Raw genomic sequence first — 72,089 nt, 5'->3', positions numbered from 1 at the left:
ATAGATCAAGAGAAAAGAGATTCGAGTCGAGATCGGGGGAAAAATAAAGTTTACGAGGAAAAGGCTCGACTATTCTCATTATTTTAAATATTGTAATATAACCATTATTTTAAATCATTTAATGCTATTTATACGATATTATGATTGTTATCATGCAATTCTATGCTTTGTGGTCATTTTTGGACAACATGCAAAAATTTTATGAATTATGTGAAAAATGTGAAGGACTACCGAAGTATCGTCATTGGTATTCCAAGGAGAATGGTAAAGAAGTACGAATGAGAAAAGTCCCGTTGAACATTAGGAATAGATTCAGATATTTGGGCATCCAAACTGATTGAGTTGTGCCTGAGTTGACTTATGGATGCGAGCATCCGAACTTGTTAAGTTGAGTCCGAGTTCACTTATGGATGCAAACGTCCGAACTTGTTGAGTTGAGTCTGAGTTCGTGAAATGTAACTAGGCTTACGAACTCATTGAGTTGAGTCTGAGTTCGCTTATGGATGTGAACGCCCGAGCTCGTTGAGTTGAGTCTGAGTTCGCTTATGGGCGGGTTACATGGTAGCTTGGCTACATATGTGGCGCTTTTGTGCAAGCTTTCCATGTATCCTTGTTATATTTCGATGTGTTCAACGGGTAAAATTCTAGTGAAATGGAAGAATACTCAAGATGCAAGTGACGTATTGGTAAGTGTTTTGGAATGGGCACTTTGGACAGGTATGTACTTAACCTTCGGGTTGAGACTTGATACGACAACAATAATATGGTAAGATGGTGAATGATGAATAGAAATGTGATACATGTTTTGGTGATATTATGCTAATGTTGGTTGGTATAATTGCTTTGTTAAGTTATTTGTTATTTGCATGTGGACTTACTAAGAATCTATGCTTACTCCCTCCTTTTAATTCTTTGTAGTTTTGACAAGTCAATTTGGAGATAGGGACGGTCAGAGGCACGCTCACACTATCACTGGACAATCGCGGTATAATGGCTTGAAATTTTTGAAAATATGACATGTATAGCATTCCAATCATTTTGTGTGTATAATATTATGATATGGCCATGGATGGAATAGAAATGTTTTAGAATGATTAGTATTGGAATGGCTAATCAAGTTTATATATGATAACATGTATGCTTTATGTCTTAACTAAACATGAAAATCCTTAGAAAGGTAAAATTTGCCATAAAACAGAATCAAACAACAGTAGTGATGTAACTTTTAAAAATCACTAAAATTTTAGAAATATAATTAAATGATGAATAAGTTATGAAATCGAAGCTTGATGAGTCTATTTTCATATGGAAGAAACAAAACAGGTAAATGAATTATATTTTACGAGATATTTAAGTTTTGGTGGAACAGGGTCAGAGCGATCTCTGAATCCCCTATTCTGATTTTAAAAACTCATCATAAATTGTAAAAAAACAATTATGAGTTGTACATTACATGTATGAAATAATTATTGAGTTTAGTTTTATTAGAAACAAACATAATAGTCATTGGAACTCTGTACAGGGAGATATCTGATTCGTAATACACAGGGGTCAGAGTAGCCGAACCTTGAAATAGGGGAGATTTTAACTAATAAATTGTACTAATTGGCCCGACCAAAAAACTGTAGAAAGAAATTAGTAAGTATATATATATGAGTCTAATTTCAAGAAAAATTTACGGAATTGGATTTCGAGTTTTGTAACTCAAGATATGGATTTTTTAGCTACTGTGATGCAGTTAGCCAGCTTGTCTGGAAATTCTAAAATAAATTGTTTGAGCTGTTTAATTAATGAATTAAGTCCGTTAACATCTCGTGCTCGACTCTGGCAACGGTCTCTGGTATGGGGGCGTTACAAATATGATCACTGTCAACAAATGTCTGTGATAAATTGCTCATTCAAGAATAAACAACTTGTGACCACATTCCATATTTGTAACACCACTTACTTGAATCCAAATCTGGTACAGGGTTCGAGGCGTTACCGGACTTAAACGTAACCAATCATACAAAATAGAGATAGGAATTTCCGTCCAGATTTAAAAATTTTCATTTACAAGCAAAACGTCTCTTATATGGACCTACAAGGCCTAAAACGTACCTTAGGAGTGGTTCGGGACTAAACCGAGAACTTTGGAAACTTTTGGGTAACTTAGAAAAAATTCCTACTTTAGGGAGTCACATGCCTGTGTGGGTAGGCCGTGTGGTCACACACACCTGTGTGGCTTGGGACACGCCCGTGTCTTCAACCCATGTAACTTTCTGACTATGAAGTCATCAACCAGATAAGGTCACACAGGCAAGTCACATGCCTGTGTGCTTAGGCCGTGTGGGGAATTCGAGTCCAAAAAATTAAATGCATACCTCACACGGCTTGGCCACACGCCCATGTACTAAGGCCATCTCCTTCACAAGGCTGAGACACACAGTTGTGTCTCTGCCCGTGTGTTTACTACTGGGCAATCTGTTTTGCATTATTAGGGTGCAGGGGCCATACGGGCGAATCACATACCTATGGGGCAGACCGTGTGTCACACATGGCCTAGACACATGCTCGTGTGTCTAACCATGTGGACAATTTCTAGGCTATTTTCCAAGTCATTTGCCACCCTTAAACGCTCACATACTTACACTTCCTTCATGGCATGCAACATGGCACATTTGATTACTCAAGCATTCACATTCATGGTTAAATTACGACTTGGTACTGTCAACATATCACCTATTCAAACTATCATGCTTTCATATGACATTCCACACCAATTTCATATTTGTCTTTCATCTTTGCTAACCTACTTTCAAGTTACACATTTGCGCGACATTTATTGTCTTACACATTAATCATATTTCATACACCAAACATATATGCCATCCATCACACTTATTAACCATAAGTAACCATAACCATATTAAAGCATAAGCACATTTGCATGCATGCACCAACAATTAGGGTTACAACACAAATAATCAATATGAGCCACCTTTCATGGCCATATACAAAATAATCATAATACTTTCATGAGTCAACTCATTTGGCTAATCAATATGACAAATAACAAAAAAGACCAAGTCCCTATACAAGCCATACTCAAAATGGTGAGACTAACTATACCAAATACTCAATTGATAGTGTGATCGAGTCTTCGGCGCCTTTTGATCCCCAAGCTAGCTTGGCGACACTATAAGAAAGAGAAAGGAAAGGGTGTAAGCATTAAATCTTAGTAAGTTAACATGCAAATAAAATGCAACTTAAACAAGTATTAATCATACATTTAACATAATGAACATAATCTTGCATATTATCAAATCTCTTAAACTCATTCTTCATATATATATTCTTACCACAAGTTCATCATATCTCATGTCATTCTCATGAGTCCGACGTACATACCTGTGCCACTTGTACATAATAATTTACTTTCTCATCTTCGACGTATTCATCAAGATTACTCAATGAACTTCCTTTAGAACTACTTGTTGAACACTCGGAATACTGTTTGATACATCAGAATCTCACACCTAAGTGCCTCATATGTAGCCAATGCTACCTCATATCACATATCACATGTTACTGACTTTCGAGCTACTCACGAGTCTGCTCACATAGGCTGTCAGGTATCTGCAACACATGCCGGACTACCCAGCCACCGGTAGAATATGTGAGACCAGTACCCGGACGCCAAAATATGTGTCACATACATCATGAACTCATACCATAACTCAATGAGTTCAGATGCCACATATATCATGAACTCAATCCACAACTCAATGAGTTAAGATCACATAGTTCCTAGTGACATATCACTTGTATCCTAAACAATTCCTAAGGTTTAAACGGGATTCTTCGATAACACATTTTCGTGGAGCTTGCTTGTAATGTCGATTTAAATATCCATAGTGCCAATCACATTTGAATGGAATAATCAAACATACTCATAATAGTAATAAAGCATTAAAATTCACTTGATATCAAAGCAATAGAAATATGACATAACATCTCATATGAACTTACCATACATGCAATATTAAAGCATTTAAAGTATGGCACATGTTGCAATATTTGTAAATGAACTTACCTCGGTACAAAATGATAGGAATGAGCCTAATCCGCGTAAACTTTCTTTTTCCCCCAATCAAGACCCGAATCATGTTTTTCTTGATCTATAATGCCAAATTTAACTTGTTCAATACACACATTGTTCATATCGACCCATAACACATACTTGGGTAAAATTACCTTTTTACCTTAACTTTTTCCTTATTTACACTTTAGTCCTTAGGCCCATAAAATGAAATACATGCAATTTCTTGGTTACCCAAGCTAGTCGATTCATATTCTAACTCATATCAGCCCACATTTTCCTTTATTTCACATTTCTACTACTCATTTTTACACATTTTTCAAACAAGTCCTTTTTAGGTGTTTTCACTAAAAATCACTTAACAAGAGATGTTTATCACACATCAAACATTCATATTCCTCCATTAAACATCAAAATACAACCATGTGAAACATGGATCAAATTTCATACATGAACCCTAGCTCAAAATAATGGTAGAATAGCTAGATCGATTTATGGCAATTTCAAAAATGTAAAGAACATTAAAAACGGGACTAAGATGAACTTACTTTTGAGCTTGAAAAGTGAAGAAACCCTAGCTATGGTGTCTCTTGGAATTTCGACACACACATGGAGAAGATGAGCAAATTTTGCTTCATTTTTCCCTTTTTATTCATTTATTTACAAATGACAAAAATGCCCTTAAGGCCTCTCTTTCAAAATTTTCCTATTCATGCCCATTTTTGTCCAAAATTTTAGAATTTGGTCAAATTTATATTTAAGGACCTCTAATTAATAATCCAATTCATTTCATGCTTGAAGCTTCTAGAACACAAGTGTTACAACTTATTCAATTTAGTCTCTAAAGTCAAATTGGTCACCTTAAGCATAGAATTTCTTCATGTAAATTTCACACAAACATGTAATCATATCATGGATCATAAACTTATCATAAAATAATTATTTCTATTTCAAATTTGTGGTCTTGAAACTACTGTTTTGACTAGAACCTAATTTGGGATGTTACAACTCTCCCCCTTTAGGGACTTTTGTCCCTAAAAATCTTACCAGTAAAAAGGTTTGGGTATTGTTTCCTTATGGCCTCCTCGGGCTCCCAAGTAGCCTCTCCAACCCCATGTCTTTGCCATAACACTTTCACCAAGGCAATGCTTTTGTTTCTCAATTGTTTAACTTTTCGGGCTAGAATCTTAACCGGTTCCTCTCCATAAGTCATATGCGGTCGAATCTCAACTTCTGTCGGTGAAATCACATGTAAAGGATCTGATCTATATCTGTGTGTCATAGACACGTGAAATACATCATGAATCTTCTCCAACCCTGATGGTAAATCAAACCAATAGGCAACTGGCCCTATTCTCTCGGTGATCATATAAGGTCCTATAAAACGAGGACTCAACTTGCCCTTCTTGCCAAATCTCAAAACCTTTTTCCATGAAGACACTTTCAAAAATACCTTACCACTGACTTGATACTCAAGTTCTTTCCGTTTCAAATTCGCGTAGGATTTCTGTCTATCCAAGGTGGCTTTCAGATAATCACGAATTACTTCACTTCTGTTCGGTTTCTTTGACTAGATCAACTTCGTGAATCTAATTTTCTCTGAGCTCGGTCCAATACAAAGGTGTTCAGTATTTAGGTCCGTACAATGCCTCATAAGGTGCCATTTTCAAACTCGACTGATAACTATTGTTGTAGGCAAACTCCACCAACGGCAACTACCTTGGAATTCCAATACATAACATCGGAGTATATCTTCCAAGATCTGAATTACTCGCTCAGATTGACCATTAGTCTATGGATGAAAAACAGTACTAAAATTTAGCTTTGTACCCAAAGCTTCTTGTAACTTTTACCAAAACTGTGAAGTAAACCTTGGATCTCTATTCGATACAATCGATATAGATACACCATGAAGTCTAACAATTTCACCAATGCACAATTCAGCTAACTTATCAAGTGAGTAATCGGTACGCACTGGAATAAAATGAGCTGATTTAGTTAGTCTATCGACAATAACCCATATGGCATCTTTCTTTCTTTGGAGTTAAAGGTAAACCTGTCACAAAATCCATTGTAATCCAGTCTCATTTCCACTCGGGAACCATGATGGACTAAAGTAAACTTGAAGAAACTTGGTGTTCAGCCTTTACTTGCTGACAAACAAAGCATTTCGATACAAACTCTGAGATATCCCTTTTCATACCATTCCACCAATACATTTTCTTCAAGTCATTATACATTTTTGTGCTACCTGGGTGAACAGACAAACAACCGTTGTATGCCTCATGTAAAATATTCTGAATCAACTTAGTGTCCTTCGAAACAAAAATCCTACCACCGAATCTCAAACAACCGTTGGAGTCACTCAAAAAATTCGGTTCGCTGCTAGACTCACACTGAATTCTATTAACTTGCAACTCTTTATCAACTTTCTAAGCATCACAAATCTGTTGAAGAAAAGTCAGTCTAGCTCTCAACTCAACTAGAATCGAACCATCATTGAACCGAGTAATTCGTGAATTCATAGCCCTCAAGGCAAACAATGACTTCCTACATAAAGCGTCGATGACCACATTCACCTTACCCGGATGGTAATCAATTACAAGTTCATAATCTTTTAGCAGTTCCAACCATCTTCGTTGCCTCAAGTTCAAATCCTTTTGAGTCATCAAGTACTTAAGACATTTGTGATCAGTAAAAATATGGCATTTTTCACCAAATAAAAAATGTCACCAAATCTTCAAAGCAAACACTATGGCAGCCAACTCTAAGTAATGTGTCTGGTACTTCTTGTAACACCCCGATTTTTGGGGCCTAGAAGAATTGGGCTTTGAGTCTGGGATTCGGATAGAAGGAAACCTGAATAATTAAGAAGTTTTAAATATTACCGTTTAAGAAAATAAAAATTTGAATTACTACTAGAAAATTTTTACTATATTTATTATTACGGATATTTTAAATTTTTATGAAATTTTAATTAGTATTATGAGATAAAATTATTATTAGAAAAATATTACTGTATGTGTGTTTGAAAATTTTTATGAAAATTATTATTTTCTGTATTATTGGTATTTGAAATTTTATTAGATATGTTTATGAAATTATTATTATTATTATTATTATTATTATTTAGTATGTTTAGTCTAGTAATTAAATAAATTACGATGGATTTATTGTGTGGGAAAAGGCTTGGGTTCGATTTAAGACTCTAGAAAAAATTTAATTTTATGCTACCTTAGGGAATCTGGGCAGTAGGTCTTATTAATAATTTGGGCTGCGTTTTAGCCTAAAGGAGCACTTGGCCTAGTGGCTAAGCACGTTAGGAAGGCATGGGAGGTGCCTGGGTTCAAGGTGCAGCGTGCGCAATTTGGGTTTTTTTTTAATATGCAGATCGCGGCTAGAATAAGGGTTAACGGGAGTTGCGAGTATAAGTTAATCAAAAAGAGCTTGTAGTACAGTAGCAGTAGGGTGCTAGGAGTTCCACAAGGGCACGGGTTCGAGTCTAGGCGCAGGTATGTCTTAATTTTATATTTTTAAAATGAGCGAGACTTCAGCAGGTAACCTTTAAGAAAAAATGTGACGGTATATTGTTGAAAGCAAATGCGTGTCCCAGTGGCTAACAGTGGGCTGGGAAACCTGGAGGTCCCAGGTTCGAGTAGCGTTACGCGCAAGAGGGTGCTTCTTTTTGCTGTACGAGCATGGAAGGACCGTACGAGATTGAAACTCTACCAGCAACAGGAGTCGGCTGAGCGGTGGACTGCTGCTAAGCAGTGGAGAGTTTGAATTAAATCCAAACTTTGAATTTGGCCAGGAATTAGGGAGCTAAGGAAGGAATTAAAATTGGAAAAGGACTTTATTTTATTCTAATCTTATCTTATTTCTTTTGCTCATATTCTTTTCTATTTTTCCCAAAAGTTGAACAATTCTCTCCTTTTCTATTTTCTTTCCTCGAAGCCAAATTCTTTTTAAAACAACTTTTTCTTCTCAAATATTGGTTGCCGATTACTTCTTTGGTTGAAACCATATCTCCTTTCCTCTTAATCTTTCAAAAGACCGAACCGCTAATCTTACATCTCTTCCTCTACTGATTGTCTCTTCGATGGTGAACTTATCGTTACCTATTTATTTCCTTTGAAAACATTTACGTTGCGGAAGCTTTGCTCGGTAATCGTGATATTTTGAAAATAAGTAACTTTTATAAAACGCGCCCTAGAGCTAACCAATTTAATAACCCAAAATATTAAAAATAATAAAAAGAGCGGCCTTATTACAACTTAAACCAGAATAAAAATAATCAAAATAATAAATCGACTAAATGTAACACCCCAAACCCGGCCTAGACGTTACGGCCGAATTCGGCGTGTCACATTGAAGTGTTTTCGAAAACCATGTTTTCATTGAAAACCCTTCTTGATGTAAAACTCATTGGAGTGTTATTGTAAAACTCATGTTTTAATTAAAAATCTTTGAAAAGAATATTTTCGTTATAGATTAAAGTGAATGGAAGCAGTGCACCAAGTAGGAAGCCAGAAAAGAGGAGGTGAGTCTATTGGACTGCTTAAGTACCAATCTCTTCATGGATCCAATCCTAGACATGCACACATCCATTGCCACACTTAAAGCATATTACTTGTCCACGAACAACAAATTAAGTTTAAGTCCATTTAAAATATTTACTTCCTTTAAAAACATGGTTTTCGAAAAACACTTCAATGTGACACGCTGAATTCGGTCGTAACGTCTGGGCCGGGTTTGGGGTGTTACATTTAGTGGTATCAGAGCCTAGGTTGCAACAACTCAGCTGTGGATCGGGTCCAAAAAGGTTTTCAAAACTTTAAGCCCAAAGAGGGTATTTTTTGAAAAAAAATCTGACTTTTGAAAACAAATTTTCTGGTTAAAGGAGATAAATTTTCAAACTTGGTTTCTTTAAATCAAATGTTTGAGAAATGGATTTTAAAGGCCTAAATCTTTTGTGTTTGTCTGAAATCTGATAAGGTGGCACACTGAATCCCCGGCACCAAGTTTGTAAGTATTCCTGTCACTCATACTACACTGTATTAAGATATTACTATAGATAGAACTGAGACCATATCATGACATTATAGCTAGGATAATACTAAAAACACTAGAATATATAGAAACTTTAAAATACTATCTTTACATAACACGTATAAATAAGTATTATTTTTGAATCGAGATCTTGGTAGTTATTGTTATGCATGCTGATAATGTAGAGTGTTGATATGGATACTGAGGAAAAGCAAAGTCTGCCAACTTTGGGTAGCGGTAACTCGGAGATTGGGACTGAGGCACTAGCCGAGTTAGTAAGGAAAGTGGTAGAAGAAGTATTGGAGACCAAGGTTAAGGAAATTAGGGAAATGTTTCAAGCGGGGTGCTTGGAGTGTAAGAAGAGGAAGGATTTTAGTTCTCAGAAGACTGAGCTTTGTTCTGTGAAACATGTTAATAAATGACCAAACTTTCCAGCCTGCAAGAATTGCAACGGGCGTCATATGGGTGAATGCCTCAGGAAGACAGGAGCATGCTTTATGTGGGTCCAAGGAGCATCGAGCTCGAGATTGCCAAGTTTATCCTATTTAAGTGTGTGTTACGAATTGAATGCGTGCTTGATAGATGTTTCTTTACTTTGGTAATTAAATGTTCGGGGTCGTACTAAGAATTATTTTTTTAGAGTGCGCAGCAGAAGCATAGCGGGTTGACTGGAGTTATACGGTTAGTTGGTAGTTTGAAATTTCGAGGACGAAATTTCTTTACGGGGAGTAGAATTGTGACACCCTGATTTTTGGGGCCTAGAAGAGTTGGGCTTTGAGTCTGGGATTCGGATAGAAGGAAACCTAAATAATTAGGAAGTTTTAAATATTACCGTTTAAGAAAATAAAAATTTGAATTACTACTAGAAATTTTTTACTATATTTATTATTACGGATATTTTAAATTTTTATGAAATTTTAATTAGTATTATGAGATAAAATTATTATTAGAAAAATATTACTGTATGTGTGTTTGAAAATTTTTATGAAAATTATTATTTGCTGTATTATTGGTATTTGAAATTTTTATTAGATATGTTTATGAAATTATTATTATTATTATTATTATCATTTAGTATGTTTAGTCTAGTAATTAAATAAATTACGATGGATTTATTGTGTGGGAAAAGGCATGGGTTCGATTTAAGACTCTAGAAAAATTTTAATTTTATGCTACCTTAGGGAATCTGGGCAGTAGGTCTTATTAATAATTTGGGCTGCGTTTTAACATAAAGGAGCACTTGGCCCAGTGGCTAAGCACGTTAGGAAGGCATGGGAGGTGCCTGGGTTCAAGGTGCGGCGTGCGCAATTTGGGTTTTTTTTTTAATATGCAGATCGCGGCTAGAATAAGGGTTAATAGGAGTGACGAGTATAAGTTAATCAAAAAGAGCTTGTAGCGCAGTGGCAGTAGGGTGCTAGGAGTTCCACAAGGGCACGGGTTCAAGTCTAGGCGCAGGTATGTCTTAATTTTATATTTTTAAAATGAGCGGGACTTCAGCAGGTAACCTTTAAGATAGAATGTGATGGTATATTGTTGAAAGCAAATGCGCGTCCCAGTGGCCAACAGCGGGCTGGGAAACTTGGAGGTCCCAGGTTCGAGCAGCGTTACGCACAAGAGGGTGCTTCTTTTTGCTGTACGAGCATGGGAAGGACCGTACGAGATTGAAACTCTACCAGCAACAGGAGTCGGCTGAGCGGTGGACTGCTGCTAAGCAATGGAGAGTTTGAATTAAATCCAAACTTTGAATTTGGCCAGGAATTAGGGAGCTAAGGAAGGAATTAAAATTGGAAAAGGACTTTATTTTATTCTAATCTTATCTTATTTCTTTTGCTCATATTCTTTTTTATTTTTCCCAAAAGCTGAACAATTCTCTCCTTTTCTATTTTCTTTCCTCGAAGCCAAATTCTTTTTAAAACAACTTTTTCTTCTCAAATATTGGTTGCCGATTACTCATTTGGTTGAAACCATATCTCCTTTCCTTTTAATCTTTCAAAAGACAGAACCTCTAATCTTACATCTCTTCCTATACTGATTGTCTCTTCAATGGTGAACTTATCGTTACCTATTTTTTTCTTTTAGATCGCAATAGCCATATTCTAGGATAGATCCAAAAGTCGAAAAGCCTCATATTTTAGTAATTCGGGAATTAATATCTAGTTCTATTCTCTACTCGCATTCTAAGATTGGATTCACTGTGGATCTGAGATTGGGGAAGTGTTTGAAACGCTCTTGACAAGTACATCATTGGTGGTAAGTACTTGGAATCTTATTTCCATTCTTTATTTCAGGATTTAAAGAAAAGCTAAAAATCCCTATATGCAAAGGGTGCCTGTCGACTAAACTAAAAGGGTTTAGTGGTATTATTTGATTTGTTTTGCTCTAGTGTGGATTAAAGGCTACTAATTGAGGGCTTGGATATTTGGAACGACCAAAATTAGATCTCCTCCATTTTTCCGGCAAAGGTAAGAACTTTAGTGCCTACGGTGTTAAGGGCCAAATATGGTAAGGGTTTGATGTGTTAAGTTGTTATGGATTCATAATTTAACGTGTTAGGAACTGATTGTAGGTAACTTGTTTGTGTAACTCATCAACGTTTCGTCGAAAAATAGGTGTGTAAACGACACCCACTCATAGACTAGATCGGCAAAAGCCGAAAAGCCGACATTTGTGAACTTGCGAGCGTGCGAGTGCTCGTGAGGTGGTTTGGTTGTTAATTTTGGTAATCGCAAGCAGTATGATTGCAGAGTGCGCAATTTCGTGCACTTCGGTATATTTAGGCTTAATGGTCCGAAAATGAGTTAGTGGGCCAACGGGCCCAATTCGGTAAAAACGCTCGATAAGTGCTTCTGTTAATATGTTAATGGTTAGAATATGTATGTAAACTCTAGAATAGTAAATTTTATTAAACTACCCCTAAGTATGAAAATTATCGTTTTACCCCTAGGTGCAAAAAGACCGTTATACCCCTAGGGTTAATTTTGACTGAAATGCATGATATTCTGATTCTGTTTGTTGTATGCCATGAGATGTATATCTGTTGCATGGGATCTGGGTTATGTTATGGAGGAAGAACCCGTTCTGGTGGCTGTGCCACATATTCTGATATAAGCAGCTTTGCTGCGGATTATAGTTAGTGCCGCAACCAGTGCTAACACTATAAGTGTAGGGATAGCGTGGGTGATTTATTCCCCACAGGAAGTGTAGGGATGGACGGAGGCAAGTGCAGGGTTGGATGGGGTTATCATGCATTAATCATATGAGGCTATTTTGTTATGGGCCAACTGTATTGAAATGGGCCCAACTGTGTTAATATGGCCAAGGCCCAATATATCTCGACTTGTAATAGGGCTACGGCCCAGATTGATACTGATATGGGCTAGGCCCAATATACTCTGATACTGTAATGGGCTATGGCACAGATTAATATTGATATGGGCTAAGGCCCAGTTAACACTGATTTCTGAATAGGGCTTAGGCCCTATAAAGCTTGAACTGATTTGGGCTGTGGTTGGGATACTTTACACACTGAGTTTTCCAAACTCACCCCCTTTTCCCTTCCATCCTTGCAGGTGAGCCCTAGTTAGTGGACTTGGAGCTGGGCGGGATTCAGAGTGGCCACGAAGATTAAGTTTCTGTTTTCTTTAAAATAAGTTTCGCATTTATTATTTTGATTATTTTTATTCTGGTTTAAGTTGTAATAAGGCCGCTCTTTTTATTATTTTAATATTTTGGGTTATTAAATTGGTTAGTTGTAGGGCGCGTTTTATAAAAGTTACTTATTTTCAAAATATCACGATTACTGAGCAAAGCTTCCACAACGTAAATGTTTTCAAAGGAAATAAATATTTTAAATGGACTTAAACTTAATTTGTTTTTTGTGGACAAGTAATATGCTTTAAGTGTGGCAATGGATGTGTGCATGTCTAGTATTGGATCCATGAAGAGCTTGGTACTTAAGCAGTCTAATAGACTCACCTCCTCTTTTCTGGCTTCCTATTTGGTGCACAGCTTCCATTCACTTTAATCTAGAACGAAAATATTCTTTTCAAAGATTTTTAATTAAAACATGAGTTTGACAATAACGCTCCAATGAGTTTTACATCAAGAAGGGTTTTTAATGAAAACATGGTTTCGAAAAACACTTCAATGTGACACGCCGAATTCGACCGTAACGTCTGGGCCGAGTTTGGGGTGTTACACTTCTTCTCGTGAGGCTTCAATTATCTCGAAGTGTAAGCTACAACTTTACCCTCTTGCATAAGCACACATACCAAACCATTTAAGGAAGCATTATTATAAATCACAAATTCTTTACCTGACTCGGATTGCACCAGAATTGGAGCCTCAATCAACAATGCCTTTAATTTCTCAAAACTCTACTGGCACTTTTCTATCTATTAGAACTTTACATTCTTCTGTAACAACTTCGTCATCGAAGTAGCAATCATGGAGAATCCTTTAACAAACCGTCTATAATAACCGACCAAGCCTAGAAAGCTTCTAACTTTAGTTACATTCTTCGACGGTTTCCATTCAATAATAGCCGAGCTCTTACTTGGGTCAACTCAAATACCATCACCCGAAATAATGTGACCCAAGAATCCAACTTCTTGAAGCCAAAACTCGTTTTTACTAAACTTAGCATAAACTCCTTGTCTCTTAGAGTTTGCAAAATAGTTCTCAAGTGTTTAGCATGCTCAGATTCATCACATGAATAAATCAATATGTCATCAATAAAAACAACAAGAAATTTATCTAAATACGATCAAAAAATACGGTTCATCAAGTCTATAAATGTGACAGGAGTATTCACTAACCCATAAGACATGCCGCTCCTTTCAACTGGTCAAATAAGTCATCAATCATTGGCAAAGGATACTTATTCTTAATCGTTACCTTATTAAGCTATTGATAATCTATACATAACCCCATAGATCTCTCTTTCTTTTTCACGAATAACACCAGAGCACCCCATGGCGAAAAGCTCGATCTCAAAAAACCCTTGTCGGTCAATTCTTGCAACTGTGACTTCAGTTCTTTGGACCATTCTATACGAAGCAATTGAAATAGGTGCTGTACCAGGGACTAACTTAATACCAAACTCAACTTCTCTAATAGGAAGTAATCCAGACAGCTCTTCTGGGAACACATCCGGATACTCACATACAATAGGCACTGATTCAATCTTCAACTCAAACTCTTTTGTATTCAATACATAACCGAAATAAGCTTCGCATCCTTTTCTAATACATTTTTGAGCAGACATCGAAGAAATCGCAATTGGCAACCTATCTAACTGATCTGATTCAACCCGGAGAAGTTCACCATTTTCACATCTCAATTCAATAACTTTTTGTATACAATTTACTATAGCATCATGAAATGTCAACCAATCCATGCCCAATATAACATCAAATTCATTGAAAGACAATAACATCAAGTCAACCGGAAAACAATGATCTCTAATCATCAAAGGATATTTCTTACATACCTTATCAACAAAAATATGCTTGCCTAACGAGTTTGACACTTTAATCATAAATTTCATAGACTCAACAGGCATATTCATACTAGATATCAAGGCAATAACAAAAGTGTCATAGAGAGAAAAAGTACCCGTAATCACGTCGGGAGAAGATGCGTACTCGCGCTTACGTATGGCATAGGCTCTTGCCGGAGCTCTAGCTTTAGATCTCACTGTTGTATCCCTTGTTACATTTTTACTACTAGCCCCATTACCGATGTTTCTGTAGGGTCTCCCCTTTGTAGTTGTACTACCCGGCCTTGTACTCTGAAATTTTTCTTTCTCGACCATCTCAGGACAGTCCTTGATATAATGGTATTGAGAACTACATTAGAAACAAGATCTATTGCTTACCCTACACTTACCAAAATAACCTCTACCACATTGTTGGCACTCGAGTCTAGAAGCTCTATCATTACCCACACTAGCCACAGATGTAGCCTGAGATTTAAAACCCAATTTTTTTTCTTACGGTTTCTTTACGAATGCCCAGCCGAAACATAAGAACGGGAATACATATCTCTGAATTTCTTAAACTGTGATGGAAGTGACTTGCTCATCAGCCTCTTCCTTATATCTTAGGCCTCAACCTCAACTTTTCTCTTTTCCTTGGTCAGTTCCTCAGGTTTACAAGCCCGATCAATGAGCACAACAAATTCCTTCCACTCAAGAATACCCACTACCACTCTAATGTTGTCATTAAGTCCGTCTTCAACCCTTCTAGACATTTTAGCCTCGGAGGATACACACTCTCGATCTTACTTACTAAACAAACTCCCTTTCGTACTCAGTAACTAACATGCGGCCTTATTTCAAATCAAGAAATTCCTTACGCTTTTGATCAATGAATCGCTCACTAATGCATTTCTTTCGGAACTCCTCTTGAAAAAATTCCCATGCGACCATTTCTTTTGGAACTACCGAAATTAACGTCTTCCACCAATGATATGTCGCGTCTCTTAATAAGGAAATAACACACTTCAAACATTCTTCAGGTGTGCATGATAGTTCATCGAATATTCAAGCCAAAATTCCACTTTCTTACGGTCATCATCACCATTGGCCCTAAATTTCTCGGCTTCTTGCTTTCGAATTTTATTAACTGGGGTTCTATGAAATCTCATAAAATCCATACCTTGAGGCACTTGGGGTATGGGTTCGGGATTTGGAGGGGGTGGAGGTGGTTGAGCGTTCGGGTTCACTCGAACGAACTCTGCGTACCAAGCATCCATCATTTACAGAAAGGCTTCTCTACCTCCTTCTCCTCTACCAACAGTTGTGGGTATACTATCAAACGACATTGCTCTTTCAGCGAGAGCAGGCGTGTTACTTTTAATATCATCCACTACTACTCTGTCGGGTCCATTACTATATGAAAAACACAGTTTAAAATCGTCAAGTGTCGTCACACTATCACAATTTATGTATGGCATGTATAGCTAAACTCCAACACATGCTACGTAGTCCAAGAATCAACTAAAGTGTAGCTCTTATACCACTAAATGTAACACCCCTTAGCTGTATCTAAAGCCGAAACAGGGTCTGAGGCATTACCAGACTTATACGTAACCAATCATACAAAATCGAGATAGGAATTTCTGTCCAAATTTAAAACCTTTCATTTTCAAGAAAAACGTCCCTTATATGGGCCTACAAGGCCCAAACGTACCTTAGGAGTGGTTCAGGACTAAACTGAGAACTTTGGAAACTTTTGGATAACTTAGAAAAATTTCCTACTTAGGGGAGCCACACGCCCGTGTGGGTAGGACGTGCGGTTACACACACCTATGTGGCTTGGGATACGCCCGTGTCCTCAGCCCGTGTAACTCTCTGGCTATGACGTTATCAACAAAATAAGGTCACACGACCAAGTCACATGCCCATGTGCTTAGGACATGTGGCGAATTAGATTCCAAAAGGTTAAGTGCAGACTTCACATGGCCTAGCCACACGCCCATGTCCTAAGGTCGTGTCTTTCACACGGTCGTCTCTCTACCCGTGTGTTTACTACTGGGCAATCTGTTTCGCATTATTAGGGTGCACGGGACACATGGCCGGGTTACACGCCCATGGGGCAGACTGTGTGTCACACACGGCCTAGACACAAATCCATGTGTCTAACCGTGAGGATAATTTCTAGGCTATTTTCCAAGCCATTTTCCACCCTTAAATGCTCACATACTTACACGCCCTTCATGGCATGCAACATGGCATATTTGATGACTCAAGCATTCACATTCATGGTTAAATTAGGACTTGGTACTGTCAACATATCACCTATTCAAACTATCATGCTTTCATATGGAATTCTACACCAATTTCATATTTGTCTATCATCTTTGCTAACCTTCTTTCAAGTTACACATTTGCACCACATTTATTGTCTTACACATTAATCATATTTCATACACCAAACATACATGCCATCCATCACACTCATTAACCATAAGTAACTATAACCACATTAAAGCATAATCACATTTGCATGCATGCACTAACAATTAAGGTTACAATCCAAATAATCAATATGAGCCACCTCTCATGGCCATATACAAAATAATCATAATACTTTCATGAGCCAACTCATTTGGCTAATCAATATGACACATAACAAAAAGAAAACCAAGTCCCTATACATGTCATACTCAAAATGGTGAGACTAGCTATACCAGATATTCAATTGATAGTGTGATCGAGTCTTTGACGTCTTTCGATCCTCGAGCTAGCTTGGTGACACAATAAGAAAGAGAAAGGAAAAGAGGTAAGCATTCAAGCTTAGTAAGTTCACATGCAAATAAAATACAACTTAAACAAGTATTAATCATACATTTAACATAATGAACATAATATTGCATATTATCAAATCTCTTCAACTCATTCTTCATATATATATATATTCTTACCACAAGTTCATCATATCTTATATCATTCTCATGAGTTTGATGTACGTACCTATGTCACTTGTACATAATAACTTACTTTCTTGTCTTTGACGTATTCATCAAGATTACTCATTGAACTTCCTTTAGAACTACCCATTGAACACTCGGAATACTATCAGATACATCAGAATCTCGTAACTTAGTGCCTCATATGTAGCCAACGCTACCTCATATCACATATCACATGTTGCTCACTTTTGAGCCACTCACAGGTCTGCTCACATAGGCTGTCAGGTATTCGCAACACATGCCGAACTACCCAGCCACCGGTAGAATATGCGAGACTAGTACCCTGATGCCAAAACATGTGTCGCATACATCATGAACTTAAACCATAACTCAATGAGTTCAGATGCCATATATATAATGAACTCAAACCACAACTCAATGAGTTCAGATGCCATATATATCTTGAAATCGGACCACAACTCAATGAGTTCAGATCACATAGTTCAAATAGGATTCTTCGATACCACAATTCTGTTGAGCTTGCTTCTAATGTCGATTTCAATATCGATAGCACCAATCACATACTCATGGAATAATCAAACATACTCATAATAGTAATAAAGCATTAAAATTCACTTGATATCAAAGCAATAAAAATATGACATAACATCTCATATGAACTTACCATACATTCAATATTAAAGCATTTAAGTATGGCACATGTTGCAATATTTGCAAATAAACTTACCTTGGCACAAAATGATAGAAACGAGCCTAATCTGCGTAAACTTTGTTTTTCCCTCGATCAAGACCCAAATCATGTTTTTCTTGATCTATAATGCCAAATTTAGTTTGTTCAATACATACATTGTTCATATCAACCCATAACACATACTTTGGTAAAATTACCTTTTTACCCTTAACTTTTTACTTATTTACACTTTAGTCCTTAGGCCCGTAAAATGAAATACATATAATTTCTTGATTACCCAAGCCTAGCAAATTCATATTCTAACTCATATTAGCCCACATTTTCCTTTATTTCATATTTCTACTACTCATTTTTACACATTTTTCAAACAAGTCCTTTTTAGGTGTTTTCACTAAAAATCACTTAGCAAAAGATGTTTATCACACATCAAACATTCATATTCCTCCATTAAACATCAAAATACAACCATGTCACACATGGGTCAAATTTCATACATGAACCCTAGCTCAAAATAAAGGTAGAAATAGCTAGATCGGTTGATGACAACTTCAAAAATTTAAAGAACATTAAAAATGGGACTAGGATGAACTTACTTTTGAGCCTAAAAAGTGAAGAAACCCTAGCTATGGTGTCTCTTGGAATTTTGGCACAAACATGGAGAAGATGAGCAAATTTTTCTTCATTTTCCCCTTTTTATTCTTTTATTTACCAAATGAAAAAAAAATGCCCTTAAGGCCTTTCTTTCAAATTTTTCCTATTCATGCCGATTTTTGTCCAAAATTTTAGAACTTGGTCAAATTACTATTTAAAGACCTTTAATTAATAATACAATGCAATTTCATGCTTGAAGCTTCTAGAACACAAGTTTTACAACTTATTCAATTTAGTCCCTAAAGTCAAATTGGTCACCTATAGAATTTCTTCATGAAAATTTCACAAAAACATGTAATCATATCATGGATCATCAAATTATCATAAAATAATTATTTTTATTTTGGATGTATGGTCCCAAAATCACTATTCTGACTAGACCTTAATTCGGGATGTTACAATATTTATCAATCCACATAATGCCAATGAAAGGATGTCATTGACACTGTAATTGAGCTATGAGCTCCATTGTTGCTAGTAAAGCCATACCGTCCACAAGTCATGAACCCAACATATCGACTATGGGCTCAATCATCATTAGAGCATAATTCTCCACTTATATCAAAACACATGAGTTGCATATGCATGGTCAGTGACTAACTCAAGATTTAGGTAAATCACACCAAGAATGTCACAAGTGAAATAATTCACAAATGGATTTAGAATTAATTCATCTTGGGTCCAGTCTAATGTACCATTCTACCAATGAATATATCTATGTCCCTACTCGTTGAGTCAACAGCCCTGATAGCCAAGACTAGTAATCTCTACAATTGGAATTGCAGACAAAATAATATTCCTTTTCAGTATTTGAGTCAAATGCTCACTTCAAATCTTTTATGAGGTTACAAACTTATTTAGATTATCTATTGAAGTAAGTTGTCTTCCTCGCAATGTAAACATTCTTACAATGCCACTTATCTTCAGTTTGAACTTAGACAACCAATGAGCTAAATTTGCTTGTCACAATTTCACTATACGCTAAAAGTATAAAAGACAGAAATAAAAAAGACATAATAATGAAATGTGATACTAACTTTATTTATTCATCGTTCAAATAAATAAAAAATAGTTACATGTTTACTAAAATATAGGCACATTTCCTAACAATCTCCCATTTCCCCTAGTGTAGTAAATGTGTCATGTTTCGCATTCCCATATCCTCAACCTGTTTGTTAAAACTCTTAGTTACAAGAGTCTTAGTAAACAGATTCACAAGGTTATCTTCAGAAGCTACTTTCATCACATCTAAAATTCTTTCAACTGCTGCCTCTCATATCAAGTGATACTTCTGATCAATGTGTTCCGTCCTCTTGTGACTTCTCATTTCCTTGGTATTAGCTATTGCAACACTGTTATCACAATACAGTGTTATAGCTTTTTCAATACTAGGAATGGCCTCAAGACCGATTAAGAACTTTTGAAGCCATATTGCTTCTTTCATTGCCTCAGAAGTTGCCATATACTCAGCCTCCATAGTAGAGTTAACAATGCAAGGTTTTTTTTACACTTCTCTATACTATGGCTCCACGGCCTAGAATGAATACTTTTCTCGATGTAGATTTCTTCAAATCTTTACAAGTTTGGAAGTTTGAGTCTTTGTATCCAACAGGGGTAAAGTTCTCCCTAAAATACACAAGCTTATAATCACTGGTTCTTTTAAGATAACTTAATATATGCTTTTCAGCTTGACAATGCCGAGAATTGGATTCGCCTGATATCGACTAACTATTCCTATTGTGAATAGATATCTGGACGTGTGCAAAGTATTTTATACATAAGGCTTCTAATTACCGAAGCATATGGAACCTTACTCATATGCTCTCTTTCTTCTGCTATCTTAGTATAGTTATCTAAAGAAAGATGAAAATCTGATGTAGTCAGCCGAACATCCAGCTTCGCATTAGTCATTGCAAAACATTTCGGTACCTTATTGATGTATGAAGCTTGAGTTAGGGCTATCATTTTATTCTTTCAAACCATGAAGATTTGAATTCCAAAAATATAACTAGCTTCACTCAAGTCTTTCATGCTAAATTATTGAGCTAACCACAGTTTAACTGATGGCAATTCTCCTACATCATTTTTGATAAGTAGAATATCATCGACATACAAAATGAGGAAGACCACCTTTTTATCCTTTATAAGCTTATGAACACGAAGTTCATTAGCATTTTTCTCAATCTAAAATTCTTGATCGTTTGATCAAATCTTTTATTCCACAAGTGGGATGTCTTCTTAAGTCCATAAATGGATTTTAGCAGTTTGCAAACTTTTTGCTCCTTTCATTTGATAATATAGCCAATGGGCTGAGCCATGTAAATGGACTCATCAAGAAAGTCATTCAAGAATGTTGTCTTGACATCCATTTATCAGATCTCGTAATTGAGAGCAGCAGAAATGGATAAGAGTATGTAGATATACTTGAGCATGACTACTAGAAAGAAGATCTCATCGTAATCAGTGACTTCTTTCTTTGTGTAACCTCTCCCTACAAGTGTAACTTTGTGTGTTTCCATTTTCCCTTCCTTATTTCTCTTTTTCTTGTTGATCTACTTACACCCTATGGGTTTAGTCCCAACCAATAAGTCTACAACTTCCCACATTGTGTTAGATTTCATATAATCCATCTCGGCATCCATGGCCTATTTTCAAAGCTTGGAATTAATGTCCTACATAACTTCCTCATAAGCGAGTGAATCATCATCCTCATGATTGGCTTCCATTCTGTAAATACTACCATGGAGAAGCCTGGTTTCTTAGAAATTTTCACACTACAATGGGTTCCCCTATGTTGTTGATCATTTGTAGGTCTTTCAACAACTTCTTCAAGAATTAAACTTGGTGATTGTTCTACCACTCTTGAAATTTCCTCGAGTACCACTTTACATTGAGGCTTAAAGTTATCCATGTAGCTTTCCTCGAAGAAAGTAGCATGAGTAGAAACTTCAATCATATTATCTTTCAGATTGTAGAATAATCCTCCCTTTGTTCCTTTCAGCTATCCTAGAAACATGCACAATTCTATCTGTGCATCCAACTTCTTTGCATCCTTATCCAGAATGTGTGCTGGACACCCTATATTCTAAAGTTATTTAGATTGGGTTTATTTCCATGCGATAGTCCATACGATGTCTTACAAGTAGACTTAGTTGGTGCATCATTCAAAATATAGTAAGCCGTTTGTATTGCATATCCCTAAAAGGAGGAAGTTGTGAAAAGCTTAACATTGAACGAACCATGTCAAGTAAGGTTATATTCCTTCTCTCAGCTACATCATTATACTAAAGAGTTTCTAGTGCAGTTAATTGAGATAAAATCTCATTCTCTATGAGGTATCCGAAGAACTCGTACAAGTATTCCCCACCTTGGTCAGACCAAAGATTCTTTATGGATAAATCTAATTGCTTGTCCACTGTCACACAAAACTCTAAAAATTTATCAAATGTTTAGCATTTGCGATGCATTAGATACACATATCCATATCGAGAATAGTATTCGATCAAAGTCATGTAATAATCGTGACTTCCTTGAGCATTGGTGCTCATGGGACCACATATATCGCTATGCACAAGTTCTAAAGGTTGATTGGGCATTGTACCTTTCGCATTAAAATACCTCTTTCTCATTTTACCTTCCCAGCAAGATTCATATTGTGGAAGACTAACTTCTATAAGCATACTTAACAGACTATCTTTCATGGTTTAGTGATTCTTTCCTGGTTAATATGACCAAGTCTTAACTGTCATAGGTACCCCTCATTAGAGTGAAAAGTTTTATTCTTTTCATTCATTATTTGTAACTGTCTGTTTTTAGTCAAATCAGAACAATAGTTTTAGGACCACAAATCCAAAGTAAAAATATTTATTTTATTATTATTTTAATGTTTACAGCATGATTGAATGATTGTGTGAAATTTACGTTTAGAAATTTTATCGTTTGAATAGTCAATTTGATAAGAATGACTAAATCGCATAAAGTGCAAAGTGCTGTTCTACTAGCTAAAGGTATTTAATAGCTGTAGAACTTTAAAGTAGAGGTCCTTATGTTGTAATTAGACCATTTCAATTGTGAGTGGACAAGTATGGCCATTAAATTAGGTGAATTAAAGGTTTATTATTAAGGTTTTATAGTAAATTAATTATTAAGGTTAAAATAACTAAAACAAACCTAAAATTTGCTTCATCTTCTTGCTATTGCCGAAATTACAAGAGAAAAAACACCATTTTATGGCTTTGAACATTTGGTCACTTTTATACTCAATTGTAAGTCCATTTTTGTCCCGTTTTTAATGATTTCTATGTTTTTGAAATCATTGCAACTAGGTCTAGCTAGCCCAGGGTCTATTTTGCAAAATTATTAAAGATTTTAAATGTTGCCATTGATGAATAAGCATGAGTTTTGAATTTTCTCGATAGATTATGAATGCTTGTTGATAGATATACCAATTTTGTTAAGTGATTTATAATGAAAATGAAAATTAGGGATTAAATTGTGAAATTTGGAAACTTTATGGTTTAAATGTGAAATAAATGAAAAATATGAGCTGCTAGGGGCATAATAGTAATTCAGCTAACATGGGTTAATTTTTAATTTCATTAATTTGTGATTTTATGAAATAAGGACTAAATTGTGAAAATTATGAAATATTAGGGGTAAAAGTGTAAATTTGCTTAAATGTGAATTTTGGATTAAATTGAATTGAGAGATGATTAAATAAGCTGAATTTGATATTATATAACTCAAGAAAGGTAAAATATGGGCTTAGATCAGGGAAAGAACAGTCTCGGATTAGTTAAATCGTGTCGTCATTTTTACGTCTGAGGTAAGTTCGTATATTATAAGTTTTGATACAAATGTATTTTATATGTTTTGATATGACATAAATTATGAATACGAGACTATGGATATGATCAATAGTGATTTCACGATAATTCGATATTTGAAATCCCAGTTGAACCTTAGGAATAGTTTAGGATACTAGTGACATGTCATTAAAGGATACATTGAGTTGGCTTCAGGCCATGATATTAGCACTTCGGGTGTGAGTTATACCGATTTGGCTTCGGGCCATGAATATCAGCTGATTTGGCCTCGGGCCATAATATTAGTATTTAAGATATAAGCTACCTTGATTTGGCTTTGGGCCATGGTATAGGTGTAATGTTGAGTATCTAACTTCTATTCCGAATGGTTCATCGGGTAAACGAAATATGTGATTGAGTATGAGAATGATATGAGATGGTATACGTAAGTATGTGACATATATAAGTTTTGGTGTGAAGAAACTTATAAAAAATGTGATTAATATCATAATTGTGTATATGAAAGGTTTGTTACCTATTATATACTAAATGTTAATATATTCAAATTGTTGATTTATAATCTTGAGATTGTATTATGTTTATGGTATACGAGCTTACTAAGCTTTATAGCTTACTTTGTTTATTTTTCTCGTGTTTCATAGTGTTATCAACCTAGCTCGAATTCGGGGATCGTCAGAGATTGCTTCACACTATCCACTTATCACTTGGTACCTATGAACTTTGGTATTTAAAGTATATGGCATGTATAAGGACTTGGTCTTTTTGGTAAATGTATTTTGGCCATTTGTGTTGGCTTGTAGATATTAAGTTTGGTTTTGTGATTAGCCATGAGAGTTGTCTTACTTTGTCTATGATGGTGATGTATATATATACATGTGTTAGTACTTCTTGTTGATGAGTTTATAATTGTTTGTGATAGGTAATATGGTTGATATTGATATGGATTGTGCTTGTGAATTGGTGCAAAATGATGTATGTTTGGGAAAGGTTAGTTTGTTGATTTGTATATATGTTTTTGGTATGTGTTGAAAGAGTAAAACATGAGTTTAATAGCATGATGGTTGCTAGAATTTTGAAATGGTATGATTTAGCCTTGATTGTGGTTAAGTTAGATGTTTATTTATGCCATGAATTTGTACCATTTGAATTGTGTAGGTGTGCACATATTTGGGTGGCAAATTGGCTTGGTAAATAGCCTTTTTTGTCCACACAGGTAGAGACACGAGCATGTTTCTTAGCCGTGTGTGACACTCAGTCGTGTGTCTCCTAGTGTTGAAACTAAAATCAAGTCAGTATGCTCCACACGACCTCACACACGGGCGTGTGACTTGGCCGTATGACAGTCAGCATACCCTACAGGCACGGCACGACCTGGGACACGGCCTAGCATACGTGTAACGCCCCAAATTTTGGGCCTAGATGGATTGGGCTTTGGGCTTTGGGTCTCAAAAAATTTTTAAGTGAGCAAGAAAATGACAAATGACATGTTGGCTATAAGGGTTTAAGGAATTTGGAGTGTCTAGGTATGTTGGAGAAGTTCTGGGTTCAAGTTTTGAGGTGGAGGAATTTTAATTTAATTATTAAAAGAACAAAGGTTTGGAGTAGTTGGGCTTTTAAATAAAAATAGGGAAAATAGCATAAAAAATCCTTGTGGAGGAGTGGCTAAGTGATGCCACTTAGAGTGTAAGGAGGTGGCGTTAAAAGCTAGCAAGGAGGTCCAAGGTTCGAATCCTAGCTTAGTGTTTTTAGAAGTTTAATTTTGGCCTTCTAGAAGGTTGGAAGTGGCGTAGAAATGGACTCCAAGGGAAGTGTTCAGGAGAGATATCTAAGGAAAAGATCAAGGGGTTATCAAGGAGAAAAACAAATAGATAAGAAGTGAGGAGCAAGTTGAGCTGAAATGGGAACTTAGGCTTGAGGAGTTCAGCCATAAGGGTTATAAATAGGTGCCGAATGCAAGGGTATGAGGCTAATGCTGAAATCATTTTCTCACCTTGTTGCCAGAAACCCTCTTCCCTAAAAGCCAAAAACCCTTTTGTTTTCTTCCTTTTCTTTCTCTCGATTTCTCCAAAAGCCGAAAACCCTTGTTCTTCTTTCTATTTTCCTTGTGCCGATTTTTTTGTTTCACTTTTGGGTTTAGCCGATTCTTCTTCCTCTCTCCCTTGGTGCCGAATAAGCAATTGTTGTCATTCAAATCTCTAGAGCCGAATACTCTTTGACTGAATCTAGTGTAAGTGTTACTCTTCCAATCGATTTCTTTGCTAAGTATCGAATATTAGCCCACACTCTTTCTAATCAACTGTGGTAGGGAATTAGTATCAGATCTCAGATCTTAGCTCATTGCCGAATTGCTCCTTAGGTGTTGCGGTATTGGTAAGTACTCCTCTCCCATTGGCTAAGGTGGCCGAATGTTCAAGTTAAGGTAAATGGACTTGTGTTGGATACGAGTCATCTATTATTCTGGTTTTAATGAGTAAGATTAATGCAGATCTAGGGAGTACATGATCAAGGAAAGCTATTAAGGATTGGTGTTCAAGGTAATGTTAAAGTGAGGTTTCAGTTTTTGGGTAGAATATGGATTAAACATACGAAGCATGTTCGACGGCTTTTAAAGCCCAATATGTAAATGAAGGTAGTTCCGCAACTGGGCTACCATTGGTGTGTGGGCTGGGTGGGTCAATATTTATATCCCTACATGATGTGACGGGGGACGGAGCTGGTGTGTAGCGGATGGATAATTTGGATGGGATTGCATTGCATGTTTGATGATTTCTTTTTGAATGCTTGTTTTTCTTCGAGGGTTGTACACACTAAGTTTGCGAAAACTCACCCCCTCTTTTATTTTATTTTCAAGTGATGCTCAGTAGAAGGTTCGATGTTTGGAGGGACTCTGGGTGGCCGGCTAGCAAGATAATTCGCACTTGGTTTTTTTTAAGCATTTAAGTTTTTATTTCTTTTTAAGTGTGTTTAGATCATATTATAATAAGGTTTTCATTATGTTATTACTACTCAAATTATTATTATTATTTTCATTGTAGTTGAACATTGATTTCTTAAATTATAGTATGTTTTCTACATTTCCGTAACTAAATTTTTAAGTGACATGTTTTCATCAAATCTTATGTTTCAAACAAGTGATTGAAAGGTGTTTATTTTTTAAGATGTTGTTTTATTTTAAGAAGGGTTTTCAATGAAAACACGATTTTAGCAAAAAGACTTCAATGTGACACACTAGATTCTACCATAGCGTTTGGGTCAGGTTTGAGGTGTTACAATACGAGCGTGTATGGCCATTTTTAGGGCACACGGGCTAGCCACATGGGCGTGTATGTTGGCTATCTAACCCAAGTCAGAGAGTTACACAGGGTCGAACACGGGCTGGGACACGACCATGTGCTCCCATTTCAAATGTCCACACGGCCTAAGACACGAGCATGCCTGTTGGCCGTTAAGACACACGGTCGGGCCACTCGGGCGTGTGTCCCCTGTTTTATGCAAAAAAATTCCTAGTGTGGAAAAATTTCCTGAGTTATCGATTTAGTCCCGAACCACCCTAATGCATGTTTAGGGCCTCTTAGACTCGTATTAGGGACAAAATGATTGTTTGTGAATGAGATGTATATGATTTGATTAATTGTGTATGAAATGTAAGTTTGAAATGTGGTATAATTTCGGTAATGCTCTGTAACCCTATTCTGGTGTTGAATACGAGTGAGAGGTGTTACATTTATTGGTATCAAAGCTACGGTTTAGTCGATTCTCGGACTAACGTAGCGTGTGTGAGAGTCTTGCTATACATGCCATATACAACCTGTGATAGTTTGATGACTCCTGACATTTTAAAATATGTTTTCATATAGTAAATGGATCCCAATCGAGCTGTAGCTAATGATGTAAATAGTAATACGGTAGCTCCTGCTCAAGGGACAGCGCCTTCTAAATCTAGACCTGTATCAGGTAGTCAAGGGGGAGAGGCTAAGGAAGCTTTTTTCCAAATGATGAATGAGTGGTTCACTCAATATGTCCAAACGAATCCGACTGTTCAAAAGCTTCCACCCCCTCCTAACCCCCAACCGGTTCCTGTAGCTCCACAAGGTTTGGAACCTTTGCGATTGAACAAGCCACCTGTGAAATGTGGTTGATTATAATTTTAATGGATGTTTGTAAAATTGGTCATTTTAATTATGGTATTCGGTTATTATTTTCATGTGATATATGCTTTGGAGTTGGTTGATGATTATGGGCATATATATATTTGTGGATGAAAAATTGGTTATGATATACATATATGCATATTCATGATGTATTTAATTGACTCAACCATGTTTCATGATAACATATAATATAAATATATGTGTGCTTATAATATGGACGATATGTTTACGGGTTTAGTTGTATAAATTCGTTGGTTACTTCTAAGATTTATGTTTTGAATATATGACAACTTGTGATTCGGTATTTGTTTATATAAATTTTATGCACATGATGAATGGATTTTATAAATATAACTCATCTTAAGGTATATATTTATATAGGTAAATTTTGTTATCTGAATAAGCAAAAGATAAATATGGTTTTTGTATCAATCTCTAATGGTAAATTATTTTAAAATTCTGGTTAATTTATTTGAGTAGTATAATTTGGTTGGTAAGTACATTCAATGGAATGTGAATTTAGGTAATGAAAATGTTGATTGGTGATTTGGCTCTTGCACTTATGTAATTAAGTATATAATGTTTCAGTTTGATACATGCAAGTGTACAAATATAATGTTGACTATATGAATTTAGTTTAGTAAATAAATATGGTTGTTCGAGGTATTTTGGTTGAGGTTCATTACTGACTTATATTTTAATATGATTTGTATATCATATTATGATTAATAAAATCATGCTTATTATTTTAATTGAACATATGTTTTATATATATATGAATATGACTTGTACAAATGTGTGGTTGTTTGAAAATGTGTTTTTTTTGTTAATGCCTCGTAATCCTAATTCAGCGATGGATACGGGTTAGGGGTGTTACATTTTGTTGGTATTAGAGTTACGGTTTAGTTGGTTCTAGGACTAACGTAGCACATGTGAGTCTAGCTATACATGCCATAATTATATACTACGATAGTGTGACGAATTCTGACATTTTAAAATGTGTTTTTATATAGTAAATGGATCCCGAAAAAGCTGTAGCTGATGATATCGAGAGTGTAGAGCCTGCTCCCGAGCAAGGTACAGCGTCGGCTGATTCTAGACTAATTTTGAGTAACCAGGAAGCAGAATCTAGACAAGCCTTCTACCAAATGATGAGTGACTGGTTTACTCAATATATCCAGACTAACCCAGCTACACAACAACCTCCGCCCCCGACTAATCCATCTTTGACGCTTGTTGTACCTCAAGTAAGTGATCCATTGAGATTGTATAAGCCACCTGTTGATAAAATCAGAAAACATGGGGCCGAAGAGTTTAAAGCTACTGATGATAATGATGCTGAGCGGGCTGAGTTTTGGCTTGATAATACTATCCGTTTGTTTGATGAGCTGTCCTATACCCCAGATAAGTGCTTGAAATGTGCCATATCTTTACTCTGAGATGCAGCATATCACCAGTGGAATTCTCTAGTATCAGTGGTTCCGAAAGAGTAGGTGACCTAGAAATTCTTTCAGACTGAGTTCTGTAAGAAATATATCAGCCAGAGATTTATTGACCAGAAGCGTAAAGAATTTTTGGAGCTAAAATAGGGTCAGATGACCGTGACAGAGTATGAGCGGAAATTTGTGAGACTCAGTCGGTATGCTCGAAAGTGTGTTTCTACCAAAGCCATAATGTGTAAAAGAATTGAAGATGGGCTAAACTAAGACATTAAACTATTAGTTGACATACTTGAGATAAAAGAGTTCGTAGTACTGGTTGAGCAAGCCTACAAAGCTGAAGAAATTGGGAAAGAGAAAAGAAAAGCTGACTTTGAAGCTAGAGATGCACGTAAAAGAACATCTGGTAGGTCATTCTAGTCAGCACCAAAGAAGTTTCGAGATGATTTCAACCGTCCTAAAGTCACTTTGGGTTATTCTAAACGGGATTAAAGTAGACCATCTATGAGTTCGAGAGCTACCTCAGTAACTAGTGTGAGGAATGTCAGACCAAATCAACCCGAGTGTAAACACTATGGTAAACAACATCCCAGTAGTTTCAGATTGCATGATCGGGCCTATTTTAAATGTGGATCGATAGATCATTATATTCGTGATTGCCCAGTGATAGCTGAAGAAAATCCAGTGCAGAATACGAGATCGGGTAATACTATAGCTTGAGGTAGACCACCCAGAAATGTGGGTAATGCAAGTGGCAGTCAGAGAGGGACCAAAGATATAGCAGTCAAATCTGAGGCTCGTGCCCCTGCCAAAGGCTATACTATTCGCACACGAGAGGAGGCTTCATCCCCAGATATCATTACTGGTACATTCACTCTTTATGATACTAATGTAATTGCATTGATTGATCCTGGTTCTACTCATTCTTATGTGTGTGAGACATTAGTAATCAGTAAGACTTTACCTGTTGAGTCTACTGAGTTTGTGATTAAAGTGTCAAACCCCTTGGCCCTGTGTGTTATGGTTGACAAAGTGTGTAAGAATTGTCCCTTGATGGTTCGAGATTCGTACTTTTCGGCTAGCTTGATGTTGTTGCCATTTGATGAGTTCGACATAAATTTGGGTATGGATTGGTTGACTTTGCATGATGTTGTTGTAAACTTCAAAAGAAAGACTATTGATTTACGGTGCTAGAATAATGAGATTATTCAGATTAAATCTAGTGATCTGAATGGGTTAGTAGCAGTGATTTCTTCGATGTTAGCTCAGAAATATGTGAGAAAAGGCTGGGAAGCTTACTTTGCATATGTACTTGATAGCAAAGTGGCCGAAAGAAACATTGAAACAGTACCTGTTGTGTGTGACTATTCAGATGTGTTTCCTGAAGAATTACCGGGTGTGCCACCTATTCGGGAGGTAGAGTTTGGTATTGAGTTAATGCTTGGAACGACTCCGATATCCATAGCTCCGTACAAATGGCACTTACAGAATTAAAAGAATTGAAAGCTCAGTTGCAAGAGTTGACAAATAGAGGTTTTGCACGACCGAGTTTCACACCTTGAGGCACACCAGTGCTGTTTGTGAAAAAGAAAGATGGAACTATGAGAATGTTCATTCATTATAGATAGCTCAATAAGGTGACTATAAAGAATAAATACCTTTTGCCGTGAATTAATGATTTGTTTGATCAACTAAAAGGGGCTAAGTGTTTTCGAAGATAGATTTGAGATCAAGTTACTATTAGTTGCGAGTTAAAGATTCTGATGTGCCAAAGAATGCTTTTCAAACAAGGTACGAACACTATGAGTTTTTGGTTATGCCTTTCGGACTTACTAATGCACCTGCTATTTTTATGGATTTGATGAATTGAATCTTCAGGCAGTATTTGGATCAGTTTGTAGTTGTGTTCATAGATGACATTTTGATCTACTTCTGTGATGAAACTGAGCATGCCGAACATCTAAGACTGGTGTTACAGACTTTGTGAGATAAATTGTATGCGAAGTTCAGTAAATGTGAGTTTTGGTTAAGAGAAGTCAGTTTTCTTGGCCATGTTGTATCAGCATCGAGTATTCGGGTTGATCCGAGTAAAATTTCAGCTATACTTGATTGGAAACCTCCTAAGAATGTTTCTGAAGTCTGAAGTTTTCTGGGACTTGCTAGTTATTATAAGCGGTTCATGAAAGGCTTCTCTATGATTGTAGCCCCGATGACAAAGCTATTATAGAAAGATGTTAAATTTGAGTGGTCAGAAAAGTGCCAGAAAAGCTTTGATCAGTTGAAAACCCTTTTGACCGATACTCCAGTGCTAGTTCAACCAGAATCGGGTAAAGAATTTGTTATCTATAGTGTTGCATCTTTAAATGGTTTGGGTTATGTTTTGATGCAGGAAGAAATAGTTATAGCTTATGCCTCGAGATAGTTAAAGCCACATAAAAAGAACTATCCAACACATGACCTAGAATTGGCAGCTATCGTGTTTATGTTGAAAATTTGGAGTCACTATCTTTTCAGTGAGGAATTTGATGTTTATTCTGATCACAAAAGCCTGAAATACTTGATGACTCAGAAAGATCTAAATTTGAGACAACACTGATGGTTAATTGCTAAAAGACTATGAGCTTATAATTGGTTATCACCCGGGAAAGGCTAATGTTGAGGCTGATACTCTAAGTCGAAAATCACTATTTACTTTACGTGCAATGAATGAACATATGGCTATATCTGATGATGGTTCAATAATAGCTGAATTGAAAGCAAGACCGCCATTTGTTCAAAGAATTTATGATGCCGAGAAGGTTGATAATGAATTGTTAGCAAAATGAGCTCAGTGTGAGGTAGATATTGGTTCAGAATTTAGAGTTGATGCTGAGGGTTGTTTGAGGTCCAAAAATCGGATATGTGAACCGAGAAATTCAAAGTTGATTCAAATGATTTTAGAGGAAGCTCATAACAGTCAGTTATCTGTTCACCCAGGTAATATAAAGATGTATAATGATCTGAAATAACTTTACTGGTGGCATGGTATGAAAAAAGATATTTCTGACTTTGTTGCAAGATGTTTAGTCTGTCAACAAGTAAAAGCTGAACATCAGGTACCTTCAGGATTACTTCAGCCGATTATGATACCTGAGTGGAAGTGGGACAGAGTTACTATGGATTTTGTATCTGGTTTACCATTGACACCGAGCAAGAGAGATACAATCTGGGTTATTGTTGATAGATTGACTAAATCAGATCATTTTGTTATGATACGTACAGATTACTCGTTCGATAAGCTAACTGAATTGTATGTTTCTCAGATTTTGAGATTACATGGGGTACCTATTTCTATTGTTTCGAATAAAGATCTGAGGTTTACATCGCGGTTTTGGAAGAAACTACAAGATGCACTAGGTACGAAATTACATTTCAGCACTACTTTCCATCCGCAAACAGATGGTCAGTCTGAGCGAATCATTCAGATACTTGAGGATATGTTGAAATGTTGCATTCTCGAGTTTGAAGGTACGTGGGAATGGTACCTACCTCTGATTGAATTTGCATACAATAATAGCTTTCAGTCAAGTATCAAAATGGCACCTTATGAGGCTTTGTACGGTCATAAATGTCGTACACCATTGTACTGGGCTGAGCTCAGTGAAAATAAGATACACGGGGTCGATTTGATCAGAGAAACTGAATAGAAAGTAAAAGTGATCGGTGAAAGTCTAAAAGCGGCATCGGATCGTCAAAAATCATATGTGGACTTGAAACAAGAGGATATAAAGTTTTATATTAGAGATAAAGTTTTCTTGAAAGTCTCACCGTGGAAGAAAATACTCTGATTCAGTCGCAAAGGCAAATTGAGTCTGAGGTTCATTGGGCTGTAGGAGATTATAGAGCGTGTAACACCCCAAACCCGGACCAGACGTTATGGCCGAATTTGATGTGCCACATTGAAGTTAAAAACCCATGTTTTGTTTTAGTGCTTTAAAAACTGAGTTTTGTTAAGCTAACACAGTGAATGGGAGATGGGCACCAGGTAGGAATCCGTAACAGAGGAGGTGAGCCATGAAGGCTGCTTAAGTACCAAGCTCTTCTAATGGATCCAATCCTAGACATACCCACAACCATTGCCACACTTGGTTAAATCGAGTTGTAATTTATTTAAGTTGAAATCTTTGATAAATCGGATAATCGTGGCGTGGTGTTATTTTGAAAACAATTATCATTTTGAAAACACGTCCTAAGTCTAGCCCATTTATTAACAAACAGATTAAAGTTATTAAAAATAAAATAATCGTAGAAAAATAATTAAAATGGCCTTATTACAACCCAAAACCAAACAATAATATTAATAAGATAAAACTTATAAAGAAATAAATCGGCTACTTATTGCAATTAAAAGAAACAGAAACAGTAGTGTGGCCATCTTCGAGTCCCTCGCAGCTCCAAACCATCTAAGCTTAGGGATTACCTGCACAGTTAGAAATGGGGTGAGTTTACGAAAACTCAGTGTGTAATCCCAAAAACAAACAAACAGTGAAAACACAATATCAGTACAATCTGGGTCAAAGCCCTATTTAGTCTTGACATATACTGGGCCGAAGCCTTTCGTTTAACAGTTACTGGGCCAAAGCCTTTTCATAAATCATATCATTGGGCCAGAGCGTTTTCATAAATCATTTCACTGGGCTGAAGCCTTTACTGTAAACGGTATGGCCTATAGGCCCATTTCAATATCACATGTAATGTCAATGGATGTATGCAAGCCCATTTCAATATCACATGAAATACCAATGAATGTATGCAAGCCCATTTGGGGAGACTACTCAACCCACCATCCGCTACTCTCTACCCGTACCAACCAACACACCATGTGGGGAATAACTCAATCCACCCAACCAATACACCACTGGCAGCATAGCTGCTTTGTCATATATCTGGAGGCCTAGCCTCTTTAATAACTGGGGCAAAGCCCTTTTCGGTAAACTGGGGCATAAGCCCTTTTGCACTTCCTCCATCCATATAAAAACCCAACCCAATGCAACATGTCATGTATGCAGAATGTCATGCCCATATTTTAATAAACAATCATAGTCAAGTCATTCATATCACCAACATATATTCACAATCAATCCGTCAACCACACAGTCCAAGTCATCTCTTGCCCACAAGGGCAAAACAGTCATTTTTCACATTATAAGGGTATTTTCGTAATTTTACCAAATATCAGGGTTTTCCATGTTCATTACAATTATCAATATTTCTGAGTGTTTAAACAATGATCTTTAACCCACTTTATCAAATTCGGGCTTTTGGGCCCAAAACCACTAATGGGCCCTACGAATGCTGATTTAGCCTACTTAACCCAAATTTTACAACAGTACTAACCGTGTTAACGTGTAACTTTTCCAAATTCCATTTTCTATCAATTCTACCCAAATGGGTCCGAAAGCCCATCGGGCCCAATTTCAGACCATTGAGGCCCAACTTACCATCGTGCACAAAATTGAGTTCTTACCTATTCCATCGATCCAAACACCGATCTTATCGTATTTATTGCATCTATACCCAAACGCAACATTACAAGTTCCCAAAATACTGGTATTTTAGCATTTCAGCTTCTCAGCAAATATTAATCTAAGCTATTACGAGGGTTAGTACACACCTGTTACGGGTTGAAGTTGAAACGTTTCCAAAATCAATCGCCTACGATAACCACCACCTGTCACTCAAACTTAACTAATCCAATATCAATATATGTAAATCCTAAGCACATCAGTCATACAGAACATAAGGGCATATTCGTCATTTTACCATACAGGGGTATTACGGTCACTTTACCCTACAGGGGCTTTACGGTCTCTTTACCTTACAGGGGCTTTACGGTCTTTTTACCTAATATGGGTATTTTAGTCATTTCATCCTACAATGGTGTCTTGGTAAATCTACAAACCAACGGTATTTCAGTAATTTTGTAAACCAATGGTATTTCCATAAGTTTTAGAAAGTCAAGGGTATTTCTGTAACTTTGTAAATCAGGGGTATTTTGGTAATTTTACAAATTGATGGTATTTTGGTAATTTCACAAACCAAGGGTATTTTGGTAATTTTACAAACTAGGGGTATTTTGGTAATTTTACAAACCAAGGGTATTTTAGTAATTTTGTAAATTGAGAGTAAAATAGTAATTCTGTAAATCAAGGGTAAAACAGTAATTCTGTAAATCGAGGGTAAAACGATAATTTTGTAAATCGAGGGTAAAACGGTAATTTTATAAATCGAGGGTAAAATGGTAATTATGTAAATCGAAGGTAAAATGGTAATTATGTAAATCGGGGGTACTTTGGTAATTTTACAAGTCGAAGGTATTTCAATAATTTTACAAATCGAGGGTATTTCAGTATTTTTACAAACTAAGGGTATTTCGGTAATTTTAGTAAACTAAAGTATTCTAAACAGGGATAACAACACGAATGGGCCTAAAGCCTATTCCCGACCCAAATGGGCCCACACGCTCGTGTAGCCCTTTTAGCCCAAATCTAGCCACAGATATGAGATTCACCTAACCTAGTCTACTATTTACTACACAATCAAACAACTTATCCAATTGGGCTCGTAGGCCCATCGCGGCCCGAAGTAGCCATCCTACAGCTAGAGTAGTGAGAAATACACACCTGATAGGAGACTGGAGTTCTCCGACCACTCTTAGCCGACGCCCAACCCAAACGAGCACGCCATACAGCGAAAGGGATCAGCCAAGAAAGGTACATTTGCTCTCCTCATGGTTCGCTCTATTTAAAGCCAGCTTTGTATCCACTCTTATGTTAGCTTCCCGATGTGGGATCCCTCCAACATCAGAGTTTAAATTCAACACCAACTCTTGCCGCCCCCTTTTAGCAAAATAAATGCTCCTTGCTTGCCATGGGATTCGAACCCATGCCTCCCCTCAAATGCTCCACACGCTACTTGCCACTAAGCCACAAGGCTTTTTGTGTCATATTTTATCCCCAATTAATTATAAGGTCTAAAGGCCAAAGTCCAGGTTCCCTTTAAAAAAAACAAAATAAATTTCAAGAGCCAAGGCTTGAACCCAAGCTCCCATACAACCTTAATGACGCCACAACCACTAGACTACAAGCTTCATTGTGTCATTTATTTACCACAATAATTTAAAAGGCCCTCATCCAAGCATCCAGGTTTTTTTCGCTTAATACCAAAATTTTTGCTAAAGCCCAAGTTTGAACCCAAGATTTCTCTAACACTTCTCAGGGCCATTAACCACCAAAGTGGACATTTAATTGTGTTATTTCATTGCACAATTAAATACCTATATACAACCTCCTTACGGATCAGCACTCAAGGCCCAATACTTCTAGGCCCAAATTCGGGGTGTTACAATTCTACCCCCTTAAAGAAATTTCGTCCTCGAAATTTTCCACTCTCAGACTACACCACCACATTTCCGCTGTGCACTCTGATACTAATAATACTAACATACACCCAAAACATTTATCCATCAGAGCGGATAGATTTCACATGCAAACAATTTCTACATTTCCAGAACTCACACCAAATAAATACTAAATCTAAATTCAAGCGTTACAGTTTACTCTTAACTAGTGAGTTTCAGTATAGTGCTACATCTATAGTGGTTTCTCAATATAGCATTTCAATCTATAACAGTAAATAGAGTTAGAGAACTTACAGATTTGGTGCCAGAGACTTGGTGTGCCACACCTCCAGTAACATCTTTTCAGAAACAAGTCAAGTTTCGTTGAGAGATTTCAAAACAAAATTTTAGAAAAACCCTTTTCAAACCCCAATTTCAAAAAAAGAAAAGAAAAAATAACAATAATTTCCTGCTACCCATACCACAGCTGAGTTTTGCAACCTGGCTCTGATACCATTAAATGTAACACCCCAAACCCGGCCCAGACGTTATAGCTGAATCTGATGTGCCACATTCAAGTTAAAAACCCATGTTTCGTTTTAGTGCTTTAAAAACTGAGTTTTGTTAAGCTAACAAAGTGAATGGGAGCTGGGCACCAGGTAGGAATCCGTAACAGAGGAGGTGAGCCATGAAGGCTGCTTAAGTACCAAGCTCTTCTAATGGATCCAATCCTAGACATGCCCACAACCATTGCTACACTTGGCTAAATCGAGTTGTAATTTATTTAAGTTGAAATCTTTGATAAATCGGATAATCGTGGCGTGGTGTTATTTTGAAAACAATTATCATTTTGAAAGCACGTCCTAAGTCTAGCCCATTTATTAACAAACAGATTAAAGTTACTAAAAATAAAGTAATCCTAGAAAAATAATTAAAATGGCCTTATTACAACCCAAAACCAAACAATAATATTAATAAGATAAAACTTATAAAGAAATAAATCGGCTACTTATTGCAATTAAAAGAAACAGAAACAGTAGTGTGGCCATCTTCGAGTCCCTCGCAGCTCCAAACCATCTAAGCTTAGGGATTACCTGCACAGTTAGAAACGGGGTGAGTTTACGAAAACTCAGTGTGTAATCCCAAAAACAAACAAACAGTGAAAACACAGTATCAGTACAATCTGGGCCAAAGCCTTATTTAGTCTTGACATATACTAGGCCGAAGCCTTTCGTTTAAAGGTTACTGGGCCGAAGCCTTTTCATAAATCATATCACTAGGCCAGAGCCTTTTCATATATCATTTCACTGGGCTGAAGCCTTTACTGTAAACGATATGGCCTATAGGCCCATTTCAATATCCCATGTAATGTCAATGGATGTATGCAAGCCCATTTCAATATCACATGAAATACCAATGAATGTATGCAAGCCCATTTGGGGAGACTACTCAACCCACCATCCGTTACTCTCCACCCGTACCAACCAACACACCATGTGGGGAATAACTCAACCCACCCAACCAACACACCACTGGTAGCATAACTGCTTTATCATATATCTGGAGGCCTAGCCTCTTTAATAACTGGGGCAAAGCCCTTTTCGGTAAACTGGGGCATAAGCCCTTTTTAATAAACTGGGGCATAAGCCCTTTTCGGTAAACTGGGCATAAGCCCTTTTGCACTTCCTCCATCCATATAAAAACCCAACCCAATGCAACATGTTATGTATGTAGAATGTCATGCCCATATTTGAATAAACAATCACAGTCAAGTCATTCATATCACCAACATATATTCACAATCAATCCGTCAACCACACAGTCCAAGTCATCACTTGCCCACAAGGGCAAAACAGTTATTTTTCACATTATAAGGGTATTTTCGTAATTTTACCAAATATCAGGGTTTTCCATGTTCATTACAATTATCAATATTTTCGAGTGTTTAAACAATGATCTTTAACCCACTTTATCAAATTCGGGCTTTTGGGCCCAAAACCCCTAATGGGCCCTACAAATGTTGATTTAGCCTACTTAACCCAAATTTTACAACAATACTAACCGTGTTAACGTGCAACTTTTCCAAATTTCATTTTCTATCAATTCTACCCAAATGGGTCCGAAAGTCCATTGGGCCCAATTTCAGACCATTGAGGCGCAACTTACCATCGTGCACAAAATTGAGTTCTTACCTGTTCCATCGATCCAAACACCAATCTTATCGTATTTATCGCATCTATACCCAAACGCAACATTACAAGTTCCCAAAATACTAGTATTTTAGTATTTCAGCTTCTCAGCAAATATTAATCTAAGCTATTACTAGGGTTAGTACACACCTGTTACGGGTTGAAGTTGAAACGTTTCCAAAATCAATCGCCTACGATAACCACCACCTGTCACTCAAACTTAACTAATCTAATATCAATATATGTAAATCCTAAGCACATCAGTAATACAGAACATAAGGGCATATTCGTCATTTTACCATATAGGGTATTACAGTCACTTTACCCTACAGGGGCTTTACGGTCTCTTTACCCTACAGAGGCTTTACGGTCTTTTTACCTAATAGGGGTATTTTAGTCATTTCATCCTACAAGGGTGTCTTGGTAAATCTACAAACCAAGGGTATTTCAGTAATTTTGTAAACCAATGGTATTTCCATAATTTTTAGAAAGTCAAGGGTATTTCTGTAACTTTGTAAATCAGGGGTATTTTGGTAATTTTACAAATTGAGGGTATTTCGGTAATTTCACAAACCAATGATATTTTGGTAATTTTACAAACTAGGGGTATTTTGGTAATTTTACAAACCAAGGGTATTTTAGTAATTTTGTAAATCGAGGGTAAAACAGTAATTCTTAAATCAAGGGTAAAACAGTAATTCTATAAATCGAGGGTAAAACGGTAATTCTGTAAATCGAGGGTAAAACGATAATTCTATAAATCGAGGGTAAAATGGTAATTATGTAAATCGGGGGTAAAACGATAATTATGTAAATCGGGGGTAAAACGATAATTATGTAAATTGGGGGTACTTTGGTAATTTTACAAGTCGAAGGTATTTCAGTAATTTTACAAATCGAGGGTATTTCAGTATTTTTACAAACTAAGGGTATTTCGGTAATTTTAGTAAACTAAAGTATTTTAAACAGGGATAACAATACGAATGGGCCTAAAGCCTATTCTCGGCCCAAATGGGCCCACACGCTCGTGTAGCCCTTTTAGCCCAAACCTAGCCACAAATATGAGATTCACCTAGCGTAGTCTAATATTTACTACACAATCAAACAACTTATCCAATTGGGCCCGTACGCCCATTAGGCCTACATGACCCCTTTCGGCCCATCACGGCCTGAAGTAGCCATCCTACAGCTAGAGTAGTGAGAAATACACACCTGATAGGAGACTGGAGTTAATCGACGCTCCGAGCACTCTTAGCCGACGCCCAACCCAAACGAGCACGCCATACAGCGAAAGGGATCAGCCAAGACAGGTACCTTTACTCTCCTCATGGTTCCCTCTATTTAAAGCCAGCTTTGTATCCACTCTTATGTTAGCTTCCCGATGTGGGATCCCTCCAACATCAGAGTTTAAATTCAACACCAACTCTTGCCGCCCCCTGTTAGCAAAATAAATGCTCCTTGCTTGGCATGGGATTCAAACCCATGCCTCCCCTCAGATGCTCCACACACTACTTGCCACTAAGCCATAAGGCTTTTTGTGTCATATTTTATCCCCAATTAATTATAAGGTTTAAAGGCCAAAGTTCAGGTTCCCTTTAAAAAAAAATAAATTGCAAGAGCCAAGGCTTGAACCCAGGCTCCCATACAACCTTAATGACGCCACAACCACTAGACTACAAGCTTCCTTGTGTCATTTATTTACCACAATAATTTAAAAGGCCCTCATCTAAGCATCCAAGTTTTTTTCGCTTAATACTAAAATTTTTACTAAAGCCCAAGTTTGAACCCAAGATTTCTCTAACACTTCTCAGGGCCATTAACCACCAAAGCGGACATTTAATTATGTTATTTCATTGCACAATTAAATGCCTATATACAACCTCCTTACGAATCTGCACTCAAGGCCCAATACTTCTAGGCCCAAATTCGGGGTGTTACTGAGCGTATTGGGCCAGTTGCTTACAGACTATTGTTGCCACCTAAGTTAGAAAAGATCTACAATGTATTTCATGTTTCGATGCTTCGTAGATATCAATTTGATCCTTCACATGTGATTAGTCCATCTGAGATTGAGATTAGATCCCACATGATGTTTGAGGAAGAACCGATTCGTATTCTGGCTCGTGAGATTAAAGAGTTGCGAAATAAGAAAATTTCGTTAGTTAACGTACTGTGGCTTAAACACAGAGTTGAGGAAGCAACGTGGGAGCTAGAGGATGCAATCAGAGAATGTTATCTGAACCTATTCACCGGTAAGATTTTCGAGGACGAAAATCCCTAAGCGGGAAGAGTTGTAACAACCCGATTTAGACCCTAATCGGAACAGTGGTTTTGGGACCACGAATCAGAGTGAGAAAAATGTTTACAAATTATTTTCTGTGTTTATTTTATGTGAATTTATATCTGTGAAATTTTCGTGATTTAATTTTGTCGTTTAGGTATCCGATTAAATAAAAGGACTTAATCGCGTAAAATGAAAATTTCGGGGTTATTTCTAAAAAGGGTTGAATTGCTAGTTGCTTTCTAAATTGAATCCTTAAAGTGGTAATTATGCCATTATTAATGTACATGGACGGTAATGGGTAAGGAATATAATGATTTTTATTTAATTAGAAAGGACATAATAGTAATTAATTAAAATGTTAATGTATATCATAATAAAACATAAGTTAAAATACATGTTATATTCAATTGTTCACCACCGAAACAACAAATAAGAAAGAAAAAAAGAAAAGAGCTAGGTTCGGCCATCCGTTCAAGCTCAATCAAGGTTCGTTTTTTGTTCGGTTTTTGATAATTTCTACGTTTTTGAGATCGTTGCTTCGAATACTACAAAAACCATGCTTGAATTTTCTATTTTGATGAATATTTTGAGTTATGCCATTGATGAAAGCTTGTGATTTTTGTTGTTTGATGATGAAATATGAAAGATATGTTTAAGATTAACATGTTTTGTATTAGAGTTTTTGATGATTTTGAGTAATTAGGACTAAATTGCAAAAATAATAATTTGAGGGACTAAAATGTGAAATAAATGAATTATATGGGTTTGTATGGTTATGGGTAATATTCAGCCTAGCTTGGGTATGAAGAAATTTTGTGTATTTTCTATTTTGTGCAATAGGGACTAAATTGTAAAAATTGTAAATATCAGGGTAAAATGGTAATTTTCCCATTTATGTGTTTTTGACTAAATTGAATGAAATTATGTTTGAATGAGCTTAATTTGAATATGTCTAGATCAAGAAACAAAAAAATCGGATTTGGATCCGAGAAAAATGAAAGTTGTCGACTAGTTGCTCCGTTTCGTTTTATATCGTCTGAGGTAAGTTTATAAGCAAATAGACGTGTTTAATTGTAGTTAAATGCTATATATATGCTACTATGAAATGTATGAATTTATATTTGTTATGGCCGAATATGAAAAGGCTTGACTACTACATTTTTGAATTCGTTTCGACCGAGTTACGACGTCTGAAAGCCCTGTATGAACCTTAGGAATAGGTATGATATGTATTTCATAACATAGGATTCCGGTTTATGTGTGTGAGTAAGACCATGGCATCAATATGTGATTCTGATATAGGTGTGCGAGTAAGACCCTGTCTGTGACAGTGGCATCGATATGTGATTACATGTAACACCAAGTCTGGGACGTTAGCAATGTACGATATATGTGTGACTAACCGAGTGTCCTACCCAATTCTGAATGGTTCATCGGGCAAAGATAAATTAATTTTGAATGTGTAAAACGAGCTATATGCTAGGTATGAATTAACTTGTTACCTACTTGAGGTAAGGTAAGTAAACATCTTGGCTATTTGTTACAAATCTTGTAAAATGCAAGTCAAGCAAATATGTGTATGTTATATGTATATTTGGCTTTGTGAATGAGTAGTAAGTATGTTATGAATAGTCCTTATATTTGTGTATATATGATGAGATATATTCGGTTATATGATTAGTATGTGTATATGAAACTATACTATGACACATGAGCTTATGTGTTTATGGTATGTAAAGTAGGCTTGTGATGATTATTTGGTTGTGAAAGTAAAATGGTAAAATGATATTTTAGTTACGTGAGCATTCAGCCAAAGCGATATTTGAGAATGAATGTATATATATTATTATGAACATTATATGTTTGGATTTAAATGTGTTATAATATTATAAGTTGTCTTGGTTTAATTCGGTTGATAATGTTATCGAGTTGTTTATTTGCTTATGACTTACTAAGCTTCAAAAGCTTATTCAATGTTTTTATGTGTGTTTCTATTTTATAGATTTTGGATTCAAGTTACAAGCTCAGGGATCGTCAGCAAAGTCCATCACACTATCTAGAGCTTCAATATTTAAATAATCAAACTCGAATTATGGCATGTATAGGCTGGATTGTGTTTTGAAATGTTGGATTTTGGTTTTTTATAATTTGAGCCATGCAAAAATGGCTTAATTTCCATGTTAATTTCGGTTATGTTTGCTTATGTTTTTGAGCTTACTTTGGCTATGGTATCTTATGTTATGGATGAATAATATTTGTGATATGTGTTTTGTGGTGCATTGAAGTTGATTAGTAATTTGGATGTGTTTTGAAAGATTCGACTATAGTATACCTATAAGTATGAACTATATTTGCTATGTTACTCTAGATTAAAATGATTTGGTTATGACTTGTAATATTAATAATAATAATAATAATTCCATTTGGTTGACAAGTACATTCGACTAATTGTTGAAATGAGATAATGAATATATGTTTGGATATTAGTTCGGTATATATATACACTTGTGAAATGTGGTTGATTCTAATGCTAATGGATGTTTCTACAATTGGTCATGTTAATTATGGTATTCGGTTATTATTTTCATGTGATATATGCATTGGAGTTGGTTGATGATTACGGGCATATATATATTTGTGGATGAAAAATCGGTTATGATATACATATATGCATATTCATAGATGTACTTAATTGACTCAACCATGTTTCATGATAACATATAATATATATGTGTGTGCTTATAATATGGACAATATGTTTACGGGTTTAGTTATGTAAATTCGTTGGTTACTTGTAAGATTTATGTTTTGATTATATGACAACATGTGATTCGGTATTTGTTTATATAAATTTTATGCACATGATGAATGGATTTTATATATATAACTCATCTTAAGGTATATATTTATATAGGTAAATTTTGTTATCTGAATAAGCAAGAGATAAATATGGTTTTTGTATCGATCTCTAATGGTATATTATTTTAGAATTCTGGTTAATTTATTTGTGTAGTATAATTTGGTTGGTAAGTACATTCAATGGAATGTGGATTTAGGTAATGAAAATGTTGATTGGTGATTTGGCTCTTGCACTTATGTAATTAAGTATATAATGTTTTGGTTTGATATATGTAAGTGTACAAATATAATGTTGAATATATGAATTTAGTTTAGTGAATAAATATGGTTGTTCTAGGTATGAGGTTCATTATTGACTTATATTTTAGTATGATTTGTATATCAGATTATGATTAATAAAATCATGCTTATTATTTTAATTGAACTTATGTTTTATATATATATATGAATATGACTTGTATAAATGTGTGGTTGTTTGAAAATGTTTTCTATTCGTTAATGCCCCATAATCCTAATCCGGCGACGAATATGGGTTAGGGGTGTTACAGAATGACTGTGACTGAATATGAAAGAGAATTCGTACATTTGAGCAAGCATGCTCAAGGGTATGTTTCTACCGAAGAAATCATGTGTAAACGGTTCATTGACAGGTTGAACGAGGATATTAAACTTCTAGTTCGAATTTTAGACTTGAAAGAGTTTGTTGTCCTAGTTGATAGAGCTTGTAAAGCCAAAGAACTTAGTAAGGAAAAGAAGAAAGCTGATTCAGAGACTAGAGATTTGAGAAAGAGGTCGATGAGTAAACCTTATCATCCCTCATCAAAGAAATCCCAAGATTCATAAATTCTATCATATGCTTCGGTGGGATATAAAAATAGAGATCGTGGAAATCAACATGTGAGTTCTAAAGCTCAAGCTACTTCCGTCTCGAGCGTTGGCAATGTGAGAAAAAACAAACCTGAGTGTCAAAAGTGCGGGAGACGACATTTTGGAGAATGTTGGAACAAAAGTAATAAACACTATAGCAAAATAAGTTTTTAATGGCCTTTTTTTGGGCCTTTAGCGGCATTTATAAGCGCTGCAAAAAATGCCGCTAATAATAACGCCGCTAACATTTTGTGGCGTTTATGTAAAAAAATGCCGCTAAAGAACATGAGTTTTAGCAGCGTTTTTGAGAAAGCGCCGCTAAAAAATGTGACCTTTAGTGGTGCTTTCCTCAAAAAACGCCACTAAAGAACATGACCTTTAGCGGCGCTTTTCTCAAAAAATGCCACTAATTTTAGCAAATTTATAATATCCTATTCTCATTCATGTACAATCCTTCCTGTAACATCAAATCCAACCAATAATAGCAAATCTAAATGATACTTTAAAAATCCAACGAAAGCTATATTATCTAAATTAATAAATGAAATAACAAAATATTCTTATAGTAATGTTAAAAGTTATATTGTTAAAACATTCTTACAATAAGAAAATAAACATCTAAGATGGTGGATTCTGCGACTGCTGAAACATCTCCATCATATTCTGAAGCTGTAGCTAGAGTTCGTTGTATTTTCTAGTTTTGCTTTGCTTCCCTCGCTGCTGCCTCCGCTTTAAGTTAAGCAATTTGCTCAACTTTGCTTCCTTGCATCTAAGCCATCTGATCTCTTAACCTCTGAACTTCAGCTTGAGCTTGACTCCCCGAAGGCAGGTATTGCTGCGAGCTAGATCCAAAATATTGGGTTGGGTTAACACTAGATCCTTGAAGTCGAACCCGACCATACCTTTTAGGACCCAAAACATCAGTAATAATTCTGTTATCAATGTCCTCAAGATTAACAGAACTATCACTCGAAGCAATCGCTTCATACTCTGCCTTTTTATCCTATAGTTTATCCTAATAAATCAATCAAAGAGTTAGAAACGAAATATATAATAAAAACAAATGCAACATAACTTAACATTATCTAAAACTACTAACAATGAATATACCATTATAATTAAACCATTATGATTAAACATTATAAATATTTAAAATAAATCAAATTTTATTACGTAAATATACCATAATTTCTCCAGCTTCAGAAATCATTAGAGATCCATCTTTCTTCCTATGTGTAATGTCAAAAAGCTAAAGGCATCCAACTTTTTGACCAGACGAGAGTTCCTACAATATAGTAGTAACAATATTATTTAATAGAAAAATTAATATTTGACACAATTAATAAATTCAAAATACCTTGGTCTCAACTACACAAGCAAAACTTTTCGACCCTGCTGTGTGCATGAATTTTTGTTTTTGCCTACTGCTTGTTCCAACTCGCTCATGGTCCTGCATTATGAAATTATTATTACGTATATAGTCAATACTATAAACCGAAATAATTATAAGAGTTTGGAAGTACGTAATACCTCTCCTTTCTTTGAATTCCAGAATCTAACCGCATCTTCCCATTGGTACCTTAGCATTCCTGGTGGGACATTTCGCAATTTCTCTTTGAGGCTTATATCTTTATTAAAATATTCTTTTTTTTAAAGTGCTTTTATGGTCTCTCCATTTTTTTTTCCAATGTCTTCTTGATATAAGCATCCAAGACATCTAAAGCAAATCTTTGCTAAAAAACACAAGTTTAGAAAATAAATGTAAATGAAACTTAAACCAAAGTATTATAAATTACATTAATGTTTTGTTACCTTAACATTATCGAGAGCTTGATTTTTGTTACTATCAGGCATTTGATGCCATGATTAGTAGTTGATAGGCAACATATTGGCATTTCGTGCTATAATGCCCAAATATCTTGCTAAAAGTCGAGCTTTTGATCCAACAAGCTAACCAAGATTGTTTCTAGATACTTTCACACGCTCGATAGGACTTAACTAGTATAAATCTTTTAGTAGCGTACATCCTCGAGTTCTGCGCGACCCACAACTTTCATCTGAAAAATGGTATATTATAATATAAGTATTTGAAAAAGAAATTAATAATAAAAGTCAACACGCATGTCAATTAAATTTAACATTACTTTGAATTTCTGCAGGCTCGTCAAGTGTTTTCAGAGCATTCGAAGATCCAATAGCACACTACAGGAAAATAGGGCTTTAGCGGCGTTTTTAGCGGCGTTTTATGAAAAAATGCCACAAAAATTATACAATAGCGGCGTTTTTGGCAAAGCGCCACTAAAAATAGAGCAATAGCGGCGTTTTTGGCAAAGCACCGCTATAAATAGAGCAATAGCGGCGTTTTTGGCAAAACGCCGCTAAAAATAGAGCAATAGCGGCGTTTTTGGCAAAGCGCCGCTAAAAAATAGAGCAATAGCGATGTTTGTGTCAAAACGCCGCTAAGAAACAGAGCAATAGCGGCGTTTTTGTCAAAGTGCCGCTAAAAAACTGAGCAATAACAGCGTTTTTGGCAAAGTGCCGCTAAAAACAGAGAAATAGTGGCGTTTTTTGTAAAACGCCTCTAAAAGTCATATAACCCCTAAAACCTTAAACCCCAAAAAATCATAGACACTAGTCTATATAACCCCTAAAACCCTAAACCCAAAAAAACCCTAAACACTAATCTATAACCCCCAAAACCTTAAACCCCAAAAAACATCATATGGATGTTGATGTGTATATACATAGATATTAATGTAAAAGCTTATGTTCATAATAAATTACAGAAGCAATACTTAATATTGATTAAATTTATTTTTGGGTTTAGGGTTTAATATTTAAGATTTAAGGTCTATAATTTAGGGTTTTATGGTTTAAGGTTTAATGGTCATGGGTAGTATGTTAATCTCAAGTGAATCATATTTAATTAAATCCTAAACCCTATAAGTAATATATATTTAGGGGCATAAGTAGGGGGTTGAAAGGGTCTTTGCCCTTCTAAAATGAAAAATTTTCCATTTCGACTTTTTGAAATTTTTAAAAATTTTAAAGGTAAAATTGCACTTCATCCCTTTGAATAATGGAAAATTTTTTATTTAATCGTTTCAAAATTATAAAAATATATGCTAAACTTTAATCGTTTAAAGTTTAGATGACAGGGGGTAAAGGGTAAAAGTTTAGGGTTTAAGTTTTATGACTTAAGGTTAAGGGTTTAGATTAATGCTTTTATTTTCAAAAATATTTAATCTAAACCATTTGATATATTTAAATATTAGATTTAAAAAATATATTGATAAATAAATAAAAACATTGATAATAAATAAAAATGAAATATAAAAATAAAAATGTATAAAATAGAGATTAGTGGCGTTTTTATAAAAAACACCGCAAAAGATAAGCAATAGCGGCGTTTTTTTTTATATAAAAAACACCGCAAACAATCATTTTACTTAAAAAAATGGCGCCTTTTTATTCCCAAATTCCCCCTTCTTTCGAAACCCTAAATTTTCCCCCTAAAATTGGTATCCTCAAAACTCCCTTTTCACACACGCCGTTTTCATCGGTTTACCTTGGAACCCATACGATCCCTTCCCCTTTCCTTTTCCCTTTCCCTTTGGTTTTGAAAAAACCCAATTCTTATATTCATTATTCTGTTCTTAATTTCGGTTTTGATTTTTCTATGTTCTTTCTTCAATACATTACAGAAGCATTTGGTTGTCTCGTCTACTTGTCTCTCCAAACTATTGTTGGTAATTAAAAATTATTATTTTAAAAATATATATATCAAAATGGTTAAATCCCAAAAGCATACATGAACTTTAATTTGATCTAGTTCTTGTAAATTATTAACACAATTATTGATATAACATATAATTAAATTCCATTTGTATAAAAATCTAAACAACTAATGCGAACCATACTTAAAAGTATAATGTTGATGAAAAAAGAAAGAAAAAAGAAATCCTTTAAACAATACTAGAGCATGCCATTCCCATCTATTAATTTAATTCCTAAAAGAGTTGATCATGGTAATTAAATTTTAACTTTCAATATTTATATTTTTTATCAATTTGATTCTTATTTTTTGAACCAAAACCTTCCACTTTTTAAAAAATGTTAAATCTCATTTTTAATAGGGATGTAATTGTAAAATTAATTTTTTAATGATATTGACGTGAAAACTTACAAGGTAATTCACATGACATGATACTATTTTTTTATATGTTAATTTAAAAATGATAAAATCTTTAAAAAATTTTGAAAATTGAAAATTGAAAATTAAAAAATTAAAAAATTAAAAATTAAAAACTTAAAAACTTAAAATTTTAATATTTAATATTTTAGTCCATATTTTAGTTAAAAAGATCAATATTCAAAATTTTAAAAAAAATTCCAAAAAATATAATCTCAGCAAAAAAATTTTAAAAGAAAAAATAGAAAAAAATATGTTAAAAATGACAAAAAAAATTGAGCAATAGTGACGTTTTTAGTGAAAATGCTGCAAAAAGTTAAGCTATAGTGGCGTTTTTAGTAAAAACGCCACAAAAAATTGAGATACAATGGCGTTTTTGTAAAAATGCTGCAAAAAATCCCCAATTTTACATCGAAACGGCGTCGTTTTATTTTCACCCGCTCCCCTAAATCCCCAATTTTACGCTGCTAAAAACCTTGATTCTATTCCCTTTGGTTTCACCGATCAAAATCCCCTTCTCATAAATTTTCTCTCTTGAAGATTTCATGCCTACCCACATTTAATCTCAACCAACGGAAGAGACGCGGCGTGCAATTTGACTGTTCCAATTTCCTTTTCAACGTTCAATTAAAACCCTAGGCCTCTTCCTTTTGCTTCTATCGGGGGGGGGGAGGGGGAAGGGAATCATGTCTTTTGATCTCATATGCTGAAGCCGTCCTGCAGCTGCTTCAGATCCTCCCAAGATCTGTACGGCTGAGGACCAAAAGAGCAATTAAAGCAGAATCAGACTCAAGACATCATATTGAACTACGTCAATCAGGTAACATAATAGACTCGATGCTTGTTGAATAATTCGTGAGTGCATTCCTTCCAATGTCTGATTCTTTCTTCAATTTGATACTTATGCAGCTATGTGACCGTATGCCGAGTCCGATGGGAGAATCTGCTGTTGAATGTGGAAGTCTATCATCCATGCCAACTGTTTCCTTCACTATCGGAGACAAAGTTTTCGACCTTTACCCTAAAGAGGTAAAACCGATCCTCATTTTGTGTTTGTACCATATCAATAGTTGAAAACTTGTTCTACTGATGTTAATTAAATCTCTATTGGTGCAATCAGTATATTCTCAAGGTGGGTGAAGGTCCTCAAGCTCAGTGCATCAGTGGTTTTACTGCTTTGGATGTTCCTCCTCCTCGTGGACCCCTCTGGTAATTTTTCTAATGGTCAAATTATAATTTTTCTAATCAGTATATTCGTGAGATGTTTTCATGGGCCACTACCACACCGTGTTCAATTTCGGTAAAGAGAGAGTTGGCTTTGCCGAGGCGGTATAAAAATACCTTATCATGGAATGGGGTAACTGAGTTTTCTTCAAATGTCCACCCATTACTGTGTTAGGTATAACTTTATATAAAGATGGTTGGAAACATGGAGTCACTAGTTCTTTCAGCCTGCATTACGTAAAGATAGTGTTGTTTGCTTGTAAATATTTCCGTCATTGCTCTGTGATGTTTAACCATGGCTGAAAGTTGGATTTGCTGCTTTATTTTTTAATTAGTGGTCAAAGATACTTATTAATCAGTTTCCATACCTACTTCTTCTTAATTATTGCCTTTTTAATTAATCAGTTTATAATGTTTAGAACAATCTTCAAGGTAGGGGCAGAGGAAGCAAAACTTCATGCGTCTGGTTATATTTTTGGTGGGTTAATTAATACATATTTTTGAATTTCTAAAGTTAGTTTGAAGTTTGGATCTATTTTAGGTTTCGTCATGTTATAGATGTATGTTATTTTAGGTTTGTTTGGGTAAATTATATTGAAGGTTATTAAATTATTATTAAATATTTAATTTTAATAGTTAAACTGTATTGACACTCATTGATACTTCTAATAGCATGTTTGGTTGGGTGTATTGGCTATGCCAATACACCCCTAATCGGTGGGCCCCACTTAAGCCCCTTTTATTCCCTTGTTTGGTTCATGGTAATGATATTACGGGTGTAATACATTCCTGACTTAATCGGTGAAATCCACCGATTCGTAATACATCCCCAAAGCTCAGTTTAGGTGCTGCTTCCTTTACCCTCCCTGTTTTACCCTCCTGATTGGCTTCCCCATTGCGTCTCCTCTTCCTTCCTTCTGCCTTCTGTCGATTTGCTCCGTCTGTCTCTCAACCTTTTCTTTTCTTTTTCTTTACAACCAGTCAATGTCAGCTCGTCCATCGACCGCTTCGACAAAGAACAGAAGTGGAACAGTGAATTTTGTTTTTTAATTTCATTTTCCCCTTCTGAATTAGATTTCAGATTAAAACCTCGAAAACTTTAAGGATTTGATTTCAAATTCGAGATCATTCAATGGCTGCCCCTTTTCTTTCTACTCCATTTCAACCCTACGTTTATCAGGTAATATTTTCTTTTTTTTTTGCAAAACTCTTTTTACTCTTGTATCGGTTTTCTGTTTGTTTCATGATAAATTTGAGGTAAAGTTGAGGAGACTCAACCTTGTTTCTTTACAACTGGCTTGCATTTCAATGGAATTTAGGTTATGTTATGCCATTTCATCTGTTATGTTTAACTCGCATCGTTGAGAAATAATGATCTGTTATGTTATGCCATTTGATCTGTTATGCCAAAAACCCCTGCTTGCACCCAGGCGATGTGCGTGTATTAAGGGCTATCAATGTGCCTGATTTGCACCTTATGGTCGATTGTGTTGTTTTTCCATAGAAAGGAACCAGGTACGTAAAGGGCATACTCTACGTTTTCTTGCTACTCTGAGAAAGTGTTTGTTCTTCATTATACTTTGCAAAAGTTGATATCATGATGTATAACAAGTACTCTTGAATAATATCATGATGTATAACAAGGCATCCCATGTGGACATACCTAAAGTGTATTATAGGGATGCATTTGTCAGAATTGTTAAATGTTTATTGTGATGCATTTCAGATTGCTAATATAATAATTTTTATTGTTATGTCTTTTATTTATTTAGTGGAAGTTCCTCTATGAGCATGTACACTAGGTAGATGCTTAAATTCTTTTATATGTTGGATAACCAAGCCTTGTTTTGTTGTTTCAGATATCTGTTGAAAGTCTTTGTCCAAAGCAAGCAGAGAACGAGCTTGAGGTTCGGGGACCTCCCACTTTGAAAGCCTTTGACCCTAAGGAAAATCCTACAAAGGTTTTGGTCGCCTCTTATTATGCTTTGCTATATATTTTTCTGCTGAGAAGAAGGAAGTATGATGTTTTGTCTGGTGATTTTGGTTGTTGGGCTGTATAACTTCAGTAGTGAAGATTCTGGCAGTTCCCTTGGAGTTTTACATTTTTTCTTTTTATTTTGGTTTCTACCTATATGAAATTTGTTGTTTACTGCAGGCTGCTGAGGGTTTTTGCCGCAGATATGCTGTTCCACTAGATTCTTTGTTCAGAAAGGCAGACGGTGAGTCAATTTTGATTCTTGCATAAGGCTTGAGTCTCAGTATTCTGTGCTTCATCTATTTTCTTAATAAAATTACTTAATATGACGCGCTACAACTTACAATCATGATAAAAACATCAAATAGGAAGGAAAACAACAGGCATTGCGTATTTCTTCATTCATGTCATGTTGTAAAAGAAGTGATTCTTTTTTTTTGGTCAAACGCAAAAATGCATCTTACGTTCTCACTGGTATAAATTTCTCAAATTCAGAGCAATGAATTTCTCAAATTGCATCTTACATTAGAAGCCAAATTTTTTCAGTAACATACTTGTTCTGGTTCTTTTGCCCTGGTCTTTTTTTTTCTCAACCCGTTCTGGGTATTATGAAAAATATGCAGTGAATAGAGCAGTCCCATAGTAGCAGTGTTTGCTTCTATGGGTGTACCAGAATTTCTCTTATTTCTGGAATGCATCTTATGTCTCTTTAGGTACTTATATTGTCTGTTCAATTATATGCAGTCTCGTTTCGACATCTTGAAAATACATTCTAGAAGAATGAATTTGATGAGAGGGATTGATCTAAAGAAGATTGCTGAGAAGATGAACGGTGCTTCTGGTGCAGAGCTTAAGGTATGTTTTCAGATAATAAGATGTGCTTCTGGATATGCAGACATCTTGCTTCCATTCAGAATATGGTTGGCAAGCTGTGAATAGCATCTTTTCTTCTAGTTTCCTATCTCCTTCCCTTACCCCAACTCCCAAACCGCATAGAGAGATGATTTATTTGAGGATTTATTAGTACATAAGTTGGATAGTCAGACTCAAGGCCTTGGGCTTGTGATTCTTAACTGGTTTGTGTTTGTGATAATTTGTGAAAAACTCTATTCCGTTTTTTTGCAGGCTGTGTGCACGGAATCAGTAATGTTTGCTTTGAGGGAAAGGAGAGTCCACGTAACACAAGAAGATTTCGAGATGGCGGTGGCGAAAGTAATGAAGAAGGAGAGCGAGAAAAACATGTCCTTACGGAAGCTATGGAAGTGATTATGTTTTATTATTTAGTGTGCTTTCGCGGTTTTAGGGTAAATTCAAACATGGAAACCCGATTTAATATATGAACAATGTATAGAATATTATATTATTTGCCTGGCTAGTACTACACACGTCTACTTTTCTAGACAAGGTAAGAGGACATTTTATGAAATCATATTTGCTAAGTTTTGGATTCATGAGAGTGTCATTGGCAAAACTAAAACTGCTTCTAAAATAGTTACTTTATGAACAGGTGACAATAAATAATTGTCTTGCTGTTACTATATTAATCAAGAGAAATTATTTACTTTTCGGGTAGATTATGTACTTTATAACAGTCCTTGCCCTTACATTAGTGGAACAAATTATTATAGGATATCTTTGGTACAGCTCCATGCAATATCTTGCATCAAACAATATATTAGTGTAACTATTGTTCTGTCATTTTATTATAGGCTAAACAATAAATTTTAATTAAAATATATTTAATATTAATTATTTCAAATTTTCATTTATAGTATCATATATTATGATTTGAGTAAATTCATATAAGAATATTAATTATTAAGAATTTTATTAAATTATATATTTTAATTATAATATATTTAATAATAATTATGTTAATTTATATTTTACAGTATCATATATTATGATTTGAGTAAATTCATATAAGAATATTAATTATTAAGAATTTTATTAAATTATATATTTTAATTATAATATATTTAATAATAATTATGTTAATTTATATTTTATAGTATCATATATTATGATTTGAGTAAATTCATATAAGAATATTAATTATTAAGAATTTTATTAAATTATATATTTTAATTATAATATATTTAATAATAATTATGTTAATTTATATTTTATAGTATCATATATTATGATTTGAGTAAATTCATATAAGAATATTAATTATTAAGAATTTTATTAATTATATATTTTAATTATAATATATTTAATAATAATTATGTTTAAATATGATTAAATTATTTATTATTGATATTAATAATCTTATTAAAATTTAAATAACAATAACAATAATAATTTACCAAAAAAAATTTCTGCTAATTATTAATAATTTTATTAAATTATATATTTTAATTAAAATATATTTAATAATAATTATGTTTAAATATGATTAAAATATTTATTATTGATAATAATAATCTTATTAAAATTTAAATAACAATAACAATAATCATTTACCAAAACAAATTTATGTTAAGGGCATTCTAGTCATTTTAGTTTTTTCCATTATGCTATTACACCTCTATTCCATTCAACCAAACACAAGATTACTATTACGCCTCTATTCCATTACATTCAACCAAACAGTGGATTAGCTATTACACCTCTAATCCAATACACCTCTAATCCCAATATACCTCTAATCCAATACACCTCTAATCCAATACAGCGAACCAAACGCACCCTAAGTTTTTATTTTAATTATTTAATTTTGACAAATTATAATGTTAAAATTAAATTTTTTGTTTAAGTTATTAAATTATTTAAAAATTTTGTATAAGTTTCCGTTTAAGTCTTGGGTTGGGTTGTTAAATTCTTTTAATGAGCTTCAAAGTACAGTACAGTTGATTATCTATTAAAGAGTAAAATATGTTTTAGATGTAACATAATTTGACTAGAGATTTGATGTTTTAAAATTTCTTTATGAAAAAAAAATTAAATTTCATAAAAAAAAAGTTAAATGTAGAATAAGGGCCTGTTTGATTGACGGAATTGATTTTCCGGAAAATCATTTCCAACTTTTCCAGTGTTTGATTGGCGGAAAACATTTTCCATTTGGAAAATGAACTCCAAAACAAGGGAAAATGGGTTACATTTTAGGGAAAATGTCTTACCCTTTCAATTTCCGTAAGACATTTTCCGTGCTCTCCTCTCTATCGCCTCCTTCATTCCTTCCTTCATTTTCGGTAGAAAACTGCTTCTGTTTATCAATTTTCCAGTAACTTATTTTTTTAATTATTCAATACTTGTTTTTTTAACACAATTATAAATAATTTATTTGATATTAGTTTTTTTCAATTTATAACGATTAATATTGTAGCTTAATAATTGAGTATTATTATAAATAAATCATTGCAATATAAGTAAAAATAATTTAAAATATAAAAATTTATTAATATATATTAATATATGTAAAAACAACTTTTCCGAAAAATATTTTCAAAAAATCTGCCAAGCAGCAGAAAATATTTTACACAGATTCAATCAAACACCAGAAAATATTTTCCAGTAAATCATTTTACAGAAAAGTAAAACATTTTCCAGAAATCATTTTACGGAAAATATTTTACTGGCAATCAAACAGACCCTAAGTGTAGGATGGAGAATTTTTGAATGATGCACAGTAATGAGTTTAACAGCTTAGTGATTAATAAAAGTTTTTGGTATTTTTTTTAAACGATGAAAACTAAAATATGTTAGTGATTTTGAGTTGATATTTACTTTTAGTTAAAGATTTTTCTTTTTGCCTTTTTAGAAAGAACAGTGTAATTATGTAGTTTCTTCTAGGATATCTACAGGTTTGTTCATAAGCTTTTCCCTTAAGATATATGCCTACGTGTTTGTTCAGAAGCTTTATATCCACGTGTTTGATTATAAAATTCATACAATGGCACCTCAAGCCAAAAATATAAAAAATAATGAGTTTATTTTGGACTAAGATATGGTTGATTCATACACACTTTATATGAGTTTATTTTGGACTAAGATATGGGCAAAACTTTCTCTACACTTAACGAGCAAGTATGTTGAAATATCATTGGCACATTCAATAAAAGTGTGCCAGATTCCCCTCTTTTTTTGTTCATTGAATTTTCAATTAGTTACTACCTAATTTTAATTTACAATAGATGAGCTTTGCAATATTATGATAACCCATTACTCCTATGTAAATTCTAGGAAGCATTTATTCAATTAGTTAATTCTTAGCTATTGATATGCAGGCACTGACTGTGTTCCAATTTTCTAGATTCACTCATTGTTGCTGTCAAACCAAAGGCACCAAGTGGACTCGATATTGACGATGATGAGGAAGATTTGGTATGACTGAATTAGCAGTCACTAAACTGAGCTTGGATGCCACTTTGGTTAACCCAGAATTTTCGTTGTTAATTTTTTTCCCCTCAATTCTTCCAACAGAAATTTCAGCTTCCACAGTCAACAAGTCAGTGGAAAAAGAAGCTTTACTCGTTTTTACTAAATAGATTGAAGCTTCCTGGTGAGAACCAACTTTGAATTAAGCTGTTGTTATTTTGCCTAGTAAAGTTCACTTGTTGACCATTCCTTGTATGTCTTTTTGTAGATATCCTTTTGATGGCAATTTTTTCTCTAAGTCTTAAGGCATGGATTCTTGTTATCTTATGGTTTATACTGGCACATGTTGCCCATAAATGGGATCTTGGACCATTATATGTAAGTTGGATTTGTATCCTCTGTACTGCTGTTTATGTGTGTTGGATGTATCCTCTTTTCACTTGTTTGGAAGTAGGGCTATATGGATGAGTTCACTTAACCAATTTCTTTGTATCTCCAAAACATTGAGGAATACTGGAACTTTTAGTTTCTTCCTTGATGACATAGAAAAACAGATGGTTATTGATGTTACTTTCTTTTAGAGAGTCGGTATCTTTGGTTGTCTTATTATAATAGATTAGATAAATTTCAGTGCATTAGAGTGTGTGCCTACATGTAAAAAAATTTGTGGTGTTACCTTCAAGATTTTTTAGAAGGATTCAAGACATAATTTCTGATGTTATATCGTACATACCGTTGTGTTTTGTATCTTATGTACTTTGTATAAAACATATAACAATGCAAAATCAGAGATGAGAAGAAAGATTATTTAAAGACATGGACAATCTATCACACTTTTGCACGAAATATTTATTTAGATTATCCAGAGCAATTCCATTATGAACTATGTTCATATTTTCTTTGCCCTCCATTTGCTCAGATACTTGGAACTGGTTTTTGTACAATTTTCCTGAACCTTGGACGGCGGCAACCTGGTGATGTCAGGTATCCTCTTACTTCTAAACTCCAATTCCTAAGGTAGCCAAAGTTCATGATATATGTATAAGATAATAACAAATAAACTGTTACATGACTCTGATATGTATTGTTGATACCCCTGATACTTCTAAACAATCCATTAAATGAAAATTTTGTTTGAATTATGTTTTCTTCTGACTTTTTCTCAAAGGTAGCTGTGGAGAATTTCTTAAGCATATGAACCAATGACGAAATACTAACGAAGTTCATGTGCAGGAACCTCTTGTAGATTATCATAGGACATAGGGGTTGTTTTGGGGTCTTTGTTTAGTTTCTAAACCCTATATAATGTGAGTTTTCTTAACATGAACTGCTCATTTCTTTCCACGACTGACTTATCTTTTCCATTCCAAAATTTACAGTGCATATTCCATCTTCAATGAAGATTTTAGAGAGCTTCCTGGGACCCTCAATGCAGATTCCATTGATAAAGATATAAGGACAGATCAGTTTTGAGCCACTATCCCACCATGTGGGATTATCAAAATGATTAAAACAAATTTGTAAAGACTTCTTTCAAGCATTGCTTGTCTCCTTAATAGAAAATTAGTACTTTCTATGCTCATCTTCATAAATCGAGGCATTGGTAAGAACAATAATCTATCTCACAGCAATACTGATGGAATCTAAATACAGCTCAAATGTAAATTATACTCAATAGTTGCCAATGAGTTCTCCAGTTGTGATGCACATGTGTGGCCCTATTGATTGCATATTTGTTCCTTCAGAGGGTGCTCAAACATGGACGATGCACCCTTGAAAACTACATGCTACTTTCAAAAAGGCAAGTTTCAAAAACAAGATTCTCTTCAAATGTAAATGGTTTATATAGTTTCCAGGAATAATCTAGTCTACTAGAGTTTGGGATGTATAAGATATGCTCAAATGATGTGATGCTATTAGTTACTCAACTTGACATACTACCTAAATGCTCACATGAATAAGATACCCTAACAAATGGTTCCAAAAAAATATGCAACACTAAGATACCCTGGGGACTCACTGCTAATATGGTGAAAAAAGGATGGGAAAAATAGAAGATGCAAAGGAGGATATTTTTGCTTAAGATGCCAATACTAAAACTAGATTTCACTTTGTCAATGGAGTAATGGGTTATCATAATATTGCAATATAGCTCTTTTATGTTTTGACTGGTGGCAAATGGAACAGGAAAAGCCAACTACACTAGATTGCGGTCTAAGAACAATTCGCAGAAGGCACATAATAGGTGGCTCCTACCTCTACAAATGCATGTGGGAGGCATTGCAGCAGCGAATAAGAATGATATTGATCAACATGCAGTCGACACCGTATGTGCTCTGAATCCGAATTCAGGTGTGAGTTTCAGATATTTTATGTGCAAAAAAGTATTAGAGTGCCTTATGTTTGTATGTTTGTCTTAGAGTGCTAAGGTGAATGGCCATGCTTTAAACATGCTTATTTTAAAGGATTTTTTTCTTGAAGGGCTTTTATTTACAAAGGATTTTTATCAAGTGAGGAATGTGATCACCTTATTTTTCTGGTAAGCAACCATTTTTCTCTTTTGTTGTTGAAGAATTTCAACATATAAAAAAAGAAATTGTATTAATTTCAGGCTAAGGATAAGTTAGAGAAGTCAATGGTGGCAGATGATGTATCAGGCCAGAGTATTGAAAGTGAAGTTCGAACCAGCTCCGGCATGTTTCTTGAGAAAGCTCTGGTATATAAATGAATTGTCTTTCATTCATTTTTTTAGCTTAAAGCTGTGAAATGACTGGAATTTATGTTAATTTAAGAGAGGAATGCTGAATTTATGAGTCGAATTGTTGAATTTAGAAGTAAAAAGAATTGATCTATTATCCATATGATCTTGTTTTTATGTAATTTTATGCACTCTTATTCTTGCTTTGTTTAAGAAAGGATGAAGCATCTGGCTGTTTATAATTATGTCATTGTATCAGTACTTTCATGCTTTTTTTCCCTTCCGTGGGATACTGGTCATAGCTGTTTGAGATTGTTCTGTTTTTGAGAACATGTATTTGATATAGACTGACTATATGAACGGAAATTTGTGTGGTGCTTGTGAGATTTTAATCACTTGAATGGTACATCATCTGATATTTGGTCTTGCAGAGTTATTCTCTTTGTTCTCATAGCTGGTTATTTGCCTTTTGATGAGCCAAGCCTTATAGGCTTGTATAAGAAAGTAAGTACCCTCCAGATTTGGCCAGTCTTTTTAGATGAGAACTTCATTAAAATTGTTTGTACATTGATAAATTTCAGATCTGGGAGGCTTCTTTCAGCTATCCATCATGGTTTTCATCTAGTGCTAGGAATTTGATTAAGCGTATTCTTGATCCAAACCCTCTTACCGTAAGTTTCAAATTCAATTCATCCTATGAAAATTTGTGATTACATGCAATCTTTGATCATAGTATAAGCTTTAGCGCGTGCATTTTGGTTGAAATTATGCATGTTCTTTTTGGCAGCGTATAACTATTCCTGAAATTCTACAAGATGAATGGTTCAAGAAAGGGTACAAGCCACCGAAATTTAAGCAAGATGATGATGTAAATATTGATGATAATATCTTATATTTTACATGGTTATGATATCTTTATATTTAATCTAATTTTTATTATTTATTTTAGTTTTGATTATAAATTTTTCTTTTTCTTTTAATATTTTTAGTTAAAATTTTAATAGAAAATTTTTATATTTATATCATGGATATTATTCTTCTCAATATTTTGATAATGAATTTTAACTTTTTTAAATTTTTCATGATTTTTTATAATATTTTATTTTTTTTAAATTTTATTACCTTTAGCGGCGTTTGTGGGAAAAGCGTCGCTAAAGGTGATGACTTTTAGCGGCGTTTTTGGGTAAAGCGCTGTCAAAGGTCATGATCTTTAGCTGCATTTTTTTAAATAAACGCCACAAACTTAGTGGCGTTATCTATAGCGGCGTTTTTTGCGGCGCTTGTAAAAACGCTGCAAATAATTTTAGTGGCGCTTAAAAGCGCCCCTAAAGACCTTAAAAAACACCGCTAAAAGTCAATTTTGCTGCAGTGGCAGTCTGTTGTTCACTATTTGTTTCTTCCGAATTTGGCGTATTCTGAACAATAGATAGATCTTGTAATCTTCTTCTAGGCATTTTTTCTGCAATACACATAAAATAGTTGAAATTTTAGTAACTAATTACAGCAATAATAGTACATATAAAATAGTTGAAATATTTAACAAGACTAAGATTTAAATTATAATATTACATATAATTAAAAAAATTGTAAAATCTTACTACATTATAATTCGTAAACATCTCCATCCACATCATGGCGAACCCATTGAAATTGTGTAGTACTAGTACTAGGGATATTTTCATTTAAGTTTTGTTCTAGAAAAGGAAAAGTTTCTGATCTTTCAACGATGTCATCTCTACTTTTATTGCCCATGTCAAACAAGTCTCTAGGGGTGTTTCGGAGTACAACGTACCAACCATCATCAGTTGGATCTTTCAAATAAAAAACTTGTTTCACTTGAGAAGAAAATACATACGGCTCATCTATCAATTGTTCTTCAATGTGAATCAAGCGAGAGAAATTCACCATTGTAAAACCAAATTGATCTTTTTTAATTCTGTGAGCAATATTAACATCAACCCAATCACATCGAAATAAGATAACTTTCCATTTTCCATAGTAATCCAACTCAATAATGTTAGTAAGAAGTTCGTAATACTACACATTTCCTTCAACAGGACTATTGTCCCTAGCACTAGCATAACTTGTAATTGAAGAATTAACAACAATTCCACAATTTTGAGTTCTCCTTAATCTCTCACAATATTTTGTATGAAATCTGTATCCATTGATGAGGAAGGCACTATATCTTTTTACTACTCTATTCGGACCTTGGGAAAGCCATTTAACTTCTTCATTGATGTCCTTCCCACTCCAAGTCTATTGAATCGAAAGTAAATTGAGTAATTATAAATGTTATGAGAATTCATTATTATTTGTCAATAAAAGCTTCAATTGCATACCGTTTGGCTTAACCATTCATGAAAAGATTCTATGAATAACTTATTAATCTCTCGATGTTGTAATCTTCAGGAGCGTGAACGAGATCTCAAGATTTGTTTGTACTCACCATGTTAAAAAGAGGTTTAATTGGTTAGAAGACAAACAAATTAAAAAGATGAATATTTATCAAATTCTAGAACTTACTTGCGTAATGGTTCAATTGAATCGTGGTGAAAAAGAACATATCGATGTGCTTGTACCCAAGATCTATCATCTAATTCTGCAATTTCAACATTACCGACTGGTTTTCCATAACTTTGAAATAAATAAGTTTCGACCAAGTTATGATCATTGAGCCCAGCATTTCTACTTGGTCTATTCAGTCTTGTTTCAACATCGTCTAAATACTGAGAACAAAAAATCATACACTCCTCTGCCAAGTAACCTTTAGCAATTGATCCTTCTGGATAACTCTTATTATGACAATAAGACTTGAATTTGTATAGGAACCTAAACATGATATACAATATTATCAAAATTTGTAACTAAAGTTATAAAGGTGAATGAATGAATACTTTACAAATAAATTAGCACCTTTCTATAGGATACATACATCGATAGAAAACTAGTCCACCAAGTATTGCTTCACGAGGGAGACGGAATAGCAAGTGCACCATAATAGTGAAGAAGAAAGGTGGAAAGATCTTCTCTAATTTGCATAAATTCAAAGCAGCTTGATCTTGTACTTTCTCAAGTTTTTCAACATTCAAAACTTTTCCACAAATAGCTTTCATTATATTGGATAGTTCAATTATACAAGACGTCACCTTTTTTTACATACAACACCGTAAAGCAACTGGCAGTAAATCTTGCATCAAGATGTGATAATCATGTGATTTTAAGGAATAAAGTCTTCGATCTTTAAGACTCACACATCGAGATATATTTGATGCATACGCATTTGGGACCTTTATATCCTTCAAATCCATGCAGAACACTTCTTTCTCTTTCTTCGACATTGCGAAAATAGAAGACGACAACCGATATTTCCTATTTAGAAGTACTTGGGGATGAAGATCACGTCAAATTCCCATGTCAACTAAATCAAATCGACTCTGAAGATTGTCTTTCAATTTTCCGTCGACATTCAAAATTGTCCCTATGATGTTCTCACAAACATTTTTCTTAATATGCATGACATCAAGATTATGTCATAAAATGTGATGCTCCTAATAAGGTAACTCAAAAAAATACTTCTTTTTTCCACAAGTCTGCCTCATTAAGATCATTCTCTTCATCAGATTCATCCCTTGATCTTCCCTTTGTTTGCATGTTGGGTGGTTGATTCATCTTCCCATAACTGAAATTGATACCTTTCAACATGAACAAGATTTCAAATCCAATAGTCTGCTCAGGTGCTTCTCTGAATTCTTCAGTACTGTCAAATAGTGTCCTCTAAAATCTAAATCTATGATTTCCATCTAGCCACCGACGATGCCCCATATAAGAGAACTTCTTCCCATTATATAACCACTTTGAACATGTTTGCGCCGCACAACAAAGACAAGCATAACGTTCTTTGGTACTCCAACCAGATAAATTGGCATAAGCCAGGAAATCATTAATAGTCCACAACAACGCTACACGTAAATAAAAGTTCTCCTCTCTAAAGACATCATATGTTTCAACACCCGTCCATAATTGTTTCAACTCTTCAATAAGTGGCCATATCTAAATATCAATATCATTTCTGGGACCTTTCTCTTCAGGGATAATCATAGATAAGATAAAAGAAGATTGCTTCATGCAAATCCATGGAGGCAAATTGTAAGGAACAAGCACTACAGGCCAAATACTGTACAAAGTACTCATGATTTTAAAAGGATTAAATCCGTTAGCTGCTAGCCCAAGCCTCACATTCTGTGGATCGCTTGCAAAGCTTGGATATTTACTGTCAAACAATTTCCAATCTAAGGAATCTACAGGATGCCTTAATAATCCATCATCGGTTCGTTCATCATGATGCCACCTCTAGACTCAGCTGTCTTTAACGACATGAACAACCTTTGAAGCCTCGGTATTAGTGGAAAATATCGCAAATCTTTATTGGCTTCTTTCTTAATTGTGCATCACCTTTATCCACATTCAAATCTTCTGTATTCCTATTCATCCAACGAGAATTACCGCAAACATGACAAGACTGTTGTTTTTTCCAATTACCCCAGTACAACATGCAGTCATCTGGGCAACTATGAATTTTGTCGTACCCAAGGCTTAAATCTTTTATTAGTTTCTTCATATCTTGACAAGACTGAGGGATTTTTGCAAACAGAAACATATCTCTCAAAAACTCTAACAACATTATAAAAGAGTTTCCGGTCCACCCTCCCAAACATTTTAAGTGAAATAGGCGAATGCAGAAGGACAATTTTGAATATTTGATCCCTAGTAAAGTTCTTCGTTCATTTCATTAAGTAACTTGTAGAACTTCACCACTTCTTCATTTGACTCTTCATCAGGTACACTTCTTCCCGTTTTGGTAAAAACATTTCCACCAATATTACAATCATTGGATGCAATAAAGTCAGGTGGAAATGGTTGCAAACCATGACTGTGCATATTAAATGCATCCCGCAACATACCTTCCATGTCATCTTCTCTAACATACTGATGGTAAACAGTATGAGGATAAGTTGGATTAGCTATTCTACTAGATGTTCGCTCTCCATGGAAAATTCATTTTTTATACCCCCGAATAAAGCCATCAACAATTAGATGTTCGTAGACAACTTCACAAAAATTCCAATTGATGTTGCTGCACTTCTTACACGAGCAAAGAATCATATTCTCTTGGCTTGCATTTTGAAATGCAAAATTTAAAAAAGTTTGTACTCCATTTTGATAGTCGTTGCTTACCCTTGACAAATTCATCCAACTCTTATCTATTTCGTTGTTCTTGAATCCTAAAGTTGACAATAAATTGCGGTTACTAAAATAGATAATACATATCAAGTATCAAGTATCTAGTGGGTGTAAACTAATTCAGGTAAGTTGTGGGATTTTCAAGTGTATATTTATGTATTACGTAAGTTAAGTAAGTTTTGTAAGTTATGTAAGTTATGATATGATATACATTTATGTATTATGTAAGTTATGTAAGTTAAGATATATATTTATGTATTATGTAAGTTTTGTAAGTTACGTAAGTTATGATATGATATATATAAGTTATTATGTAAGTTGTGGGAGTTATGTGTGCTCAATTATGGTTCTTTTTAATTGATTCACATGAATGCTAAATTAACTCACGAATAAATGGGCTAATTCCTTAAATTAAATTAATAAAATACAATTTCAACATAAGAACTTAAAACTTTAAATACAATTTAATTTAATTAGGTCATTTAAAAATAAAATATATGTAGACAAAATATTTTCTGTGAGTCGATTAACTCTAACAAATTGTTTAAACATTTTATATTTTAATATTTTTCGGGAATCAGTTGTTTTATTCAAATCAAATCATTATAATAAAAACATAAAAAAAAGAAATAACTTAACAAAATAATTAATGAGTAACAAAAATAACTTTTCATTTTAAAAAACTTTTAAATCATTTTTAAAAAAAAATAATTTGATTTTTATATTAAAATAAATATTATTTTATTTTATTTAAATTTCATAATATTATACTATTTTATAAAAAAATTTATTACTCCAACAATATAATAATAAAGATATTTTTTTGTTTAAAAAGGAAAAAAAAAGGAATGGGAAAAGTGAAGCCCATGAACGTTGCAAATAAGCATACTCACGTGTTCCCTTTTGGCCTTCTTTTACATAAAAATATTATTTCTTAAGTCCATTATTAAATAATTCTATGTATAGTAGAGGCAAGACACATTATAACCAAAACATACCCTATTTTGGACAGAATTTACACTCTAACTAAACAAGCATTAACACTCAGTAATCATAGGAAACATGTCATGTTTTGGACAGCTTCAACCTTCCAATTTACCATGCATTCCAACAACTTTAATTTAAAAAATAAAATAAAATCAGACAGCATTGATTCACTAATACTTTGTAGAAAAAGAACTTACAATATGGCAGATAACAAAAAACTGGATGGTAGAAAATTAGAGAAGCAGCAGAGGGCTGCTGACGAAGATACAATAGAGGGCTACCGACAATTTCAGACCAACTTAATGACCACAGCCAAAATCCAAAGTAGTTGTAAACTACATTAACTCACTATCCCGCTCAGTTCGTACCTCTTCAATCCACTTTGATGTAAAAATCTAAATACACAAAAATGTATAGTGGATGTTAAAAATTTCCATTACTACTTTGTCAAATATTAATCCATGTATTATTATATGGGAACAAAGTCAAAGATATAATATATATGGAAACTAGGAAGAGGCAGCTTGCAATTTCCACTAGGTGGACTGTGATTATAAAGAAAAAGAAACAATAAAGTGATGAAAATAATATGATATATAAATTTTGATTTAATTTAATTATATATATGAAATTTTATTTTTTATTTAATTATACATATTTTAAAATATTTGTTGATATATGTAATTTGTAATCGTAAATAATATTATGTTAATAGTTAGTAATCTGTGAAAATTAAATCAAAATAAAGTTTTATATATATAATTGAAAAAATTCTAGTTTATCTATCCTATTGCATATACTAAAATTTAAGTATATTTTAAAAATATGAATTTCAAGTCTGTAACATGAGAGGACGCATCCCCTTACGTGAGTACGACATGCATTTGTTATTGCAAACAAACAAACAACAAATTGGAACAGTGCACGTAGACTTCTGCTGCTGCCTTAACTTGCTTTAGACTAAATTAGTAATAATCCCTGCGGGGTTTTTAAATTTTCTTTATATTATCTACATTCTCTTTAGTGTCTACTTGATATCAACTTAATTAAAAAATTTTCTGATTTTAATTATAATAAACTGATCAAAAAAATGCAGTTAATAAATAGATTTGTTTATGAATGTGTTTAAACTTTCTAATTTTTCATCCGAATATGAAGTTGAAACAACAAATTGGAACAGTGCACGTAGACTTCTGCTGCTGCCTTAACTTGGTTTAGACTAAATTAGTAATAATCCCTGCAAGGTTTTTAAATTTTCTTTATGTTATCTACATTCTCTTTAGTGTCTACTTGATATCAACTTAATTAAAAAAAATTCAGAATTTAATTACAATAAACTGATCAATAAATGCAGTTAATAAATAGATTTGTTTATGAATGTGTTTAAACTTTCTAATTTTTCATCTGAATATGAAGTTGAATTTTTTTTAAACTAACCTAACCCCACTCGGGTGAATTAACTCATTAGCCTAAAAAGTGAAAACCAAAGAGAAAATTAAGATTTGGGGGAGAAATAATATAGAGCAACACAATGAATTTCAGTTCACGAGGAGTCAAATGGGAAGCTGAGTTGAACCAACACAGACCAGAGACTGAAGTTTCAGAAATATTTTAAAATATTTTAAAAATAATGTGATTGAAATTCGTTTTTTAATAGACTTGAAATAAGCTACGGAGAGCAAAATTTATTGATTGGTTGACGCAGTGGAGAGCGACGCTGACGGGACACAGCAAGGACGACAGCAGACAGTGATGAGTAGGTGATCGGGTTGGCTGAGGAGCTTCAGATGCCTAGGGATTTTGGGGGAAATTTAGGGATTAGGGGAAATGTAGAGAATTGGGAAAATCTGTTTGGGGGAGGAAATGGCTAAGTGTCGGGCATGACAAAAGAGTAAAATTTAAGAAAGGAAAACGACACCATTTCGTTAAAAATTTTTTGACCATTTTTGCCGTTTTCGACAAGCGCTGCTACAGCTGATCTATTGCGGCGTTTATAAGACAGCGCCGCTAACCCCCCTAAATCTCCAATTAAAACGACGTTGTTTTTGTTAAACTATAATATTTTTTGCGGCGTTTTTTCAAAAAATGCCGCTAATGCCCTAAAGTTATATTATTTTTGCGGTGTTTTTTCAAAAGCGCCACTAATCTCTTAGTTTTTATATTTCATTTTTATTTGTCATAATTTGGTAGCCATAATAATTAACTTATGATAGTCAATATTTAATAATATATTTATATTGCATGACAACTTTGAAATTTTAAGTTTAAATTTCACTTAAATAAATTAAGTATAGATGAATTAATTTGAATTGAATTATTCGTTGAATTAATTTTTTAGATTAATGATTTTAATTACTAATACTAATGATAAATGTTAATATGATGATAAGTTATAATTTAATCCTTACACACTTATGAGAGGAGCAATAGGTGATAAAAGGGCTTGAATCCTAATATTATGAAGTAAAGTTTAAAAGATTTTTCTCTTGCTAAAATATGGTACATACCAATCATGTTTTTTTTTTTACATTTTATAGAAGTAGATAATTTTTAGTTTTGATCTCTTAAATATGCTTAATATTTAATCCTTATATTTTAATTTCTAATATAATTTGGTTTCTATGTGTTTATAATGTTATTAAATAGATAGTTACCTATCCATATCAATTTTTTATTTTTATTTATTTATTTATTAATGTTTTTTTTAATTCTAATATTTAAATATATCAAATGGTTTAGATTAAATATTTTTAAATATAAAAGCATTATTTGATTGTATAAAATTTCATCATTTAACAAATCTCAAGTAAACCTTAAATATATAAAGTTTATCTATTATCTCTTAAATAATTTAAACTATAATCATAATTTTAATATATTAAAATTAATATTATCTCTTTTACAATTATATAAGAAATTGTTTAATATATAAATTTAAAAACACTAATTAATCTAAACCCTAAACTTTTAACCCCTATCCTCTAAGCCTTAAACTCTAAACCCTAAACATAAACCTTAGACTCTAAACCATAAACCTTAGACTCTAAACCATAAACCTTTAACCCTTAACCCCTAACCCTAACCCCTAAACCTTAAACCCCAACTATTAAACCATAAACCATAAACCATAAGCCATAACCCCTAAACTCATAATTCATAAACCTTAAAATAGTAACTCCTAAACCTTAAACCATGAATCATATACCCTAAACCATAAATCCTAAATTATAATGATAATTAATTCAATATTTAAAATAAATACTATCTCTTTTACGATCGTATAAGAAAATATTTAATATATAAATTAAAAACAATCAATCATATACAAAAAAAATTAAATTTATTTTAAATAATAGTATTTTAATTTTTTTCATTTTTAACAAATATTTTGCTATGTTTTGACATTCAAAATTTTTCTACGTGTAATTATTTTTTTGAAGAATTTAAATATTCAATTAAAAATAAATTATACTTTTTGCGGTGCATTTTGAAAAACGCTGCTAATGCTCGACCTATAGTGGCGTTTTTCAAAAAGCACAGCTAATGCTCGATCTACAGCGGCATTTTTCAAAAGGCACCGCTAAAGCCACTAAAGCTAAAAAAAACCGACGGCGTTGTGCTTAGTTTTTTGTGGCATTTTTCAAATTGCGCCGCTAATGGTCGACCTATAGCGGCGTTTTTAGAGAACGCCGCTAATGGTTGATCTATAGCGGATTTTTTTCAAAAAGCGCCTCTAATGCCACTAAAGCTCAACATAAAACGACGTCGTGGTGCTTAGTTTTTTTGCGGCGTTTTTGAAAAAGCGCCGCTAATGGTCGACCTACAGCGGCGTTTCTTAAAAAGCACCGCTAATACTATATCTATAGCGGCGTTTTTAAGAAAGCGCCGCTAATGCTAGTTCTATAGTGGCATTTTTCAAAAAGCGTCGCTAATGCTCGATCTTTTCTAAATGCCGCTAAAAACCCGTTTTGCTGTAATGAAAGCTTGCTACAGATGTGGTTCACCAGATCATTTTATTCAGGATTGTTCTGAGTTAGCTGAGAATGACCAATTCCAAAATGTAAGACCGAGTAACACAGCTGCTGGAGGGAGGCCACCGAGAAGTAGTAGAGGCGCGACAAAGGATTCAACTATCATATTTGAAGCAAGAGCACCTACTAGAGCTTACGCCATTCGCGCTCGCGAAGAGGCCTCGTCACCTGATGTTATAATTGGTACTTTTTCTCTTTATGACACTAATGTGATTGCTTTAATTGATCTTTGACTGACACATTCATATGTTTGTGAGAATTTAATGTCTAGTAAGAAATTGCCTGTTGAATTTACTGAGTTTATGATTAAGGTATCAAACCCCTTAGGCAAGTATGTTCTAGTTGATAAGGTTTGCAAGAACTGTCCTTTAATGACTTGGGGTTACTAATTTCAGGCTGATTCAATGCTATTGCCATTTGATGAATTCCACATAATTCTGGGTATGAATTGGTTGAGTCTGTATGATATTGTTGTAAATTGTAGACGAAAGATTATTAAACTAAAATGTTAGAATGGCGAAATCCTTCGAATTGAATCAGATGAGTCGAGTGGATTACCTATAGTGATTTCATCCATGTCAGCTCAGAAATGTGTGAGAAAGGTTGCAAAGCTTATCTCACTTACGTTTTAGATACAAAAGTGTCTAAATCGAAGATTGAATTAGTACATCTAGTCTGTGAGTTTCTGGATGTGTTCCTAGAATAATTACCGGGACTACCACCGATCAGAGAAGTTGAATTTGCTATTGAGTTAGTATCAAGAACTTCACTGATATTGATAGATCCGTACAAAATGGCTCCAGCCGAGTTGAATGAGTTGAAATCTCAATTGCAAGAGTTAACAGATAGAGGTTTTGCATGACCTAGTTTTTCACCCTGGGGTGCGCCAGATTTGTTTGTAAAGAAGAAAGATGGGTCGATGAGAATGTGTACTAACTATCGACAACTCAACAAGGTTACAATAAAGAATAAGTATCTGTTACTAAGAATTGATGATTTGTTTGATCAGCTGAAAGGGGCAACAGTGTTTTCGAAGATTGATTTAAGATCTGGCTATTATCAGTTGTGAGTTAAAGACTCAGATGTTCTAAAAACTACTTTCAAAATGAGGTACGGACATTATGAATTTCTTGTTATGCCTTTTGGACTAACTAATGCTCCTGCAGTTTTTGTGGATTTGATGAACTGGATATTTAGACCGTATTTAGACAGATTCGTTGTTGTGTTCATTGATGACATTCTGATCTATTCACGAGACGTGTTTGAGCATGCCGAGCATTTGAGGATTGTGTTACAAACCTTGAAAGATAAGTAACTGTATGCTAAATTCAGTAAATGTGAGTTTTGGCTTAGAGAAGTTTTTGGGGCACATTGTTTCAGCTGAAGGTACACGAGTTGACCCGAGTCAGATTTCTACAGTTGTTGATTAGAAACCACCGAGGAATGTATCTGAAGTTAGAAGTTTTTTGGGGTTAGGTGGTTATTATCGAGGTTTTGTTAAAGGATTTTCAATGATTGCTAGACCGATGACCAGACTGCTACAGAAAGATGTGAAGTTTGAATGGTCCGAGAAATTTTAATAGAGTTTCGATCAATTGAAAACCTTACTAACTGAAGCACCAGTTTTGGTTCAACCAAAGTCGGGTAAAGAGTTTGTGATTTAATGGTTTAGGTTGCGTTTTGATGCAAGAAGGAAATGTTATAGCTTATGCCTCTAGAGAGTTGAAACCGCATGAAAAGAACTATCTGACGCACGATTTAGAGTTGGCTGCTATTTTTTTCATATTGAAAATTTGGTGCCATCATTTGTACGGTGAAAAATGTCACATCTTTACCAATCATAAAAGCTTAGAATATATTATGACTTAGAAAGATTTGAATTTATGACAACGAAGATGGCTCGAGCTACTAAAAGACTATAAGTTAGTAATAGATTATCATCCGGGGAAAGCTAATGTAGTAGCAGATTCTTTGAGTAGAAAATCTCTATTTTCTTTGAGAGTGTGAATACGAGATTGACTATGTTTGATGATGGTTCGATATTAGCCGAGTTGAAAGCTAAACCGATTTTTCTCCAGCAAATTTGTGAAGCTCAAAAGTGCAATACCGAGTTGCAAGATAAAAGAATGCAATATGATTCAAATAGTGATTCAAATTATCATATTGGAGCCAATGGTTATTTAATGTTCTGAAACAGAATCTGTGTACCAAAGAATTCTGAGCTCATTCAGAAAATTTTGGACAAAACAGACAGTGGTTGTTTATTTGTTCACCCGGGAAGTACTAAAATGTACAATGATCTGAAACAGTTATATTGGTGGTCGGGCATGAAACAAGATATTTCAGAATTTGTATTGAGTTGCTTGATTTGTCAGCAAGTGAAAACCAAGCATCAAGTACCTTCGGGTTTGCTTCACCCTGTGATGATACTAGAGTGGAAATGGGAAGAGTTACGATGGATTTCGTATCAGGGTTACCCCTGACTCCGAAAAAGAAAGATGATGTTTGGGTTGT

At 34.4% G+C, this 72,089-nt stretch overlaps 2 protein-coding genes and 1 long non-coding RNA gene across 3 annotated transcripts; all 3 read left to right on the top strand.

Moving 5' to 3' along the window:
- Positions 1–49,753: 49,753 nt before the first annotated feature.
- On the top strand, positions 49,754–58,417 carry LOC107947761 (uncharacterized). The gene is made up of 8 exons (XM_016882293.2): positions 49,754–49,913; positions 50,003–50,122; positions 50,214–50,302; positions 56,551–56,621; positions 56,721–56,799; positions 56,884–56,993; positions 57,535–57,599; positions 57,995–58,417. Exons 3-8 carry the CDS (start codon positions 50,275–50,277, stop codon positions 58,086–58,088), a joined length of 447 nt encoding a protein of 148 aa, XP_016737782.1. The 5' UTR covers positions 49,754–49,913; positions 50,003–50,122; positions 50,214–50,274; the 3' UTR covers positions 58,089–58,417.
- LOC121206687 (uncharacterized) lies at positions 51,518–53,743 on the top strand. The gene is made up of 5 exons (XR_005901830.1): positions 51,518–51,832; positions 52,177–52,278; positions 52,473–52,536; positions 53,037–53,147; positions 53,418–53,743. It is a non-coding gene; the product is annotated as an uncharacterized lncRNA (long non-coding RNA).
- A 247-nt stretch (positions 58,418–58,664) lies between the features above and the next one.
- On the top strand, positions 58,665–60,077 carry LOC107959199 (probable prolyl 4-hydroxylase 7). The gene is made up of 5 exons (XM_041077751.1): positions 58,665–58,967; positions 59,097–59,154; positions 59,227–59,331; positions 59,745–59,817; positions 59,895–60,077. The coding sequence occupies exons 1-4, from the start codon at positions 58,945–58,947 to the stop codon at positions 59,784–59,786; spliced, it is 228 nt and encodes a 75-aa protein (XP_040933685.1). The 5' UTR covers positions 58,665–58,944; the 3' UTR covers positions 59,787–59,817; positions 59,895–60,077.
- Positions 60,078–72,089: the final 12,012 nt, after the last annotated feature.

Source organism: Gossypium hirsutum, chromosome A09 (genome assembly GCF_007990345.1).
Source record: "Gossypium hirsutum isolate 1008001.06 chromosome A09, Gossypium_hirsutum_v2.1, whole genome shotgun sequence".
In the NCBI taxonomy this organism is placed as follows: domain Eukaryota; kingdom Viridiplantae; phylum Streptophyta; class Magnoliopsida; order Malvales; family Malvaceae; genus Gossypium; species Gossypium hirsutum.
This window is presented reverse-complemented; position numbering and strand designations above follow the sequence as displayed.

What these genes read in the sequence shown, in the direction of transcription:
- LOC107947761 (XM_016882293.2), top strand. Translation starts at nt 50,275, where the DNA reads ATGTTCCTCCTCCTCGTGGACCCCTCTG. An exon ending in CCTCCTCGTGGACCCCTCTG is followed by an intron (nt 50,303 to 56,550) that starts GTAATTTTTCTA and finishes CCAATTTTCTAG; the next exon opens with ATTCACTCATTGTTGCTGTC. An exon ending in AAATAGATTGAAGCTTCCTG is followed by an intron (nt 56,800 to 56,883) that starts GTGAGAACCAAC and finishes GTCTTTTTGTAG; the next exon opens with ATATCCTTTTGATGGCAATT.
- LOC107959199 (XM_041077751.1), top strand. Translation starts at nt 58,945, where the DNA reads ATGTGCTCTGAATCCGAATTCAG. An exon ending in GTGATCACCTTATTTTTCTG is followed by an intron (nt 59,155 to 59,226) that starts GTAAGCAACCAT and finishes TATTAATTTCAG; the next exon opens with GCTAAGGATAAGTTAGAGAA. An exon ending in TGTTTCTTGAGAAAGCTCTG is followed by an intron (nt 59,332 to 59,744) that starts GTATATAAATGA and finishes TTGGTCTTGCAG; the next exon opens with AGTTATTCTCTTTGTTCTCA.